The following is a 72089-nucleotide window of genomic DNA, read 5'->3' as shown; positions in this document are numbered from 1 at the left end:
TTTTTTACACATTACATTAATAAATAAAACATTACCTTTTATGTATAAAATGACTTTTAAAAAATATATATTTATTTTATTAAATTATGTACAAGATATGAAAGACACAAATTAAAATTACAGAAATGTATGAATTAATGGACACTTTATAGAAAACTTGTTTTGATATTTTAGGCCTATTCTTGTTATATTTCACGATTATGTTTATTTGTGTGTATGTATCACAAAAAATTATTTTCTCTATGCAATCTCACCTCATGCATCGAAATAATAATTCATTATTTTTTTAAGGCACGTTCGCAAATAACATTAATTTATAGCTTTCTTTAATCGTAGTTGTATAAATGTAATAGTAATTTAAACGCTGAGAGAAATATCTCTCAAACATTAGGGAAGAAAAACAGGTGCTATCGACACAAGAAAACATTTAGATAAAAATATCAGATAGAAGAAATAAAATGGCAGATATAAAATGTATCAAACGTAAGGTCAGTCCATCAACAATTTGCATTGTTCTTATTGTTAATACCGTGTGAGGCGCAAAACAGAATCTCACAATAGATTAAGAATGCGCGTGCGCAATGGAACGAGTTGGAGAACTAGAGAGCTTTACGTTCTGCGCCACCGGATATATCTCTGGCGTGGCGCAATCCTCCCCTACGAAGCGGATCCGAATCCAAAGGGGTAGTTCCTCCGAGGGTAGCGCTCGTGACGCCGCTCTTCAATGTTCATGGTAGAGAGGCAAGAGTGGCAGGCAAGCCCTGATTCCAGGCCTCGATTAGTCGTGCGAGATACGAGGGTCGCGCCAGCTTATTGCTGTCACGCTCGTATTCGTGCTCGTTGTCACCGCCTCAACGAGCAGCTGGCAGCGATTTGTAAAGAATAACCGATTTATAATATCTGAATCGTCCCAGTCCCTCGTCCGTCTAATTATTATTTAGTTGACCTAAAGCGAGGAGTGATTCAAAACGAGAAGACGAAACGTGGAAGATAATGATACGAGAAAATGAATAGAACACATAATCGGATTCTCGATATGCAAGATAGTGGAGGACATCCGATGGATAATAGTGGCGATAGTGACCAGTGATTTCGGCACAATTAGCAGCTTAATTGATCAGGTGCGGTATCCTGCTAATTCACTGACTACGCCGCGCGTGTCCGCCCACACGAATATCCCTTTCTCACCTCAGCAAACGATGCTGCTTTCTCTATTCTACTTTCCTTGCCACCATCCTGTTGTCCCGCTGCATGCTCCTACACTTGTGCCGCAGTGTCGATTGATTAATGACATAGACGGCTAATTAAGAAACCCAACACGTAGCGCAGGATAACGCGACTTCGATGCGTTTGCTATTGTATTCGGAATGCTTTTGGTCGATTATCCGTCATGTATGTCGTTTACTTAGCACTTAACCGAGCAATAGAATATGAAGATATAAATAGATGTTCCAGAAGTGAATCGGTCGAATCTCGATAGAAAGGTGAGATAAAATTAGTCCATGTCTTATTTATTTATAGAGCTATCTTAAGGAAACGTTAATTAAAACTTTCTAATTTATTTTAAATACAATTAAATATAATAAGATTAAATAAAATTAAATATAATGTCTCTTATTAATTAAATATCAAGCATCACTTTCGGTAAAAAATTCAGTTTCTAATTCTGTGTTTCTAATTGCTTAAATGTGATATTTGGTGGACTATAATTAAATATTTTATGACGAACATACTGTATGACACGAATTATCACTTTTTGCTAGCATTTAAGATCAACCTATCTCCTTTGTGATATCTCTCTCTCTCTCTCTCTCTCTCTCTCTCTCTCTCTCTCTCTCTCTCTCTCTCTCCCCCCTCCCTTTTACTTTTCACAAATAGTTTTATTATCTCTATTTCGGAGCCGTTCGAAGTGTCATCACGATCAATGAATTTGGAAGCCGAAAGGTAAGCACACGTCTTATGGAATAGCCGAGTTTATGGTTCGTCCAATGTGAATTGAATCGATATTTAAAGAAAAAAAACTATATATGAAAATCTTCGCTCGTGGTAATCAGAGCGTATCTATACGACGCAATCAGTTTTTCATGTTTTTTCTTTTTTTTTTAAGTTCCAATATATAATCTTTTTTACTCTTTTGTGATATACTGCTACATACTTTAACGAATTATTGCATATACATATATGTCGACATTTTAATTCAATAGCTGAGAATTTTACCTTCCATAATGCGAATAACAATTTTTTCTATTTTTGTATTCTCTCAATTACTCCGTGCGGCCGTATTCATAATTTTCGAATAATTATATACGTGCACTCTTTTATGATAAATGACCGTGCAATATCTTGTATGTTCCATCCGCCGATTTTAAATGAATGCGTAATATAGTTAATTTGAACTAAATAATTTTAACACATGTTGCATTTATATGCAAGTATACATAGTGTATAAAAATTCATTAAAAAAATCGATGTAACCTGATTTTGGTGACGCTATCCAAGAAACTGATAAAACAGTAAATAGATTTTTTTAAACTCTACAACTTTTGTCTGAATCGTGTTTTTATAAAATTTATTATATTTTTCGAGATATTTAGGAGTCCTGTACTTTTTATACCCTGTATAATACATTTATATTAATTTCTAGTCACCTAAATTAATTCTTATTAACTTATAATCCACAAGTATATATGGCCAATTTATATAAATAGTTGTAATTAAAATTCTCTCTCTCTCATATTCTCCTTTTAAATAGATCGAGCTTGTCAAATTTTGAAGTTCACTCTTATTTTATATATTGTATAATATACGTCAGAAAAAAAGAAAAATTGACAAATGATATATAGTAATATCTCACAGAAAATACATATTTACAGACAATAGTACAACTTTTTAAAGTTACATAAAATAAAAGACAAAGAAACAAATATACAAAATAAATTATTTACTTAAATGCACTTAGCAGTCTGTTTGCTGTCTGATCGAAAAGTCTGTCTCTCCTTAAAAAACGTAATATGAAATAAATTTATTCGGTCAAATCAATATATAATGTATACATATATATAATCTTAATAACGACATAAATAAATAAATTTGTCAACGTAGTGCAAACGCATAATTAAAACTTTAAACATTATTAACTCGACGGTAAAAATTAAATTAATAATCTTGAAACTCTCATATAATTTTTAATTCGTATTTGGAAATAAAAATTTATCATTACTATTTTACTTATTAATGTAAAACTTAAGCATGAATACATATATAATATAATCATATCATAGTATCTCTTGAGTTTCATCACGATATTCAATTTCAATGGAGCATGTTTTCGATATATTTGTTAGATCTGCCATCAAATTTATTGTGAAGAGAAAACTAATTTCAGTATTTTAAATAAATCGAGTTTTTTTTCACACATCTGCCTCGAACATGCGTGTCAATGGATGTTCGAGAGCTCTACAATCTATACTCCGTCACTGTAAGTGCTTTAGCTTCGCTATCAAGAGACGTGACCTAAATGATTTTAAAAGTGAGAGAAAAAAATATGATCGACGCGTAAAATTCTTTTACACATAGCGCGCACACAATATAGTGCCTTTGTGTTAGACTTGTTTGATGTATAAAACAAGATTGTAAAAAGTGAGATAGGAATTATCTTCGCATAATAAAAATTCTTAATTTTTAAAAGAAATATTTCAAATCAATTAAAAATATAAATAAAGAAATTGAAGATATATAAGAACATAACTAATACGAATACGAAGCCTATAACAGTCTAGCTTAGATTGCTTTAATGCTTATAATATAATTTCGCGTGAATTTATATACTAATATATGTATGTAGTCCCCTCAAACTCTGCGCGCCGAACAATCGTCGTTAATATTGAATATTGAAGTTAGTATTGAATATTGAAGATACGTGCTTAAAAACCGCGTTTCATCTATTTAAAAATTATTGCGATTAATATAGTTTACGAGATATTTTTCACATAAAAAAACATAGGTATTTGTTTTAAAAATTATCCATTTTGCTTATATATATATTTTTTAAGGTATAAACAATGTGTATTTCTTTTACACCAATATAATTCATACCATTACTTTATTAATAATAGTATGGAAATAAGATTATTAAAATTTATCATTATAAGATATTTAATATTTTGCGTTAGTATGTGCCACAATAAAGTATAAAATATTTTGTAAACTGATAATTTTTTGTTTGGTATTCCTGCTTTAATACTTTTATATGCAGAATAATTAGAGGTATCATATTATAAAGAATTATATAACTCTATTTATGAAGATAAATATTATCTTAAAATTTTGAAGGTATTCACCCAGAAAGGATTTGTAACCATAAAAAAAATATCCTCCTCAAAACAAAGTAAGATCTACTTAAAACATTTTTAAGAATAACGAATAGTTTGGGAAGTAATTGGAAGGTGTAATTCAAAGTTTCAAATGGGACGCCCTATATATATCCTTCGTCAGGTGTACAGGCTAAAGATCATTAAATAAACAAGTATAGTAGGTTTCGTGCAGTAGTTTTCCGATAGATTACAATATGCACGCATTAACATTAAAATTACAAAGTATAATCTTCTCTTCCCTTTTTCGAGCGATTTTGTTTAAGCAAAAATGCACTTAGCTCATGCAACTATGACTTGTAAAAAATCTCATTTAATGCATTTGAATGCGATTTCAATCGAATATAAGAGTCCTTATAGTCGAATAAAAGAAAGTGTTAGGGATGCACCAGATATCCGGCTACTGATTTCCGACAATATACACACTGCCAAAATTTTATATTGAAATGACGTATACATTATGATGTAAATATCCTGAAAACTTTTATTATCACTGATATATTTTTTAGAAATAAATACCGGATATCTGACAAATATTCAGTATTCGACTGAATACCAAATATTTGTCAGATATCTGATATAATACTATATTTCCATCGATGCACGTCATTTCAATATAAAATTTTGGCCGCATACATTTCCGGAAACCAGAAACTACCTGGATATGTCTCTCTCTCTCTCTCTCTCTCCCTAATATATAGATTTAAATAATACATATATTACAATATAATCGAGAGACTATACAATTTATTTATAATTATTATATTTATTTATAACTTACCCGATAAAATATGAGAAATCTCCAGTATCTATCGCAAAAAAAAAAAACAAAATATAGAATTGTGATTGATACCGAACAAATATAAATAAAACAACATGAAATATGCGTGCATTTGGCATAAAGCATATAGACTACAGTTGAGCTTACTGTATATATTAATCCATCTGTACGGTCACATATTTATATACGTCCATCGATTTGAAAGTAGCGTCGACGGAAATGTATAGCGATATCAAATCGGCATAATTCGACGTTCTGTCGTTCATATAATTTGACATGAAATTGAATATTATATTGAGGACGACGACTCTTCAAAGAGGGACACATCCCATCTAAATCGACATTAAGACGTCTGGGAACGCATATAACAAACACAAACTCGCGCTACATATATTATACAATATACAAGTGATACCAAATCGATCGCCTTCTTCGCATTACACTTGACCGTGTAAGTCAGCAACAAAATTACGTGACAAAATATCGTCTTACATTATAAAAAGAAAATTATAGTAAACGCGACGCTTTCTTTAGGAAGAGCAGGTGTTCGCGCATCTTGTAATTCGTATTTCTCTTACCAGTGTAGATGCTCATGTTGCACGTAATCGCTCTCGGTGACGTATAACTTAAACTTGATATTATTCTCTCATGCACGAGGGTAATTTAAAAAGTTTTTCCTCTAATAAAGAAAACATATGATTTTTTGCAAGTTTTTTTTATTTTTCAACATAGTCCACTTTCTGCTCAATACATTTATTTCAACGATATTTTCACTTTTTTAATACTTGTATATAATACGAGTTTCCTAAACATTCGAAGCGTTAATTTCATCGATTAATTTAAGCCAGATCTTTTTCCTGGAAGCTATTTCCTCATATTTGGAAAAAGGAAGAAGTCACTATGGACTAAATATGGCGAATAAACTGTTTGCGGAACCAATTCGAAGCGCAATTCTCGAAATTTGACTATAATTGAAGAAGTTAAATGGATACATTGTCATGACGGAACTAAAAATTGGTTATCTCTCACAGTTTACACAATCAAAACAAAGGAACTAATAAACGCATTTGTCTGAATAACAATAGCCCTGTGCACAGGATAAAACTTGTCTGAAATGATAGCAATTTAATATTTATACCGTTATTTCTATGTCAGGTCAAAAATTTTTCGAATTACCTTTGCATATCTTTTTTTTTTAATATCTTGAGATTATATTCAGTTTGTTATATTGACCGATTTATATCGATAATAAATTTCAAATACTGACAAGCATTTGCGAACTGCAATTTGTTTATATGCAAGTCATACTTATGGTTGTGGTACACAAGAAAATAAAATACAATCAAATGTAAATAGTAATTAACCAATTATAATTGAGATAACAACAATAGATCAAAAATATTTATTTGTTTATTGTTTATTAGCCAATTATAATTGAGATAACAACAATAGATAAAAAATATTGATTTGTTTATTGTTTATGTTTTACTGTGTAACATAAGTTATTTTTGTGTGCCACAGCCGTTATTTTGTGATAGCTCAATTTTTTTTATAATTCTTTCTTTTGCATTCCTTTTCACACACGCAATTATCGAAAAAATTAAAAAAAAATTAATAAAAGATAAACATACGTAAGAAAATGCATATATATTTTTTTAACAAAGAATACTTCTGTTTATTCCAAAATAAACAGAAATAAATTAAATTAATAAAACGACAACATTCCAATAGGTAAAACAATATAATTAAAAATAACAGTGAGTTATAAGCTAGATCTCATATAATATTAACTTTAAACAAAATTGAGAAGAAAAAAAGGACTCTTTTTTATACAAAAATAATCTTTGAAAAATGGCATTATAAGAGTCAATAAATTAAAAAATAATACTTAAGTACTAAATATAACCTATATTTATATCATTATGACAAAAAAAAACGACTTAAAAAATACTTAATATAACTTAAAACTACTTATAATCTAACATTAAACTAATATATAGAATTAAATGCTATGTATAATAACTAGTTTCGACTTAATTATAGAGTCCTCTTCAGATTTGAAATTAAATTATAAGATTATCAGATTAAAATGATTAAATCAGATTATATAAGTAGTTTTAAGTTATATTAAGTATTTTTTAAGTCGTTTTTTTTCTGTCATAATGGTATAATTAAATATAGGTTATTGATACTTAAATATTATTTTTGTACTTAATATTATTTTTGTATTTGGTACTTAAATATTATTTTTTAATTTATTGACTCTTATAATGCCATTTTTTCAATGATTATTATACTTTAAACATTTTTTATAATAAATATTCTACTTTTCTTTGGGCACCACATTCCTCTAATACCAATATCGTCAATTTATATGTTTCAGATTTCACAAAAATCCTCGTAGGATTTTTTAAATTTAGAATTCAAAAAATGAGTTGGGTTTTTACCGGACTTGGAGTAGCTTTAATTATTGTCATTTCTGCTAGTGTCACACTTGTTCTTTGCAAAAGGTAACAATAGTAATTTTAATATAATAAAATATATTTTAATGTATGTATGTATGTGTATATAATAAGATCATGACCTTGATAATATTTGTTAAGATTAAGACCAATGAAAATTGTCTTTTATTTTTATTTTCATGCAAAAATAAATTTTTAGTGCAAAAATAATATTTAAAAAAATATTCAACTGTGACTGATTAATTCTTACAATTACAATCACTTACAACAATGCTTAAGAAATTGTAGAATGGACTATAGATTCGATATTCCAGTTATATAGTTGGAGTTTAAATATTTTTTTGTAACACATGTCAAATAGAGGAAAATGAACTTTTTTATTTAACATTTCGCTCATTCACTCTTGCGCTGACTATCAGCATTAAATGCATCAGCGTCTTAGCCTTAAATTTTGTTATTGTTACCTTATAGAATAAAAAATCATGTTTAAAATAATTCTGCCAAGTATTAATGTGTGAGAAAAAAAATTTCCTTTTTATATGTATTCTTATTTCTAAAAAATATTAACCTAATCTATAGCTATATTTCTGATTTGAAATTAAAATTAGGTTTGAGTGAGATTAAATTATATATTTTTTCAAAGTGCGTTTGTAAAGGGTGGGACTTCTCCTCCGCCCTCACACATTCACATTATACAATAATGTGTTCAAATAATGTAAGACTTTTGCAGTACAGAACATTTCTGAGACGTTACAGTGTTGAATGTTGAAATACAATAAACAATTTTTTCAATATTAAATTAATATTTTGCAATGCTGATGCAACATTAGTGTTCTGTATGAGATATTTGTACAAGTACTAGGAAATTCAAATTATGACGTTAAATACGTGTAAAATTAATACTTTTATATTATAAATTTTGTTTGTTAATAACTTTTTAGTGAATACTGAGCGGCAGCTAAACTATTCTAATTATTTTTCAGTGTTACAGTCTTGACAATATTATATCAAGGTCAAACTGATTAGCATGTCCATTAATGTAAATTACTTTTAAACTTATAAAGTATAATTTTATCATTAAATGTTGAACTATAAAATATTTAGACAAATAATTTAGAGTTACAATAAACAACAAAATTCTATATAAATAAATTGTGTAATAATTTTTTTATGGGCTTTGTTTTTTTAATAGTTGAATAATTTGGCCCTTTTTATTTTAATAATCTATTTCCGATTATAATTTTAAATGGGCTATCTCCTGATTGATGGTCCAATAACATAGATAATTAGCGGTTAGCTCCTGCACTTAGTCTCGTCACTTTCTAGATATTGCACCGGATGGCAATTTAGCACCAGGAATTTCTGGAGCGTTTGCGAGGAATGGAGACAAAGGCTTTCCTGGCTTTGGGCACCACGGGAAGAAAAGGTAATGGAATTCAAAACATAAATTAAATTATATTATAATTGAATTTCCTATGGTAAAAAAATTCTAATATCTCAAAATTTAGAAATATTTTTTATATTTTAAATTTATAAAAAAGTTTGAAAAATATCTTATCTAAGCAGCATATACGCATGTTTAAAATCAAATGTAAGACCTTTCAGATATCTTATGTTTGATTTTGAACTACATGTTGCCTAGATTAAACTTTTTTGGAATTTTATAAGTTATTTTGTCATTTTAAATCATAGAGAAATGTGTTAAAATATTTTAAAATTTACATACATAAAGAATTCTCTAGGCAAGATATTTCTCACAATATTTCTAAAAAGTGTTGCAACCTAAAAAAATTAGAAAAATTTTTGAAAAGTTAAACAATTATATATAGAAATTCTGAAAAATTATATATATATATAAAGAATTGCAAGAAAAGTTCTTACTGGAGTTATAAAAAATTTTATTACTTTTCGTGAAAACTTGCAGATATAATCTAAAAAAATTATTACTAATCATAATGTACTATTTCTTGTTTTATCTTAAAACTTGGCTGATTATCGTACATTTGTTAAAGACGTTAAAATTTTTTTCTGTAAAGTTACAATTGTATTGTGTTACTAAATTTCTTTATTAAGATGATTCGCAATTTATATATCACATATTTTGTATTATTGTACGTAATTCCATGGTGTCGAACGTATGCGTATTGTAAAACTTGCAGAACGTTTGTGCATTAATTATTCGGAATGGTACAAAATCACTTATATATTTTCCCAGAAGAGAAAAAATTTTTCATGTATTTATCAAAAAATTTTGCAAATAAAAAGATCATCTTAAAATTAAATCAGAAATATAACATTTCACAAACGTTTATTTTAGATTATATATGTTACATATGTTAATATTTTAAAGCACACAAAATCCAGAATAAAAATTTTCTCTTATAATCTTATATTATTTTAGGCTATTGTATATATAATATATAGTCATATTATTTTAAATAATGTTCAATTATAATATTATTTAAAGGTAGGGTTAGTAAAGGCTCAGCATCCAACTGCCCAGACAATACCAGGTTTATATTGCCAGACTGGAAATGCCTCTCAACATCTTTTGCATAGTGATAGCGACATCCGGCTTGATGCACAAGGCGCTTTTACCAGGTATGCAATAGATTACAAATAATTCGTATTTTATAAAGACTGTGTATAATTAATCTCAATTCTGTTAAATCAAATTATAACACATACTATTCTTTTGAACTATAAATATCTTTTACATCTTAAACAAATAATTGAGACTGAAAGTTTTACTTATCATTTAAATAACATTAAAATTTTGTTTATTTAAAGAAAATCTACAGAATGTTTAGCAACATTTACATTACTTTTTTTTAAAAAATATCGTGTTTCTAAGATAATTTTAAGTTGAAAATTCTAATACGAAAATATCGAAGTAATACTTTCTAAATTAGTAGCAATTAAAGTTCACTGTCACGGAATTTATATTTTGAGCTCTCAGGCATGATATGACAAGTAATAAGAATGTTCAAAGATAGCCCTTTCAGTATCATTCAAGATTATCATACAAATTTGTAACGATATTTTTATTTAAAAACTTTTATTCTTGCTTTTATACGGAATCTATTTGTACAATACGTACGTATAATTAGTATTTTAACATTGTTGTGTCGCGGATTAACGGCACAGGGTTCGGGATCCAGCGAGGATATGAGAGTCGAATAAACATTCACTTTTGTAGTAAACTATTAATAAATTTATATATGCATATTTAACAAATTTGATATACTTTGTAGCTATTCATTTGTGTTACACTATCCACTTAACGCTATCTACGCCGCGGTAGTACGTTTAGATTTGATACGGACAGAGTAACGCGTCGTAATTTCAAAAATAGATTCACCCGCGACTGTCTCGCATTCTCCGATTATATCTTCCTCGTTTATCGATCATCCTTGCCGAGTCAGCGCCTTATATTCGTTAGCGTTCTGATTATCGATCAAGAATGCACGGTCGAATTCTGATAACTGATCGCATAAGTAAGACCTCATGTCTCTGATAATAGTACATCTTTCATGATTATGGTTTCATAATCACCCTACTTTTGGCACTTGTCACAACAGTTTTATACAGTAAATGTTAACAAACAGCTCCAGTGCAAAATAACATATATTGTCAAGATCATAATCTTGAGTAACCTTGAAAAGGTTTTATTCCGGGTTTGTTCTTTGCTAAAAAGTTACTAACAAAAGTTATAACAAATAACTAACGAATATTTTATAACTGTGTGACATCATATACATATTATTTATTAACATATAGGCTGCATACACTTCTGTTACTACATTACGTGTTCAAAATAAGTAGTGTGTATTTTTCTTATACTAATATCAACAATGAAATGAGTATAAATTGCACAGAAGAATGATATAAAGTTCGACTTTCCACGGGAAACATAAGTCCATTCCACACCCACAGGTCTGTGAAGCTGGCACCCCCAAATGCGAATTTTGATAAAATTAACATCGTATTCTATTGTCCACCATTTATCCACATTTGTCCACAAAAAATAAATTTTTGTCCACCCTTAAAAAAAAATTATAAATAAATAAAGAACTGTAGCACTCACATATGTGAATATCTTTCCGAATTACATACGGAATTCGATTGTTCATTATGCGTACACGTTTGTCCGCACTCATAATTTCCTTTTGTCCACTTTTCAAAAGAAAGTTTTATAAACAAACTAAAATTTTTTTATTTATTTATAATTTTTTTTGGTGGACAAATAGTGGACAACCAAATGCAATGTTAAGTTAATCAAAATTCTCATTTGGGGGTGCCAGCTTCATAGACCTTATACCCTCTTCCTATCTAGAGGCATTCGACTTTTCACGCGAAACGATCACGTCTACTTCACCATATATCCCTCTGCTAAAATGCGCTCGATTTTTTACGCTCGAAGTGAGGTCCATTTTACCTATTCATCTGTTTAGAGGTGTCCGACTTCCCACGCGAAGCAAGTTCCACTTCACACTACCCCTTCTTCTCCCTCTACCCCCCTGTCGAAGGTCGTCCGACCTTTTTTGCGCGAAGCGAGGTCCACCCCATCGCCCACCTGCCCAACGGCTTATAATTTTTCACGTGAAGCAAGGGCCATCTCACCTTCTCCCTAACTAGGAACGGAACGACTTTTTATACGGACGAATCTTACATTGCGTGGAAAGTCGAACACTCCTAGGCAGGGGAGGAGATGGGGTGAGAAAGATATATCACACCATCACACTGCTATACAGATTTGAGGCTGTCGACAGGGATCTACATCCACCTCTTTGCGGCAACACGATACCACCTCAACCGTTGAGGCCCGCTCCTCAACCGCGACCGACCGCACGTCCGAGGCCATCACCACTTCAGACATCAAGTACTATCGATTATATCAGAATGCACGAAGCTGGTCCATTGACACCACCGCCATCATTGCAAAGAGGATCGATTCGATCAAGAGCCCCCGGTCCGTCCGTGTTTCTCTTTCAGAGCGAACCGCTGAAGAATCACGATCCCTTCCAGTCGATCGAGCGTTCAACCTTCGTGTTCGACAATGCAAAAATGATAGCGGATAGTATCCAAATGACGCCTTACTCCAGTCAGAACCATGTAGATTCTAGATTAATCAGGTACAATATAAAAACTTTTGATAAAACTTGTTTTTTCTATTTTTTCTTAAATATAATTTATTTACTAGGTCACAAACTTAAAGCCGTTTTTATTCAATTTTGTATGTCAATTTTACAGGCAATTTAAATCTCCTTCCAAAGAGCCTGCATGGCTTAGATACGATATAAACTCATCCATAGATAACTGTCATGACAAGATAAATGACGAAGAAATTAATAGAAGTTATGATAGTTACGAGACTGTTCAGAGGAATTATATGCGACCATATGCGAGGAATGAATCCAGAGGATTCCCAGATAACTTCAACATGACGAATTCATCAGCCAACCAGATCATGGAGTCAATATACGAGCCACAGACCATTTCTAAGATGCTTCAGAACAGTGAGGAATTGAACGGCGATCTTAACAGAAAAAATAGCGATATGCAAAACATTGAGATGACTCCATTTAAGACTTCAGACCATCAAGAAGATATTGATTCCTACATATTTCACAGCGATCTATCCAAGTCGCATAATCTTCAGCGAGTCTCGCAATACATTCAGAGCTTGCCCGATCTTCCCGTCTACGAATCTATAAATGAGTGTCAGACACGTTCAAATCGTGAATCAATATTGTTTGCAAGTGCAATTCAAGAATCGATAGTAGACGAGTCGAAAATTGCGAGCGAATCGATTTTGAGTCCAATACCACCGCCACCCGCTCCTCCAGACCCATCTCAGAACATTACAAAGAAGAGTAGTCCAACAACCGGTGAGAGAATCTTCAGTGCACTCAGATCGGTTACTTCACAGAGCTACATAGATGCTTCGGAGTTTTATAAGTGAGTTAATAAAAATTAGTAAAAGTAGGAGCATTTTCAACATTTAGACATATAAAATAATCAATTCTCTCTCTCTCTCTCTCTCTCTCTCTCTCTCTCTCTCTCTCTCTCTCTCTCGCTCAATAATTAAACTCATAATCGGTGACTTTCTTCTGCTTTGTCAGTTCTTCAAATATCAATTTTGAAAATATTTTTATAGATTTTTTTTTATTGATTTAATTATAACAGGATGTACTTTTTTTGTTCATAGTTCGGTACTCTCCTCAGCACAGCAAGTACAACAATTTGCGTTTCCATCGACATCGCCGCCGTTCATAAATGATAACACTGAAGAACATTTACAGGATGTCGAATATTTGCAAGATATGCGAGAGATTTATGCGGAAACCGATTCAGATTTATCTAATCTCGATGTTTCAAGACGGAGTTCTGATCTTTATAGTCCTGAATTAAACCTTGAAGCTCACAGAACGGCGCAAGAAGTACTATAAATTACTATAAATTACTTTTATGCGTTTATTTAATATAACATTTTTAAAACATTGTTCGATTTTGGTGCTTAAGCAATAAAAACTGATTTCGATATGTTTTTTTTTTCTTAGAATCCGGAGAGAAAAATAGTGATTGGCTCTAGTTTAAAAAAAAGTATCAAAGATATAAAAGAAAACGCTTTTTTGATTATTTTTGGAACATCCAAGAAAAACAATGCGAATAAAGAAAACCTTACTTTTATCCATAAATGGAATAAAATAAAAGCTTGGACCTTACTTTTATAAGAAACAAAAGATCTAGTATCATGACTTTGGAGTACTCAGGAACAGATTTTCTTATACAAGCGAGCATCAATTTTAATACATGCTTTTTTCTCTGCGCGCGCTGTTCTATCCATTCAACGTGCCTTTTATTAATCCGAATGCTTTTGTATGAGTATCCTTGTTCCTTGTCTCTAAATTGGGGTGCTTTTTTATGTGAGTATTGTAATCCTTATCATTTATCATATGATTATAACGTGTCAACAGAGGATGATAAAATATTTGAAATACATACTTTTATATAAAATACAGCTTTTTTGCAATAAAAGTGTATTTTATATTTTGTTTTTGTTTTTATTTTGTAATTTAATTCCATGATTTTTTTTCAAAAATTTAAATCAATTTATTTTTTTCTTCAAATTTGATATCTAGGGCAATAAATCTATCGAAATTAATTTCTATTGCTTAAATGCCTGGAAAAAATTTCAAAAATGTTGAACAGTGTAATTTATTCTTTTTTAGTCTTGCTTTTAATTTTGTTTTTTTTTTGCCTATAGGTGTACAACAGTCTACAAGATCCACCGTCGTCACCCTTGTTGATTAAAGATCATAATCACGAGTCTTATTTATCAGATCCTAGTTTTACTCGAACGTCAGAGGTATATATACCTTTTCGCGTTAAAAAAGAAATTGTAGATTATATGGATGATAAAAAATATTTGACAGTACAATGTATTTAATTCCTTAATCAAAATTATTTTTTAGGATATTTTTAATAGTCTCGAACAAAGACGTAAAAGTATAGAAAGGCTGAATGGCATTCACGAATATACAGAACTTGATGCTACCGATCTCTCGAGGTATGGACATTATCATAAAAAATTACTGAAAACTGTCCTCTGGATTATAATCTATACATCTTTCAATTGTTACAAAATTAAAATGTACTCGTTATAATGCATGTATACGTGTGTATTTTTGCGTAATCCGCTTTTGTAGGAGAAGAAGTAGCCAGGAACTGTACGTCGCTTTAGAGGAAGTGCAATTGAAGAGAAGACTTTCACAGGCAATGATACATTTTCTTCAAAAACATTACAAATCACTTCACAAACAGTATAAAATAAGAAGTGTATAATTTGTGATTCTTAGAGTCTGGAGGAGTCATATTTGGGTTATGCGATAAACGATCACAATAATGCCAGATCAGGAAATCGTCGAAGTTCTTTAGGTCCCGAACCGGAACCACCGCCCGATGAATCTACTTTAATAAGAGCGATCAGTTGTGAAAGCGTATGTTCCGATACTAGCGTTAACTTAAACGATTTAGAAGAAGCACCTATCGTAGGTCACATCTGTGTTGGACTCGAATACGAAAGATGGGGTGGTCGTGGAAACGACTGTGAAGGCGATCTGGCCGTAAGCGTCTTGGAAGCCAGAGATCTTGTTGCTCCTGATGGCTCTCCTGCGCAAGATACTTTTGTTAGGTAAATATTTTCTTTGCATATATATACTAGTAGGAAAGAGTTACCGAATGCGTACTGGTCTTTGAAATCGTATCTCATCAGTATTTTATATTACTTAATACAAGCAAATATTTAGCAATAATCATGTAAAATAAATAAGAAATAAATAATATAAACAAAAATGTATAATAGTAAAATATAGATAAAAAAGTAATCTTGTTTTATGGATGTTAGCGATGTTTTATTATAAAAAATCAGGAACATCTGATATTAATTTTTAATCAACTTACATAGTTGAATAACGTAATCATTCAATTATAAATATTTGTATTTTCGTAAAAGGTTTATTGTAGAATATTTTATATTTATTGTATACAGATATTATAAAAATTAAATCAATATTAAAAAAATACATTAAATTTCTTAAATCGCACTGTTGCAGGATAAAACAGATAAAAATATTAACAATAATAAAATAAATAATTGTTATGAGTATGTCAAGTGTAAAAAAATAATTTAGCCAATTTTATTTTAACGTCGTTTGTCTTTTCACTATTGTTATTATTATTTAATAATTATATTTCATCTTTTTAAATAAATCATTAAAATTAGATATCATAGCTAATTATATTAGATATTAGTTAAAAATTTTCTTTTATTAATCTTATACTTATTATTTTCGTTAAATTCAATACTTTCAAAGGAAATGCAATTTAAAACACCTATAAGTACGATATAAGCGATCGATTGTTTAAATCGTATCTTTTGTAGCATGTTACAAAGAGATTAATAACAAATTAATTTGTTATTGGTGAAAAATAACAATTAATAATATGTAATAATAAGTATATACGTCAAAACTTTAAACTACAATTTCTAATATTTATTTGCATACAAAACAATTCCAAATCAAAAATGTAATAAAAAATTGGTTAAGTGGTACGCATTTGGCAACTCTCATCTACCGTATATTATGTAGTATACTAAAATGAATTTAATAAACATTTATTAAAACTGTGTAATGTGAATATACATAACAAGTAAGAGATAAAACTTATGATTGTCGCGACTTTAGATGCTTAAATATTTCTATATAAACTTATATACACTTTCACACACACACATACACATACAAGCGCGCGCGCGTAATTATTTGAATTGCACGCTGAATTGATTTGTTACAATAAAATCACACAACTGATTTATAGTTAAATATCATAAATTAAATTGACAAGCAATTTAATAATTTGCTACTACATTAGGGGCATCCTGTTAGACAGATCTTAATGTCTAAAAATCTGTAAATAAATTTATTCCGAGAAATATTATTGTTTATACACACTGCCTAAAAAAATGCGTATGTTTTGCATATCGATTACTATAAAAAATAATATTACTAAGACCTCGGTAGTTTAAAGGCTTAGGACGAAATATGCTGAGAGATTTGAGTTCGATTCTTGGCCGAGATAATATTTTTCACAACAAATTTATATACAGCACATTCAAATTTCTTTATAATAGGATTGTTATCTAATAGAGCATGAAATTATTAAATTGTTTATCAATTTAGTTGCGTTTCTACGTCCGAAAAATCAATTCAGCGTGCAGTTTAAATAACTACATATGTAATATGTATATAAATTTACATGAAAATATTTAAGCACCTATAAGATGCAGCTTTAATTTGTTAAGCTCATTCTGCAATGTGTTCTTTGTTTCATGTTTCTTGCTTTTACCTCTTGTTTTCTCCTCTCCTTTGCAACCGTTTTATTGACAATTATAAACAGAAAACGAAATAAGGGGCAAAAAGACCAGACGTAAAAAATAACAAAAAGCAAGAAACAAAATGTATATTGCAGAACAGCTTTACCTGGAAACACGGTAGTATCTCGGCGCTAAGCCAAGCACAGCGACACTGCCGTTGCTACTTTATTTACGCGAGCCGGCGAGTTGCGGCAGATTGAGATAGACTTTATTTCGTACTTGTTGTGTATGTGTATTCACATTATATGTTTTTAATAAATCATTATTGTTTATACACGCTGCTTGAAAAATATATATGTTCCTACATATCGGTTATTGCGAAGAATATTACTAAAGCCTCGGTGATCTAAAGGCTTGACGCTCGCGCGGAATATGCTGAGATCCGGGTTCGACTCGGCTGAGGTAATATTTTTCGCAATAAATTTATTTACAGCATATCTAAATCTCTCTAAAGAATGCCTAATGGAACATCGAATTATTAAATTGTTCGTCAATATAATTTGTGATATTACTACTGTAGTTTAGTTGCGTTTCTAAATCCGAAAAATCAATTCGGCGCGCAGTTCAAACGACTACATATGTATGTAGTATATAAATTCACATGGAAATACTTAACCACTGAAAATGCAGTTTAAGTCATTATAGGTGCTAGAATTTTTTTTACTTATTGTGTAAAAATAATTTGTAAAAATATATATTAAATATATGTATAATTATCAGAACCTGGATCATCTGATGCCGTTTTCTCCAAGCGGTATGCGATCACAAGAAGCAGTACCTCGTCTGCGCAGCTACAGTGTAGTGACTTTTAGCGTACCAAATGGAACATCATCATTTAATTATCACGAAAACGAAGCATCATAAACATTTCATTCTACATTTTCAACATATTTTTGCATGTAAAATAATCTCTTGTTCGGTTGTATCATCCTGACTCACCCAGTATAAACTCTAGCATGTAGTAAGTATAGGATGTCTTATTACTGCGCGCCGTATTGTAACATTCTTTATAACATATTTAAATATATTAAATTTGTAACGTTTTTTTTAACAAAAAAAATTAATTTAGAGACAACTGGTTAATAATTAATTGAGTTCTTAGGAGATATATTCAAAGATTATCTTTTTCTTTGTAGAGTATGTCTACTACCCGATAGGCAGACCCACGTGCAAACGAGAATTTATAGGGGATGTCCATCGCCTAGTTATCAGGAAAAATTTTTATTTCCTCTTGATGATGGTCCTACAGGAAAAACACTTCTTGTTGAGGTAATCTTCGCTTCTTCTTTTCATCATAATAATCTTTACTTGATATACTTAACAAGGGAACACAATCAACAATCGTCTTCCGATTTTAATAAACTTTAAATATGTTGAAATAAACATTAAAATAGAGTAATTATGTTTTGTACAGGAGAGCCAATCTCGATTATCTTAATCTTGACACATGTTGTGAAGGTCAGGATCCTGAATGACCTCCAACAGGTTTTATCTGTTGTTCGTTATTCGTTAAAAAATTGTTAATCTAAAAAGTTTAATAAAATATTGTTTTATTTTTAGTATATACAATATTAAATACTACATTACTCTCTCTCTCTCTCTCTCTCTCTCTCTCTCTCTCTCTCTCTCTCTCTCTCTCTCTCTGTCTCAATTAGTTTTTTGTATCTTAAAATTACTTAAAAAAGAGCCGAAATGTATAATATTTTAGTAAAATTACTGTTTTAATCGTTTAATTAATTAAGGAATTTCTTCAGACCGTACATATCATTATTATCAAGTATATAATAAAACTTTAACGGTCAAATATTAAGAAGACAATTTGATGTGAATTTACGTACTACATGTGTAGTCCTTCAATTTCACGCATGAATTCAAATAAATTCTTTTTTTTATTATTTAGGTATTTTCTGACGAATCTAATATCAGCGGCGGCGCGTCTTTAATTGGTGAAGCCAATTTGAAACTTGGACCCGCAGCTAGACCACCAGCTACGACTTGGCTAGCACTCAGTGGTTCTGCCTTACCTATTCCCCATTTAGGAGAGCTGATGTTTTCTCTCAGTTACTTGCCAACGGCGGAGAGACTCACCCTCGTAGTAGTTAAAGCGCGCAATTTGCAAGGCATGAATTCATCTTCGGGTGATTTCTTCGTCAAGGTAACTCAAGTATCGTACTTCTATATGTGTACATTTCGATAAACAGATTTTTAAAAATATTACATTATTTTTTATTAAGGTATACCTTCTTCAACAAGGGAAAAAAATGCATAAGAAGAGAACATCCATAAAGAAAGGCGAGAAAAGTCCAATTTTCAACGAGGCCATAATATTCAGTGTGTCAGCGCATGCTTTACAGGTTTTGTGATTAAATATTATTTTTTTCAGAGTAACAAAAATCATAATAAAGATATGATTTATTATAATTTCCAAAAAGAGTAATGTTTATAAATATACAAATTGCTAAAGCTAAAAAATTTCAAATCAACAACAATATTTTCTATTTGATAATATTTTATTTAGCAGATAGATTGTTTTTACTAAATTTTTTAATGAACATTACAAGTAAAAATAAATTTATATTTCCTACATAAAGTACCTGATGGTTATAACCCCTTTCTTTGAGAATACCTTTATCAAATAATTATCTCTCTTTCTTCGCAGACTATACAGTTGAGATTGACAGTGGCGGAAATAAATGGCGACCAAGGAACAAATTCAACATGCTCCGTAGGGCACATTATTATTGGATCTACCTCGACGGGAAAAGCATTAGCTCATTGGAGACAAATGCTAATGGCCTTGCGGCGTCCGATCGCTATGTGGCATCCTCTCAGGAAGTAGAAATAGAACGCGTTCCATTCAAAAGTAAAGGAATAGTGATTTGCGAAACAGTCTTAAATGATGTTATGATCTGGAATCTTCTCATATATAAAATTCTATGTCACACCCGCCCTTCTTTGATGTATTTATTGTTGAGAAGAGAATATGCAGATATATATATATATATAATCTATTATATATAAAATAAGATAAAATCTCACAGAGATGCACTATAAGAGCACTCTATTTACTGTTAACGGTCATTTAGATAATACTCGCGATGTTGTTGATAATGTAATTTATGAAGCAAAATTGTATGTATGTATACTATTGAATCGCTCAAGCCAGTTATCACAATTATTCAGTTAACCAGTACTAAATTTGTCAAGCACGTATGAGCTCCAAAGTAATCTGCACCATCGTTTACGTAAATTGGGATATGGATAATTAGAACAAATCGGGTAAATTTTACGTTTAGATTGTTATTTGAGAAATCGTGAAAATGCAATGAACCATTAAATCTTCTTTCTAAATAGATAGGACCTAATTAAAGAGAGTCATTATGGCTGACTGAAACGCGAAACAAAATTTATGTGTTCTGTTACATATCTCTTTCTATACAATTTACTCTTTTAAAGCAATATTAAATTCATATTGGATCCCTTTTATAAATATTTTAAATATTTTTCTTTTTTAGAATTTACATTACAAATTAATCTATAGAGCTAAATTAAACTACACCAACGCTTAACGCTCACAATTACTTCAAAATCAATCACATATATATAATTATTTTTATATTTTTTTATTATTCGTGTAATTCACTTATAAAAATATTTATCAACTCCTTTTTAGGAATAACTGATTCATAAATTTTGAATTTTTTTCAACATTATTGATAGCTTTTTCTACGCTAATTTATATACCAAACGTCGTATATAAATAATTACCATAAAATACACAAAGTTGATGCACAATTATCGTTGTAAATGAAGATGCAGAGTGTATTTTTTCACTGACATGCTAATCAATCGACCGATTATGATCATGTGCAATGATAATGCGGTCCATGCGATGAAAAATCAAAGTCCGATTATGGTATTCGATAATGCCGGAATTAATTTGAGGACAAGACTTGGTAGGTACGATAATTTCGTTGCATCAGTAAAAAATGTAATACAATCCTACATAATTGTCATAACTTCCTGATAAATACTACATATTGATTCTTTGGATATACATATATAATCCATTGCCTTTTAAAACTGAGGGTCACAAGTTTTGACTATTAATATTAATAGAGTTTAACGTATATAGAATAGTCTTAAGAATACTATAAATTAGCATGTAAAGGAGAATGCTGGATCTTTCCATATAATTATCTCTTAAAAAGTCGCTATTGTACGTCAAATGGCGACATGTATTACCCATTCTTTTGTGATTTATACCCCGGAACTTTTTTAAATTTACTTATAGCACAGGTAAAACAGCTTAAATGCGAATTTAATTATATTTTAATAATAATTAAGAATAAATGTCAGATATTCTTGTAAACATTAAACAAATTAAAGGGAATTATTCTGTAATACGTTAAGTATTACTAGTTTTTGAAATCAAGATTAATTCAGTTTTGTAATATTTTTTTTTTGCAAAACTGTTAAATCTTTGAATATTCTTTTAATAGACATAAACATTTTAATTTTTTAAATAAAAATTTTAAGATTTTACAGTAAATTTTTTCTAATTGTATTTTAGACATTTAATTATACGTATTCTTATTAATACAGGATAGGACAAAAGTATGGAGACCTTGAAAAATCTTGAAAAATATAAATTACAGAAAAATTTTTCCAATAAAAGTTGTACAGTATAAAAGGATCTACTTGCTAGTCTTACCATTTTAACCTTGGATGACGACACTAAGGTCAAGATTATCTCAAATTGTTTAAATGAAAGTTTATATTTTTTATTGCATATATATATATACTCGTATATATGTATATATTGTTATAATTCTATTTTATACCTTTTTAAAGCACTATAATTTTATCTTCTTTAAGTCTGCCAAAAATGTTTAATTGAAATCGATTTTAAAAAAATAATCCGAGTCAATCAGGATTTCTACACAAAAAATAAGATATTAAATTTGATTTAAAATAATTAAATAACGTCAAGTGATATAAAACTACCTCAATTTGAAATGATAGGATTTCATAAGTTATAATTACATCGGCTTTAATGCGATGTAAATAAAATTCTGCCGATGAGGACGTTAAAAGTAATCCATTGCAATTCTAAGTTTTACTTTTCTAATTGCATAATAGTTTTACAAAAAAAAAGGATGAATTTTGTATACAAATTTCCAAATACATTCAAAATTTGATAAATATAACTTTGTAATAAATAAATGTATATATATAATTTTCTTTCTTTATTTACATACATAGTTAATATATAATATTTACGACAGAAATTTGATTGTGAATCTCAGATTAAACTTAATTGTACCTGACTCATTTACTAAGAATGGGATATTATTAAAACGAATTGAGATTGTATATGTATATGGGCAATCACTGAATTTTAAATTAAAACGTACGGATTAATATTATCTCTTAGTTAAATCGGTTTTAGATGGATTATACAACCAATTTGATTGAATTAGTGTTTTTGTAAATGGATTTAGTGGTTACAAAAAAAACACAATTTAGGCAAATTATTTTGGATTATGTGTTTCCTATTCGGATTTATTTTTAATTAACATAAATAACATTTTCGGCAAAATAAACCATTTTGAAATTATCGAGTTTTTGTAATAAATATGTAGACCACAAAAGTAATACGACACACACACACACACACACTCTCTCTCTCTCTCTCTCTCTCTCTCTCTCTCTCTCTCTCTCTCTCTCTCTCTCTCTTCTATAAAATTTATATTTTTCGAGATTTTTTATCGTCTCTATATTTTTTTCCCACCCTATATAAGGCGCCGTTAAAACGTATTTATAGTATAAGAAAAAAGAATTAGTAAAAAAGATTAACAACCAAAATTATTTTTTATTTTAAAGATAATAAAATTGATCTTTACAGAATAAATCCCTGTGAACTTCTTTTAACTATCATATATTTATTTTTTCTTTAGAAAATTTATTTTACTGAGATACAATCGGATCAAATCGCGTGTGAAATCTCCAAATCCACGGATCCGACATCAATCGAACTCGTGATATTTGACCATTGTTGTAAAACAAAAACTCAAAACGATCGTAAAACGACTCACACGAATTAGGCAGCCTTTCGGATCTTAACGTCTATTCTATATCTATAATTTTTGTACTTCTACATTACATAAGAAAACTTGTAAATTAGTCTGTATGTGTGCACGTGTGTATATACAATACATATATACATGTATATACATATATATGTATATATGTGTTATATAATTAATATACATATGTATACAGAGCCGACGAAATAAATTTTTTACATATGTGAAGCTATCAATAAGCGGGAGGATCTAAATAAGGCTAAATTTAAATAATAGTAATATATATTATATATATACATATATATATGTATGTATGTATGTATTTACACATAATATACGTATTCGTCTGTCTTCACATTAATTGTGGGCTATACCTACCACATTTGATTGGTTGACCAGAGGAAAAAAGATTCGGCCAAGAACCAATCAGAGTACACATTGTTCATTGAGATATCACCAATAAAAAATCCAACAAATTACTCGTTACAAATGTATATATTGCCGGCTCTGTACATATATGTACAGAGGGCAGTCAAGTAAAATGTAACGAATGAAAAATTCAAACATTAAAATTAACGAACACTTTAATAATTACAATAGTTGCGGCAAGGCACATATCTAGTTAGAGGAAAAACTTTTTATGAAAAACTACAAAGATCGAGAGTATATCTTAGAAATTCTTAGTTTTTCGTAGATATTCGTAGTGAAGTAATGTTGTTTGTTAAAAAAAACAAAAAATCCTCCGCCCTTTTTGTATACGTTTTCTGATACTGTATGACGTTTTTACGGAACATTTTTTTGTATCTTACATTACGAAACAAACAATGCCATTCTATTGTACATCTCAAATATCTATAAAAAATAAAAATTTCTAAGATCTTATCTTAATGTATGTAATAGTTTTTCTGTACTTTCTCGTAAAATTTTTCTCCGTTAGAAGACTCAATAAAAGAAAAACGCATTTGTTATTTTATAACAAAATACACGTATTATCGGCTTAATAATTTAGAACTAACACCTAGCTTTGTGTGGGGAGAGGAGTTATAACTCTTTATTTTATTAACTTCTAATTTTTATTCTAATTGTGCCTTGTATTATTTATTAAGTATATTTTCATTTTAAATAGATTTTTTCTATGCTATTAGATTTCATTTTGATAAAAAAAGACAGGGGACAATCATAACTTACAGCGGGGTTCCAGCACCACATGCTGCTCCTATAGCTTGTATTACCGCTTATATACATATATATAGTGAACAACTTGCGCGCTTAACAACCATTCTGAGGCCGTACTTTGTCACGCGCATAAATTTAGCGGTAAGCCAGATTTATTCGGTATAATTTTGTAGTAATTAATTTTTCATTAACTATTACAAAAATTACAAACTGGTATACAGAACTTTTCAACTCAGTTTACTCTGCTCTACTTACACAAGCGTTGTCTCAATAATTAGAAGACATCCTGTATACGTATATAAAATATCTCAAAACCATTGAATTTTCTTTTAAAAACAGATTTTTTTAAATATTCTAAGACAAAAATTCTAATCAGAACTGATCTTGTAATCAATTACAACTTTTAAAAATTATAATTAGCGAAGACGAATATAATTAAAAAGCATTTAATTGATAACTGATATAAAATTGAATCGAAACTTTAAAATTGAATTAATTCAAATAAAAATAATTCGATTGACGATTGATTTAAACTAAATTATTAAAACATCGCCCGATTGACAATTATTTCAAGGGAAATTAATTAGAAGTAATTGATAATTAATATGAGCGATTTTAATTAACGATAATTCGATTGACGATTGATTTAAACTGAATTAATCGAAGATCACCCGATTAGCGATCGATTTAAATAGGTATTCTCCTTTGGCATGGACTTAAAAAAAGATTGATTGTTTTCATTCTTAATATTCTAAACTTTTTAGAGTTAAAAAATATATTTTCAAATATTTTGAGAAATATATATCAAATAGCCTAAAGCTCATCTATAAACATAAAATCGATTTATGTATTTTTCCGAAAATAGCATTTTCCAAAATGATTGTCATAATAACTCGTACAGTTTTAATCTGATTGGCTTGAAATTTTAAAATATTCACAACATTATTATCTTCTCGGCTGAATCACACTAAAATAAACATTTCAACCTTTCGACTTTTGCAACAAGAAATAAATATTTATCTCTATTTCAGAATATTCTAAATAAGAATATTCATCTCTATTTCTGACAATATTTCTGGCTTGTAATGTAACAGTCATTGTAAGAACTCATACGCCATGGCCTTATAAATTTTAAACTGTCATGATATTGACACGATTTACAATGATGGATTTAACTATTATATTTCCATATGAAAATATCGTGTGTGCGTACGTGTGCGTGTGCGTGTGTTGTGTGTGTAAGGGAGAGAAGGATTATAAAATATTTCTCAATTATCTATGATTTAGTGTTCAAAATCATCAACACAAATTGTTATTTAATTTTATGTAATTTTGTCTTATACGCAGTGTTAAGCAGTATATATAAAAATAAAAATGTTTCTTTAATTCAGATTGTCCCATTTTCCCTACAGAAACTAGTCATGTGTATACAATACTTTTAATTTATAGAGGAAAAGAACTGTATAGAAGTTTGATGTTATTCTTCATTATTTTTTTGAAAATTGTAAGAGACATTGTAAGAGAATATTAAAATTGTTAAATAAATATTAAATAATTTAACGGGCACACACAAACGAGTCGAAATAAAAATATTACAATTAAAAAGAAAAAACAAAAAAAATATATTTAAATTATAAACAACAAATCTTTCGCCACCGATCGGATCATTCTCAATGTTAACAAATTATTTATTATTAAAATATTAACGGAAATTTAACAAGTAATATAGACAAAATTTTACAAGAATCATAATCTTTTTTAGTAATACAAATAAATATAAGTTTTAACATTGTGTTCGTTAAGATGCTTGCCAATGTAGTCACTAATCATCAATGTCAAGGCCGCAAGTATATTCTTTTTCTAAATTGTCCATTATTTAAAATTCGTTGAGTAGTCATAAAAATCGTAAAACATAGTAAGCATCAAAACGGTGCAACAAATGACAAAATTTATTTAAAAAGTATAGCAATATATAAAGTCTAAAATTATAATGAAAGTTTACATTAATGTAGCTATAAAGAAATTAAAATACAGTACCTTATTAAATGAAGAAATATTGTACAGTCTATTGGAGCAAATTGCAAACAGATTGAAAAGATATGTAATAAATAACCAAAGACGTGTCTAATATGCATGTAAGATAAAGTACCGCAACATAATAGTGCCAGGAAAACAAGGAAACCGAAAATTGTTAAATTTAATATTTTTTAATTATTTTGAGAAAAAACTGATTCTTAATTTATAAACGAATAATAATCTTTTAGAAATAAAAAGATTATCTGGAATTTTTCAGATAAATTGTCAGATAAATTTATCTATATTATCTAGATTAATTTAAATGTATTCATTTTTATCTTATCTAAGATAAATTTCCCAATTTTCATCTTATCTTTATCTAGTTAATTTTAAAATCATCTATGCACAACACTGCATACATGATATTATAAAAATTGATGTTGAGCATGTCTATAAAGCTAGAATGCAAAAAAATTACGTCATGAAGTTACATAATGAAATTAATAAATGTAGTAGACAATGTTTCCATTTTACCTTTGAGGTACTATTGCAGATGCGTTCCTTTTTTATGATCGAGATTTGCACCAATTCAATTTTCGACACTACGACTTTATCAACAATGTCGATAATGTGATATGTAGTTCACATCATTTTATAAAATTGATGTTGGTGTCTCTAGTGTACAGGAGCTTCCAAGTATCATACAAAAGAGGCCGGGATGGTCGCTCTATTTCTCATCATTTTAGCCTGTAAGTGTTTGACATAATTGATAAATTGACATGGTTTGACAGTTCGCGATTGTACGCGATAAGTCACGATGAATAGATTCGAATATGCTGATTCTCGGTTTATGCCAAATGAGATTTATGTAAGATGTGATATGGTTGTGCGTCTTTATGATGGTGATACAAAGGTAATGATACTGCTGCGAATGAAAGAATTTCGCACGGTAATTCGAGAAAAATGTGTACATGTCATGTGTTCAGATCTTATCTTAGACAGCTAAACGGGTGTAAACATCAATTTTTGTAGAAGGAAAATAAATTCCACCCGAAATCTATGTGTAACAATGTCAGCTGATATCACTAGAAATTGGACAGAATCTGTCGACGTTCTAAACTAACAGACACAGTAGAAACTGAACAGAATCTACAGATATAATCTGATGGCAAATTTGCAGTAAAGATCAAGTAGAACTTGTATTTTTAATGAAATACTTGCGAAACTATTCTTTGATAGTATCTCTTTCTCATATAAAATTTGTCGAGTTCTTTGTATAATCAAAGTTACATACATATATATATATATATAATAAAAAAATATAATTGAAGTTCGAAAGATGTGTCACAATTATATTTACATTATGTGTATATTTATTGTTAGTGTAAGACATAATTGTATTTTTATATTATGAAATTAATGAGTATTACTCGGAAAATGGTAGCTGCTGTTGGATCTTTTCTAGCAAGCAAACAATATAAATACAGTAAATAATTACATCCTTGTTTAACATTGGCAAACCTCATTTTGCTAAAAAAAAACCCATTTAAATTTCTGCTATTAATTTGCCGTTAGTTATATCAACAGGTTTTGTTTGATTTTTGCTATTAATCTACTGATTATATGAAACTCTGTTAACAGAATATAAGTTAAATGCAAATGCAGTTAATATCAACCTATTAAAATGTTCTATAATTAAATCTGATATCAGTCTGCCAACATTCTGCTAATATTTTGTTTATCAAAACCAATTAATTATTCTAATTGTGTAAGTTTAAGTCATATATGTAAAAATATTAATACTAGAATAACTTTTATTTTTATAGACAAATTTTGAAAATGGAGAATTAATTCTAACTAGTCACAGAATACTCTGGGGCAGACCTGGTGATATACCACGAGGTAATACCTGTTTGTCATTGTCACTTAGACATATCATTTTCTTTGAAGAAGAAAGTCCCAGACCATTTTCCTTTGGGCGAAGTAAGAAGATTGTGTTGCATCTTTCTGAACCTGCTGTTGGTAAGACTTTAACTATAAGCTAAATAAATATGTGTATAAATTATTTTATAAATTATTTAGTGTAATAACTAACATATTTTTAGATAAGATGCCTGGTCCAGCAGATAATAGTTTGTGTAATTATGTTAAATTGTCATTTAAAGACGGTCTAGATCCAAATTTTATAACACAATTATCTGATACTATTATGAGACGAATGTGGGAGTTTACTCCAGCCACAGAATTAATTGTATCCAATGTGAATGATAATCAAGGAAACACAAAACTATTACCTCACATAAAAACGCGAACGGGTATTATAGGCATTGAGAGAAGTCTACAAGAAAAGCAGAAAGAAACTGATGAAAATATATCATTAGCATTTAAAGATCTTACAAAACTCATGGATATGGCTAAAGACATGGTGGCTATCTCAAAAACTATTTCGGTTAAAATAAGGGTAATTATTAATAATTTTTTCCCTAAACTGACAGATTAAGATTCATAATGCAGAATTTTATTACAGGCAAGACAAGGAGATATAACAGAGGATGAAACTGTCAGATTTAAGGCTTATTTAATGAGCTTAGGTATTGATGATCCAGTGACAAGAGATGCGTACAAGAATAGCAATGAGTACTTTAAACAATTAGCAAAGCAACTCGCATGTATTTTGGAAGAACCGATAAAGGTTTGTAGTTTATATATTTACCGAATAAAATATAAAATGTAATTAAAAATATAATATCTGATTCCAGGAAGTAGGCGGCATGATGACACTCACAGATGTTTATTGCCGTGTAAACAGAGCGAGAGGTTTGGAACTTTTATCTCCTGAAGATTTATTACATGCCAGCAGACAATTGGCGCCTTTAGGTTTACCAATTGTGTTAAGAAGTTTTGATAGTGGTGTTATGGTCCTTCAAATTTGTTCTCATAACGATAATGCTGTCGTTGATCGTATAACAGAATTGGTAAGCACTAAATAATTATGTATCTACATAACAAACATTATTTAACTTTTTCACTATATCTCTCATCAAATTCTTAGTTGAAAGAAAAAAAATCTATGACTGCCGAGGATCTTGCACAATCAGAGGGAATATCAATATTATTGGCACGTGAACGATTACTAGTTACGGAGAAATACGGCAAAGCCTGTAGAGACGATTCAATAGAAGCTTTAAGATTCTATCCTAATCTATTTTTAGAAGAAATATCTAGTGAATAGTTTTAAGTTATTACAAATATAGGATAGTCTTCTAGTATATGATATAGTATATTTTAAATCAATACAGTCTTTTTTTTTTAAATTATTGATGATTTGAAAAAATATTTTAGATGAAAGTGGAACAGGGAATGTATTTTAATCACGTTTTTTTCTTCTAAATGGTGACACAAAAAAGGTCACTCCTACTTTTTTAAATGGAATAATATGATTTTACATAGTATGATTTCTTTAATTATATTTTGCATAAAAATCATAATTCCATTTAAAAAAGTGGAAGTGATTTTCTTTTTTTTTAGTACTTCTATCCAGAAAAAAACGTGACCAAAATATGTCCCCCTTTCTACTTACATCTGAAACATTTTTTCGTATCATTTATAAGTTTGGAGGAAATTGACACTGTACTGTGATTAAAATGTACTACCTTTATTTCAAATTAATATTAGCCATTGTGCAACATATAGATGCTTCATTTTTATATTTTTTTAAGTGTTTATATGTTCAAATTACAAATTAAATACTATTAAAATTTGTTTTGTAAAATATAAATAATATCTATTTTTAAGCGTATTTACTCCTGTAAACTGTTTATTTCTTTGTAGAATTATAAATATATAATGCTTTTTGTAAACAACTTGACTATTATTATAATAATTATTTTCCTGCGCAAACTTGTAGATAAGATACCTATACATATATAATTATACAGAGTATTCTATTTTAATTGCCCCAGGTTAATACTTTGAAAAATATGTAAAATACGAAAAAATATTTCAGATGAAAATGGAATAGTTTCGAGGAGGGCGTATTTTGATCATGTTGGTTTTTTCCAGATAAACACCAAAATAAGATCACCCCCACTTTTTAAAATGGCATTATGTGATTTTTTTACATAATATAATTCCTATAATTATTCTATATATAAAAAATATTAAGATGGAGATATCAAAAAATTCAATTGTTTACAAGATATTTTATATCTAATATTTCAGCACATATTGAAATGTACGGTCATAGACAGAAAGATAGCAACACTTTTTTCTGATAATTTTTAGAATATGGAAAATTTTCAAAACGTGATTTACCATCTACCAATGCGTGTAATGAACGATTGTAAGAGCTTTCCAACAAGCGACTCTTTTTATTGAAAGATGGACAAATCACAGTCTTGAACATCAAAAGTCCAATTTTCAGAGCAAACTCTTGTAAACTTCTTTTAATTCTTTTCTTTCTATTACAACGCATTTTCCGAAACGTGTTTGACTTTTGTGGCTCGACGTTTCAATTCGCGATTTTCAAAAAATGGCCCCGAACGCATGATGTCTATCCCCGTGAAAATTCTGAGCGACAAGATGGTATGTGGCGTGGTTCCCGCGCCACTTCTCTTACATCCTCTCGTCATTTGAGAAGCTCCCCTCTTGTCTAATGCTATTAAGCAATCATGTTGCGTGATATACAAAATATATTGTTATTTTCTCAAAATATTAAAGTGCATCCTGACTATCAGGTTAAAATTCGAGCCACAAGCATTTCGACTAATTTTCATCGTTTTTGCCGAGTCGTGTAATAAATGTTTATAGAAATACTCGCAATTCGAAGCTCGACTCAAGTTTCGGCTTGGTAGTCTGGACGCACCTTTATATTTCCGAGGAAACATGAAGCGATTGACGGAAGGAAGAATTAGACCAGAATCAACGCAAGCAAATTTATTTGCACGCGTGCAACGATCAACTTCGAAAGCTAAAACTTTCAAAGCTTGGATGTCAATGGAAAACAAGAAGAGAATCTTTGGATGAGATCAATTAGGATCAATCATGAAATTTAGATCGCGACTTCGACATCGCAAGTCAAAAAAGCCTCGGTTTGAAGCGTTTACGCGCGAGCGCAAGTTTTTACAGCTCTTATCACACACACAATCCGGAGCTCTCCTCATGACCTATACAACGGACTGTACCCAGAACGGATGCGGGGACAGATCGGTGTCACGTGAACCCTCCGGATATACCAGCTTCCTAGTCTTGCTCACCTACTTCATCGCCATTTCGTTTCATCAAAAACGTTCGGAAATCGACCACGATGGCGGTGGGGGTAATGGCGAGAAAATATATGTGTATTTGTGTATATATACATTATACATATGTTTATGTATACAACAGTCTCCAAGAAAGGATCACAGACATTAAAAGCATACGAAACAACAAAACGAAAATTAAAAAATATTAATAAATATAGATCCGAAAACAAACGATTACAAAGATATCCTTTGATTTTTATCTATAAACTTCGGACCAATTTCTGAGTTAATTTCTAAGGAGTAACTTATAATGAGTTTACAAAAAAAAGTTGTCGGTTTGTAACACTGTCTTTAAAACGATATAACTTTGTAAAAAAAATTGTAGAAAAGTGTTCAAAGATAAATTTCTTTGGAAATAAATGAGTTTAAAGACTAATACTTATGTGCCTTGACAGTCAATCTCCTGAAACATGCAATAATTTGAAAAAAATTTCTTTTAATTAAAAAATTTTTTATTTTACGAAATTTTAACATTTTTTTCGAAATAATTTATATAATTAACACTATTTTTCTTATCTTTTGATATTGTATTGAAATTGCTGAACAAATAACATATGTGTCGACAACTTAATTTTGATACAATAAATTAAAATTAAAAACTAATATTTATTTGTGACGTTTGTTTGGATTAATTGCTATCTTACCAATTTCCTTATAACATTTTTTTTTCTGTTTTTACACTTCATACTGAATCGCTTTTAGTTCATTTTTTTCCTGTTTTTTTATATTCTTAAATATTCGCAATGTATCGCGAAGAAACGATGAGTTATCCCACAGATCCACTTTTATATGTCCTACTGAGCTAGGAAATCCAATAATGCATATACGCAAAATATTATTCTTTTTTAAATATACTTGGATACACATACAATCTGTCTAAGAAAAAATATTCAACAGTATTTTAGGTTTGTGGGAGTAGGTTTGCATGGGGAGTATATGTCCAATATGATACATCCAACTCAGATTACTGCCTAAATCAAAATTAGGTTTTGGAGGTGCTTTCCTTTTGAGTCTTTTTTAAAGAAAATTTTTGTAGGCTTCATTTTAATTGTGAATCTAATTTATTGGAATAGTTTGAGCAAAATATTATGGGCGGTAAAATTTTGGCAGATTTCCGTAGGGAATTAAAAGACCTTTCTAATATATATTCTCATATATATATATATGTTTCAAAATTTGCGATTTAAAATACTACAGTAAAAAGATTTTTGAAAAATTGAGTAAAATAATTATTAATAAATTTTTATCAAGAAATTTTTTTTTAATTGTATAAGGATTTAAATATGACCATAATTATGTTTAAATAGATACCTGTGAGTATTAGTGAACATGCTGAACTACGTGTTTATCAGTGCTCACTAATACTACTGTCATGTATGCGTGACTCATATGGCCATCTAAACGTAGTCTGTAATTGGTCGTATATAAAATTCTTATTATCTCAAAAACTATTATTTACAATAAAAATTTACAAATAACTTTTGTATTTAATTTTTGAAGAACTATTTCTTGCTATAGAATTTTGAGATACCAAATATAAATATATATATATATATATATATATATATAAATGATTCCACAAAATTAAATATAATGAAAGTTGACGAAGTAATAGACCAATTGTATATGTATATGCCGTGGTACTAAAATTAAAAATTTTAAAGTGGAGTTTGATTTATTAAAAAAGGACATGATTACAGATTTGTTCTTTTCAAACTTTGTGTAAAACAGGAACAGATATTTATTAAAATAGGATGTATGATTATATCGAAAAAGAAAGTGGAAAAAAGGACAAATCTTAAATTCATTTTTTTGCAAAATCAAATTTTTACATCTTTCATTTCTTTTTCTTTTTTCTCGACGTCTAATTGTATATCTTTAAGAAAAAAAAGCATTGAAAATTGGATGTTAACAATCAATTTTCAGTGTTTGTTTTCGAAATCGTCAGTGTCTTTTTGTAAGGATATTACTACTATATTTTACTATTATTTGCAATATTACTACTCTAATTCTGTTAGAATTGCGTTTTAAGACTGAAAATAAATTCGGCGCAATTCGGAAATATGTGATATACATATACATACAAATTCACATAGAATTATTTCAGTACTAAAAATCTAGTTTAATCGTTTAAAGCTTTTATTTTTGATTCGTTGTGTAGTCATATTATGGTTTTATGAAACACAGATACACACGCACACATTTGTATCATTACTTATATACAAAATAATATAATATAATTAGTACAATTAAAGTACAAACAACATATCTATCTCAGATATATGAATATTGTAATATATGAATTGTCATCCGTAGAAAATTTTAGATTCTTATAAAATTATTTGTTAAATAATCTTATTGAAAATTGCACGTTAATGTCTAATTAAATTGAATTTGGGTAAAGAAAGTATAATAATATAAGAATTTTTCTTTCTCTCATATTCTCTTTTTATCGCTCTTTGTCAAAAATTTTTAATCTTTGTAGGATCATATATATGGTATGAAACTGCGTATCAATTTGTCGCAATATCGCTAATAATGCGTTAATAGAAAAAGATTTCACTGTAATTGCGTAATAAGTGCGATATGTTCTCTTCAATAGCGCTTAATTTGGATTAATAGTCCGTAAAAAGCTCATTGCTCTTTTCATTGATTGTAATAAAATAAATGAAGTTATATATATAGTATTCTACCTAAAAACAAAGTCTTGAGATTTGTGTTAAATATTCAATATTAGTTTAATTTATATCGGAAATGTGAGTTTAATTGGAATAAATCTGAATATTTTTCTTCTTGAGACAATGAGAGAGCTGATCTCATGTACTTCTTGGCAAATACATTTAACGGCTGTTAAATGAGGATTATCCGGGAGAAGTGATAATGGAAGATGACACACACGTCTCTCTGCAATTGAGGGTAGTTTTGAGGAACATAATATAATTGTGTCACATACGTATTGAAAGAAAGTATTTAGCATAAATGCCAAACAAAATAAAAATTCTGCCAGAGATGTAGACTTTTAAAAAAATTAAGATTCTTATTTCTCTTATTCAAAATTTAGGATAAAATTTGAATTAATTTATCATTTATGAGATCATTTAGTTTTAAACTGAACTTTAATTATTTTTTAACACATTCTTCAAACGTTACAACTAAATAAAGTAGTTTTCTTTACTAAACAATAAGTTAAAATTGTATTTTCATTAATTGACTTATTAAAGAGAACTTATTTATTCGTTGAGATATATTTAAAAATAATTAAAATAGACGCAACAAAATGTTACGTCTATATTGTTCAATACTTTATTTTATAAATAAATCATAAATGTAGTAAAAGTTATATATATTTAAACGTTGAGATCTCTTTTGCGTTTCTGTAAAAAAAAAAAAAAACGTCTGTTTTAATCCAAAAATATCAAGGAATACTCATTAAAATTTTTACTATTTGTTTTCTTATAAATGACAAAATATTTATAAGACATTGTAATTTGATTTTTTCATACGCTTTATGGTGAATAATTATTTTTCAGAAATATAATCGCCACGCGTGCGCGCTACCTTGGGTTGAAGAAAGATACTCCATGATCAAATTTTGACGTAGAATATGTTCTCGTTAAAAATTCTACTTTTTTTAAAATCTTTACAACAATATTTAGGACCGCACTTAAATTTTGAAAAAGCTGCGTAATGTGTACGTACTACGTTTAAAGTGAAGCTCGTGAAGACAAAAATACGTGCATGTACTCATAAAAATTCCAACGAGCTGGTATATAGAAGCTGGTAAGGTCCCTATAAGTTTTGTTGAAAACAGAAAGGCGAAATTAGGAAACTGAAAGAAAAAAATGCAGTTATGAGCACGCGGAAGAGGGAATAAATAAAAGAGAGGGATAGGGAAGTAGATAAATATCAACTTGATGATGATATATATATATATATATGTATATACAGGGAATGGAAAGTTACTTTTTAAAAATAACTAGTTACAGTTACTCGTTACCGAGTAAAAAATGTAACTAGTTACAGTTACAGTTATCGCTTTTTAAAAGTAACTCGTTACAGTTACCGTTACTTGAAAAATAACTTTTCGTTACTTTTCCGTTACTTTTTTAAAATCAATTTAAAAATGTACTTTTGCATTTTTTTTTTATATGTAATACTGACAAATATATAGTTTTATTTAAAAAAAAAAAAAACAAAGTAGAATGGCTCAAATAATAAATTAAATAAAAGTAAAATGAGAAGGGTTACGAGCCAATAATGAAACAGTTTATTTCCGATAAGAACGACGATGACAATGTAATTAAATGTATAAATATATATTAGAACAATACATAGATAAAACAAGATAAAAACAAACGACGTTTCGACATTTATTGTCATCGTCTTTTAAACTGTTTCGCTTTTGGGTTCATAGCCCTTTTCATTTTACTATTACTTAATTTATTTTTTAATTTTTTTTAAACACACTTTTGTAATTCTAAAACCTGTAAAATATGCAGCAAACTGAAATATTTGTATGTCCTATGTATTACATAGAAGATAGAAGTGTAAAATAATTACTGAATCATAACGGCCGAATGTCTAAGGGCTTTCAAGTCTTATTGATAAGAGCTATAAATAGCATGTATCCAATCGAACCGTGTTCAATCGTGTGCAAAGTAACGACAAAAGTAACTGTAAATTTCGTTACCGTTACCCAAAAAATGTAACTCGTTACCGTTACAGTTACCAAAAAAAGAAAGTAACGCAGTTACCAGTAAAGTTACCAAAAAAGTAACTTGTAACTGTAACTTCGTTACAAGTAACGAGTTACTTCCATTCCCTGTAGTATATATATACCGATCTTGGCATGACCCCCTTTCTCTCATTTGCTTTTTCTCTCTCTCACTCTTCAACATATCGGTAGATAACGTCCCGTAACGTAACGTTAATAGGAGTGGTGGAAACGTAAGGGTGCGCGGTAGATCACGGGCGGGGGAAAAGAAAAAAGGGGGAACCCTCGGATTTTCTTCCTGTACGCCGCGATTTCAGTTACTGCCAGTTGGCACGGTGTGTACGGAAGATCCGAGAAGACTAGACCGATCGCAGACCGATTACATACTTAGTATCTCGCGGATACATTAGCGCTTGCAACGCAGAGAATTATTCTTCTCTATCGCCCCGTGATACTCGTGTCGTGCTCTCCAAACCAGTGCACCTACGGCAGGCAAACACAAACACACGATCGCATCAGACCGGAGCAGATCGCATCTGAAGATTATCCCTCGAGTGATTTTCCAAGGAGTTGAGATTTCGTGATTGACAAATTAGTTGCGATTTCGAGATCAGGCCACTCGTTATGGAGAACTAAAAATTAATTTAGCGATTCGATCAACTAAAGTTCCATTGATTACCGAAGATTTTTATTGTCAAAATCACATGGACGATACAATATTACTATTCCGGCGCGGTGAGTAAAAAAATACATTTTTCGTGCGTCTATCAAGAGTGCCCAGGAAGTGCAGTGTATAAAAATCAATCAGATTTATTCTACTCGTCGACATTGGGGTAAAGCCGAGTTATTTCGCAGTGATTCATTCGCGAATGTCTCTAGAATAGGAGAGGTCCACAGGAGATTTCATCACCGGATTTAATAAGGTTCGTATGCCGTTTGGGAATCAATTTAATAAAGATATTGAGTTTAAGTAGGAATGATTACGGCAAATATAAGTAATTAATAAACAATTAGTGACATTTGATTCATAGAACGTTATTTTTCAATAAAAATCAGATTTGATAAAATATATAATAGTACAATTAAACATTGAATTATAAGGCTCACTAGAATGTTAATTTAAAAACTACAATTTCAAGGGCTATTCGAACCGCACTGGGTATATTTTGCGAAATTAATTATATAATATTATATGTGCCGTAAAGAATAATTAAAACTAACAATAATCTATTAAACGATCTAACTAAAGTGATTAATTTAACGGAACTGATATATTAAAATATTTTATTATATTAATCAAGACAAGTCAAAGACAGGTCAAATAAGACTGATAAGAGTCTGCGTAGGTGTTGATGTGCACTCAAATATAGGTTTATTACTTAAAATGACTTAAAACAAAAAAACGCAAATCGTTTCACTATAGTTTTTAATTTTCCTCAATGCTAATTTAAATATGGAAACTTAATTTGTATAAACGACAAATTGTAAAAAAAACGTTTATAAGCAAATTTTTATGCTACAAATTGAACATAAATAGATGATTTGTCCGATTACAGACATAAGACATATATAGCAGACGCAAGTACATGATAAGAGCAGTCCAATCATCGTATTACAAATGGATATAAAGCATAAATATTTAAGTTAATTACATTTGATTTAAATTAAGGTTTTATTAAATCAGGTTTAATATCTTGATAATCAATAATTGTCATGTATAAGCATTTAAAAAACGCGTGCTTTATATTTAAAACTGTTAAATCTAATGCCACGTGCTCATGATTACTTTGCTGTACGTTTGTATTTTCTGTAAAAACAATTATAACATTTTGCATAGAAAGAAAATTCGCGGCACTTTCCGCCTAGACAAGATCCGTGACAGGTGACGACAATGAAAATTCCGGTGCGACACGCGGAACGCCACATCCTCGGCTGATTAGAATATAGCTGTTTTTTATGAGCGTGGAAGAGGAAGAGGGAGCTGGGATGAGTGGCGGTGGTGGGAAGGGAGGAGCAAGGAAACACGTACCATCGCGATATTTATTATATAGACCCTCTGCCGGACATTTGTATTTAACGTACCAACGGGCCACCGTCCACCCTCCTCCTTTTACGTACCTCGGAAAATATCTTGCTTTTCTTGCAGGATTCTTCGGAAGTCTTCGTTGATTCGGTGAAATTCTTGTCTCATTCGAGTTTAATTAAATACATTGTATGTGACTTGTTGTCAGTTTGGAGAAAAGTGTTTGATGCAAACGTAGATCGCTGGAAATCATTTTAAAGATATGCTTTTAACATCAATTTGAGAAGCGTCATCCAACAATTTAATAATTGTGAAATTAAATTAAAACAATTAACACAAACTAATATTTTTCAAGTATTGATACCGTTTTTCAAATTTATATTAATAATATAATAATGTTAAATACATTTTACAGATACATTTAGGATTAACTAATATACGTAACTAAAATGTTTTGTATTTCTGTAGAACAATTGAAACCGTTGCATTGGCATTAATAATAATTGAAATTATTCCTTTGAATTCTTCTTTATTACAGATAATAATTTGAAAGACATAATATAAGTAAAATTATATGTATATAGAATGGTATACATTATATTGATATTGAGATGCAGATTTTTTTTGTAAATATGCTTTAAATATACATTAAATTAATTTGAATTAGGCAGTTTCTCAAATACATATTCAAACTACTACACTGCAATATTTATTTTCAATAGTTTCATTATTTTTTTTATTAACATGTCCACGTATTTAAAATGTTAATTTACCTATGTGTATTATAATTGAATATAAAGTATATAACTTATGTTAACAATTAATGATGTAATTACAAATTTAATTTTAGAACCATACGTATTGTGATTTAGACGGAGTTATTTTAATAATTATTGAAATATATATAATGTAAATATATAGCTTCTAATTATCTAATAGAAAAACACATACTCTTAGCTCTCTCATTAGTCTACTTTAATATTTATTATTAATTGGCATTTTTTCGGTATTCAGAAGTATTTATTTTTGATAAACGTCCGATTTTAAACATTTTCTGTAAATTTTCCTGGTAATAGAAGATCATCTGGAGTTTACAAAGAGCAAGAACTGTGGTTGGAACTTTTTAAAATAGAAAATGATGCGAATTTTAATGTTGTATCTCAACGCTGATATATTTCACGTGTTATAATTATTCAGCATCTTTCAGTAAGTTGCAAAAACTTGTGTTAAGTTTCTATAATTTAAAAAAGAACGAAAGCGTTGGTTTAGAAGAAGCTTCTATTTGTACATTCGCAGATTTAAAGTAAAGATTTTTTCGAATTTTTTTTCATGCACTATGCATAATATACGTATATTATAGTTGTTTATTTAAGATTTGCTGTATGTTATACTTTCGAGAAAGCAAAATATAGTATGAACTGCACTGTCCACATCAAATATGGTGAACTAAAGCAGGAGAGAGAGAGAGAGAGAGAGAGAGAGAGAGAGAGAGAGAGAGAGTGTGTGTGTGAAGACGGCTATCTTCTCTCATTACACGGTTGAATAAAAAGAAATAAGATCGACTTTGCTTTCTGTTTCACTCATTTTGTCGACTTATCACTTTAGAGCAAGCAATTTGTGAAATTCATTTCGCAGATATCGTGTTATGTCTCCTTACCATCTTCGCGTTTGAAACGACACTGGACACTCGATAATTAATTGGAGTGCATACACGAGCAGAGACATCGAAAGATAACTGAGTGTGCCCATCACGAAAGCTTCAATCATGACAGAAGCATCAAGGGATCCTGAAGTGGCTGATTCAGAAAACACTGACAACGGTAGAACAACGTTAAATCTAACTTGTTCAACATCCAACAAGAAACCTCTTCCTGATCGTGGAACATGGAGCACCAAACTGGATTTTATCCTCAGTGTGGTAAGCATCATTATAATATATAATCAAATCTTATACTCAATGCATCATTTTCTTTAAGCATATATTAATGTTGCCAAGTATGGAAAAATTTCGCTGAATTAAATCCACGTTTTGGAATACTTTTCAGCAAAACTTCAGCGTTTCAGAAAAAATTCAGTTTAATTTCAGCAATTTTTCAGTATGTCAGCAGAAAAATTCACTTTCAGTGAAATTTCAGTAAATTTTCAGCAATTTCGCTGAAATATTCCAAAACGTGAAATAATTTCAGTAATTTTTTTCACCAGGATATAATTATTGATAAAAAGCATCAGGGTAAAGCGATATCACAAAACAAAATTTTGTAATTTTCAAGTATATTTCTATGAATATCATATTGAGACAGAAAAAGAATATGCCAAAAAAACAGTTATTTATTTTAAAAATATAAAGATGTTAACGCTAATTGTATTTTGATATGTTTCCATTTCATTATTTTTTTTAAGGTCGGGCTGGCAATCGGTCTTGGTAATGTCTGGCGATTTCCATACCTATGCTATAAAAACGGCGGTGGTGCCTTCTTAATACCTTACTTCTTGACACTGTTTCTGGCCGGAATACCCATGTTTTTCATGGAATTGGCTCTCGGGCAAATGCTCACAGTAGGCGGTCTCGGAGTTTTCAAAATAGCGCCGCTTTTCAAGGGCATCGGTTACGCCGCCGCTGTCATGTCCTGTTGGATGAATGTCTATTACATCGTTATCCTAGCCTGGGCGATCTTTTATTTTTTCATGTCAATGCGCAGTGGTGAGCACATTAAATTTTATCTACACCGAAAAATTCCCTTTCATGTAATATCTCGAACATTTTTCATTTAATGATAATGATGAAGAACAAAACTAAAATATATTGAATAATGAGTCTATCTTATACGATCCGTAGAATTGCCTTGGGGAAGCTGTAACAATGACTGGAACACCAAGAATTGCGTAAATCCTTACGACAGAAGTTCGTTGCATTGCTGGAGTCAGATCTCGGCGAGGAACGGTAGCGTCGTCAAGATGTGCACACTCAATCATATTAATGTGACAGTAACGGAGCTTACGGATCCTGTGAAGGAGTTTTGGGAGTCAGTATTAATTACAATTTTCCATTTACTTTCGAGTACGTTCCAAGTAGCAGACACAAAATTTAGTTTAGCTTTTGATCATTTATTGACCACTATTAGCATCACTAATTGATGTTTTCAAGACATTAAAATGACGGTTTCATGTCACAGATAAATTACATCATACTCATAATGATAAAACGACAACATATACATATATAATCAAAAAGGAAAAAAATTCACCGCAGTCATACCGCAGTCTATCCCAAATCATATATTAGCCATATATCTAGCACTTATACCTTTATGATTGTACGGACCCCATCTTAACTAGCTAACGCTAATTATTCATGAGAAAAGTTCAATTTTTATCGTGTCGAATATTCCGGAACAGTAAAAAAACTGTCATAGAATGTTCAAATATTAATAAAATGTTCAGAATAATATATAAACATTTTTTGTATAGTATATCACAAAAATCACTCACTCGTGAGTAGGTAGCATGTACTCTCGTTTACAGACCTTCAGAAGAAATGCATTAAAAAAAGGTTTTCTATAATAGTGCAGTAGAAGTTTTTACGTTTTTTTCCGGAATTTTTTATAAAGAATCCATGAATGAAAGTTATTACTACTCGCCGGCTCGCGTAAAGTAACCACGGCAGTGTCGCTACACTTGGCTTAGCGCCGACACACTATCGTGTCTCTAGATCAGATTTTTAATATTTGAGCAATGTTTAGGAACTTTTATGTAACAAAACAAAAATAAAAATTATCCTCGATAGACCGCTTTAAAGTGATAGATGAAAAAAAAAACATTCGCGCATGGCATTCATTATTGAAAACGAATTGTTGAAAACAAATATTTAAATATATATATATATATATATATATATACAAAATGATTCTTAATTAATATACTTTGGCTACAGCATTTTCCATTGTAATATTACAACGGTCGCGTTCAGCAGACTCAACTGTTGCGGATCCGTGAGCGCTCACTGCTAAATTGTATATGTATCTTTTATATCATCCAATAGTAGCGAGCGCTCCGCAACAGTTGAATCTACTGAACACGATCCTAATACGATATAGTAGAAATTATAGATATTATCTTATTAGAGATATTATAGAAATTATATTTTTCTAATTTAATATATTTTTTTAAATATATTCTCTATGAACTCCTGTTCACCATTGTGCTATTTAGGGGATTGCTATATAATTATACATACGTTATCCTGGTACTCAAAACTGCTGTTATAAATATTACTACAATAACACTATGATATACTGCAACAATATTACTACATATGTTGCAAAAATATTTTTGAGGCTTTCACTGGTGTTTTCTTCATTAAAAGGTTTAAGATTTTAAAAGATTTAGGAGAGAGAAATTTTGGATCTGCTGTCTAATTTATTTAATTGTAATTATCATTTAGTTAAACAAAAGGACAGTTAATAATCATATGATATAGAAATAATATTTTGCGTTTCACATTATTTAGTTAATGTGATCGAACAATAGAATCGAACAATAGAAAGAAAACGATCTGAAATCGATATTACAATAATATTTATTAGTAACTATCATTATTGCATGTATGTTATATACTATACTTTTAAAGAAGACTTCTAAAGTATTGCTATCTGTGCATTATTTAGTTTCAATAATTTGCTAATATATATTTTTGTGTCTAACTTTTCAGACGGCGTGCGTTGCAAATCAGTGATGGTATTGAATCCATGGGCAATATTCGATGGGAATTGGCGGGTACGTTGTTACTAGTGTGGATAATTTGTTATTTTTGCATCTGGAAGGGTGTCAAATGGACTGGCAAAGTTGTCTATTTCACGTCTCTCTTTCCATACGTGTTACTCACTGTTCTTCTAATCCGTGGTATTACACTACCCGGCGCTATGGAAGGCATTCGATTTTATATTAGTCCAAACTTGTCTAAACTACGAGAATCCGAGGTAAGTTATTTTCTTTCATTTATTAATTTTTGAAGTTATTAGAAGGGTCGCGACATTCTTTTTCCGACTTCGAATGCAGCCTGCTCACCGAGCGATTGGTTTTACTTATTATGAATCTAGCCATTTACGATGTTCAACCATTCTCGAAGGCTGATGAGTTTCGAAATTCATTCAAAAAAAGTGTCGCGATTTTTCTGGCAAGTGTACACATCCAGGGTAAATATTCTACATATAGGAGATTAGCCATCTCCAATGACCTTGACCTTGACATATATTGTGTCTGGGACCAGACGGTTTTTGCTGATGCTTGTTGTTTGTTAAAAAGTTATAATCATAATTATAAAATGGTAATAAAAATTACCTTTATAAATCGGATAATATTATGGGAGATAATGATATGAACGACATTTCGAGCGAAGTGAATTCCATCTCATCTCTTCCCTGCTACGAGGCGTCCATGCAAAGCGAGGTCTCTACACCCTCCTCGCATCCTACCTAGAAAGTAGAAACTTACATGACTTTTTATGCAAAACGAGATTGCCACTTCACCTCTCTTTCAAGCTTCTTCTGAAGATCACTCAGGTTCAAACAAAATATATGTCAAGATCAAGATCAGTTGGAGATAGTTCCTCTAAACAGAATATTTATATCATTATTTAATAGCATTTTGATAATATCATTTGAAATAAAGTATAAGTTTAAGGATACTTCAAGAATATTTCAGATTCTGTTTTTCAGAATGCATTTATACAAATTAAATTCGTAGGTATGGATTGACGCAGTGACACAAATCTTTTTTTCGTACGGTCTCGGACTCGGCACTCTGGTGGCTCTTGGTAGTTACAACAAATTCACCAACAACGTTTACAAGGATGCTCTGATTGTTTGTTCGGTTAACTCGTCCACTAGCATGTTCGCGGGTTTTGTGATATTTTCGGTGGTTGGTTTTATGGCGCACGAACAGCAGAAACCGGTCGCCGAAGTAGCCGCTTCTGGACCAGGATTAGCCTTTTTGGCTTATCCATCCGCTGTTCTTCAACTTCCGGGCGCTCCGCTTTGGTCATGTCTATTTTTCTTCATGCTGTTGCTTATTGGACTTGACTCCCAGTTTTGTACAATGGAAGGCTTCGTTACAGCTATGGTATTTTCTTAAAAAAATACTTTTGTTTTTTATGTTTACGTTTTCTTATTTGTATCATCTAATCCTTAAAAAATTATCAAATTTCAAAAACCTACATTTTTAAATATAAAAAATAAAAAAATATTAATAAAAAAAATTAAGGAATTGGGTAGAGAGGTTACTTTTCTCCTTAAATTATATTGTTAAAATATTTAACTTAATTTTCGACTATTTTAATTGCTCGATTTTTTTCAGGTGGATGAGTGGCCGCAGCTGTTACGACGTCGCAAAGAGTTGTTTATAGCCATCGTGTGCGCTCTGTCTTATCTCATCGGATTGTCATGTATTTCTCAAGGTGGCATGTACGTTTTCCAAATCCTTGATTCGTACGCTGTCTCCGGCTTCTGCTTACTCTTTCTTATATTTTTCGAGTGTATATCAATCAGTTGGGCGTTTGGCGTAAATCGATTTTATGACGCCCTTCGCGACATGATCGGATATTATCCTCTTATGTGGTGGAAATTTTGCTGGACAGTGACTACGCCGATGATTTGCGTTGTAAGTAAATTAAATTTATTTATTGTGTATGTCTGAGAAGGATCAAATGATTTGAACCGACTACTTTCTTCTTGATTATCTTGATTGAATTAATTATATATAGGTACTTTAGTAATGCTGAACATTCTTTTAAATTTTTCTTAAAATAATTCTTTGATATAGTACAAGAATAAAAATATTATATTATATTACAATTAGATTTTTAAATAGCAGAAAAAGATGCAGATTAAGTGCTTATAATGCTTTTTAAAATACAGATTAACGAATTTTGTTTAATACAATTGATTCTTGTCTTTTCCGTTGAATCTAAGTGTGTAAATTATATTACAAAATAACTATAAAGTACTTTAAGTAATCTTACTGAAAATACCTATTATTCTACAATATTTTTTGCATTTCCTTTGTCTACGTATTCTTTATGTAAATTAATTTTTTTTTCTACAAAGATATCAAGAATTTCTGTTAATTTAAACAATTTAATAAGTTTTTTGTTTTCAATCTCTTCATTTTTAATGATACAAAAATTGAAGATAAAAGTTGTAATAATGATATCCAAAATTGAAACTTACATAACATCGCGATAATGATCGTAGAAAGGAAAGTCATTTTAAAGGTCAAAGTCTCAGGTAAAACACATTGAGCCGTTTAAGCTATGGACCACTTCTCTTCAATAGGTGGCGTTTTAAACATAATCGTGATAAAATAAAAAAAAATAGTGAATTTTTAGAAACTATTATAGCCTATTATACACACACACACACACACATACACACATATATTATATATATATAATTTATTTAAATTTATATTTAATTTAAATTTAGGGCGTATTTGTCTTCAATCTGGTTCAGTGGACACCTATAAAGTATCTGGATTATGAGTACCCATGGTGGTCGCATGTGTTAGGCTGGTTTACAGCGCTATCTTCTATGCTATGCATACCTGGATACATGGTTTATGCCTGGATGACTACAACAGGCGATAATAGGACAGTAAGTATAAATAAATTAGAGAGAAAATTTAATGAGAGATTAAAAATATATTTTATTTAATACAATTATTTCTTTCTTGCAGAAATACAAATTGTTAATTAAAATAGAGGATGACGTCGCGGCTCTACGAACAAAAATGGGTCAACCACCAGTCGAGCTAACGTCCCTCTAATTTCGCTTCGATAGGCAATGCACAAGCTCGCCTAAATAAATAATACAATTGTTATTATTTTGTAATTAATTGGTCAATTGCAAGGCATTAATAAGGATTGAAAGTAATGAATTCCTAATTTTTAAAATTCTGGGGAGCGACTTAAACAAATTTTTAAATGAAAATTTCAAACATTATCTTCTTTATTCGCTTATAAAAGTAAATTCTACTGAAAATAGAAATGGGATGGGAATTAATCCAAATGTTCCCTTTATCGATTCTTAATTTTGCTAATTTCTCATAGTATACTCGTTTTTTTTTGTAGGATATTGTGCTAACGATTACTGTAAAAGAACACGCACGACTGCGACAAGTCGTCGATGTATGGTGTTCTTCATTCAAAACACGATTTGACGCGAAGCGGAGAGCCAGCAATTAAATAAATGCCGGAAATCAACACACCCGACACTGCCCTCGGTTCCCCTCTTTACACCCAGTCGACAAAAAACTTCGCTGGCTTTGTACATAAATTATTTATTTGTCATCGTGTAACTATCATAACTGCCACAGAATAGGTGACGCAGAAGATCGCGAACATCCACGACATTCTGGCTGAATGGTCGAATTCATCATTTAGGATTAAACGCAATATATCGGAATGAATATCCGATTGTATCATCATTGCACTGAAGCTATTTAAAACTTAATTTATTGGATTAATTTATATTCTAAAATAATATCCTGTTTGTGCACAGGATACCAAGTATTTTCATCACTTTGAAGATAGTTTTAAGGACCTAAGTTACACGTGATTTCTTTATAGATAGTTGCCGAATATATTGCCAGACTATCGTCGTGCTCATAACATTCGCAGTGAGTGACAGTTAAGTTAATTGTTTAGTTAGTGCTAAATGGTATCGGTGCAACTTGCAGCTCTCACATGGTAGCAATACCCGATATCATTCATAAAACTTATATCGTAACAATAGCCGTATGCAATAGCCGTTCGCATTTATTTTTGCGTCTATACTTTCGCATCAATTTAACGCCGTAATTGGCGAACAAAGTGTGGCTACGTCTTTCTTTTCAAAGATTGTAATAAATTTCATATTATTATTTTATTATTAATATTATTAATTTGCGATTAATTAACGTAATGCGGAGCGTTTTTTCCATGTAACACTATAATCATGAATTATTGTAAGTGACAAATACAACGACATAGTATCTATAGATATATTAAAAGTCTTTATAGCTAAATCTTCGCTGTTTGCGAATAATTTGTATTAATAACACAGAGTTACCAATTTTAATTTAAAGTTAACAAATTACGATATTATATACACAAAACATTCAAAATCACCTTTGATTGATTGTGAGTACATTTCAGCAGGTTTTCGTCAGCAAATTTTGGTAAATGTTTTATAATGATTTAACACTTTTTTTAAATTAAAATATTGTAGAGAAAATATTTCTAAAATGTATTTATATGTATACATTGTTCTATATGAGAAACGTCCAGAGTATGGCGACTTCTCAACTATATATTTTCGGAGTGACAAGAAGACTTTGATCTCTTTTTCCAATATAAAAATGGATGTGATTACATTTTACGTACGAACTGCTTTGACTGATGGGACCGTATTTGGAAAAAAGGAATACTACTCCGATATGTCCAGAACAGCCTCGCAATAATATTAAGGTACATTTATTCGTTTCAACTGTTAGATTACATTCAATTTATTAATTACGTTTCAACAAAAATTAATAATTAGTGTAATATTAATTTGTTACAGATATTTGGCAATCAGATATCAATAATTTCATGCTGTGCTCTTTAATGCTACTGTGGCTCTAGCTTACAGAAATTGGATCTTATATATAGATCGACTTTCAAAAAAGAATTATACAGAGGTATATTGGAACTTGCTAAGAGAAACAGTTCGTCTCCCAGAAAGTAATTAGGAAACACTTTACTATTTTCTTACCGATAAAGTCTTTCAAATGTCTACCAATTCACGTAATGCAGCCTTATCCGGACAGGTTTTTAGATAATCATGTATTTTCAACTATCATTTATTACGAGCCAAAAAAATAGAAAATTTAGAATTTTTGTAGTTAGTTGGAGGATATTTATTCCCAAGACCAATTCTGTTAATCTAGATATCATTGATAAACTTGTATTAGCAGCAGTGTTTATATAATACAATTTTTTAGAAACGAGAAACGATGAGTGAGCACCGCAGAAGCAAAAATATAATTGTCATCCTCAATTCACAGATAGACAAACTCGAAAATAAAGAGATTATAATCAAAGAAGAATGGCGATTACAATTGTAAAGTGATCATTTAAGATCCGTCGGAAATTGCGGAGAACATCGAGGAGAACTACTTATATGATGCGGAATATTCTAGCGTCATACTTCATGACACTTGCTGACGAAGTTCCGTGACAATAAAAATATATACACCAAGAACTATAAGTATATTGTAATGTGACATAAAATAGTTAATGTATTATATTTTTCACATAAAATAAATAAATATCATTATGATTATATTATAACGAATATTATAAATGATTATAAAATTTTGTTAAAAAATTGTTTTTTTCAAATAACAATTTTTTTAAATGACAGCATTATATCAAAATTTTCATACGTGAATATATATAGGATCATTTATGATTCAAGCATATTGTGGAATCTGAAATGGAAAAACGTATAAATAACAACTGAGAGAACTGTATTTAATCTGTATAGATTTATTTACATTTTTTTTTTGATAATATAATTTATGATATACCACGCAATTTATAAGAATAATAAATGATAAAGTTCTATGTTAATAAAATTGCTTCATATCTGCATGTTAGTATACATATACATACCTTATATTAATATTTACAATTAAAAAAGCTGTCTTATACATTCTCCGCATATATGTATATACAGCGTTCCTCCTGTATACTCGGAACAATAATAACAAACTACAATTGCACTATTAGAATACATAATTTCTACACTCTCTGGATAATATGTATTAATAAATTCTCTTTCAAGTATCTCAAACAGGAAACATTTCAATTTCTAATTTGTCATTACTTCGTAACTACCTCGAGTTTAAATAAATCAAAATAACAATTGTACAATGAAAATTTCTCATATCGCTGTTGTGCTGTCTACTAGATAAATCTTGTAAAAAGATTTTTCTTTGTTATTCTTCCTGATATGATCACGAAATTAGAAACAACAAAAATTATACAAATTTATATAAAATTCTCATGATAAGAGCATCAATCTAAATTGATCTCTATTTTGATTTTTGTACTTCAATATCGTAAAAATAATGTATATATCTCTAAATGAGAGAGTGAGAGAAGGGGGGAGGGGAAGGAAGGGCGAGAGAAGAGAGGAAGAAAGAGAAAAAGAGGGGAGAGAGAGATAGAGAAAGAGAGAGAAAAAGATATTGTACGCGACTACTGAAATTACGCTAATAACAAAGAACTTAACATGATATTTCTACCAGTAAAGCGTAATTATGTGGTAAATTCATTATCCTTTTATAAATGTGTTCGGGGAGATGCGCTATCCGTGTTATTCTACTTTCACATTGTTTATTAGACATAAAACAAGGATAGAATGAAATAGCGTTAATAGCTCTCCGAACACACCTTGTATTACATCAGGAAATCGATACTCTCACATTTATTTTATCACGCATCAGAACATTACATAAACAAATTATTCACCCTATACTTCAACTTTTAGTGCAAATCCGCAGTGAAAAAAAAAGAATGTATTGGTCAAACGCCATTAGGGGTTGGCGTATTATGAATCGGTGCCCGTAATAAATCGTGATATTGTAACAGAGCTTCTCGCAAAGACCTAGACACTTGACCAGAAGTAGTCGCAATCGTGCATTCTACTAAGCATGGATATAATCCAATCAGCTGCTCCCAAACTGATCTTTCAACTAAAGTGTAAATAATGGTTTATTAATAAATATGTATAAACGTGATATTATTTTATGTAAAATAAATAAGAAATAAAAATGTACCTTTATTGGGAGGTGCTTTTTTGAGCGATATTACGAGAGTGGCAACAGCTTTCAGAACAAACGATATTTCCGACAACCTGTACCTAGAAAATGTTTCTATAATAAGTACTTAAAATAAAATTGCATTTTTTTTGGATATAAAATATTTATCGAAGTAAAAGATCTACTAAAATAACATCAAATTATTTACAACGAAAGGCTTCGACACTATTACCTAGGTAAGGGGCATTTTCCATTCCGTCTCTCGCTTTCAATATAACGCCGTAGAACTTCTTGAAATCTGTGTAGAAGAGCCGTAACTGCTAAACGCCCAGCAATTCCACCTTCGTCACTTTCCGAACTTTTTTTAGGACTATTTTCCGCATCATTATCCAATCCATCTAACAAAGAAAATTGCAACAAAGTCTCAAAGCAAGTTTTCGCGAATTCTTCCCGTAACTTCGTTTCTGCTCCATTTTCTGTGGAAAAACAAGATAGTACCCTTTCATTTAATATAAGAAGAGTTTTTGTAAAAAGTTTAAATATTATATGTACCGATATTTGCTGTGGTGGCTGAATGTATAGAACCTTTATTTAATAGCATAACCACTCTCAGTATAAATTGATGAGGTATGTGCTGAGAATGCGGTAATACTTCGTCTCTCAGCAACTCCATAACTTGACAATCTACCGCCTCGTCAGCCTGAATCTCTTCCACCCCTCGTTCTACATTCAGTACACTGAAATTGACCGAGCAAAATCCATTTCTTAATATGTTTTCGAAATAATAAGATAAAGAATCCATCGCGCGCGCGCGCGCGCGATTCATCAGAGTCGATAATTTACCTTTTAGGAAACAAGAAATCGTCTAGCGTGCTCGCGAGTTCAAGCCACATACTCTGGAATTGCTCGGGATATTTTCTGGCAAGTGGCAGCCCAGTGTGCAAGACGGCTAAAAGACTAGTCACGGCCAATTTCCATGTGGTCGCAGACGGGCATGCATATTTCATAGCTAATGGTACGTGTAGCGCTTCTACAATGTGCTTTAGCACTTGACCATCGATTACGGCCATTTCATGCGCAGTCTTCTGATACAAATTCACTACCATCGACAGAGCTTTTTCGCCAAACGGAACATAATTCATCGTAATCCAGTCAGCGGACACACCTCTAACCTGAGAAATGTGTTTTGTGGGTATTTTGCCATATGTTGGGGCTTCGCACGCCAGCTTCGAGAAGCTTAGCAACTGAAGAAATATCAATACAATCATTGTGCGCAAATTTTCAGGACCGTTTAACGCTTCTTTTTGTAAAAGTTCCATAGAATGTAACACTTCGTCTTGTAAATGAGTGAGAACTACATCAGGCATCGATGGCAAGATGTATGGTGTTGATTCACCGTGTACTGGAACAGCAACTGCATTCTTCAGGACAATACATAATTTTTGCAGATCAGGGCCAATAAACTTGTTTCTAATGTGCTGGAAAACACCTGGGAATATATGCATGAGCGCAGTTAAAAATGCCTGGGATGGCACATAAGGATCGGTGTCACCTTCTTGTGGTGGTGCAGTACTTTCCATCCCAATATTGAGCCATACGCGCCATGTCACTGTCCATAAGCCTTCTGAATCGTTTGACTGAATCACTTCAGTATTGTCGCTTCCTTTCGGTTGAAAGAGGATCTCTTGAAATGATTTCAATGCCGCTAATGATACCTCATTGTTTTTACTAAGCGCAGAATTCTCGATAAATTCAAGGAGCAATGACCATGCTCTCGGAAAGTCTCCTAACATTTGCAACAGTTGTCGTTTTGTATTAAATACTCTAGCTACTCCGCTTAATGTTAAAACCTGCGTTTCTGCCCATTGCTTTTGTGCTGTATTTCTACTGTGATGAATAAGTATGTTGCCACTGGTATCGACTTTTTCGCTGCTAGCTGAATTTGACAAGCTTCTTACTTTGTCTAAAAGTGGAAATAATACTTGCCAGAGCACAGCTTGCCACGTAGGTTGATGCAAAAGACTACCGTGTGCAGAAATGGTTGAGAATAGAGTTTGACTCGCTGATTTACGTACAGCGGGTCGTGAATCGACGCATAAATCACCCAATCTTGCATAAAGACACATCCAGAGTTTATCAAACGATGGCATGTTTGTCGTACCAGGAAAATCGGGAAATACCGATGACGAATCTCCACGCAAGCAAATACACAATTTTTCTTGATTCTGATAGAAATAGTCACTTATGTTCCACATTAGACCGACAGCTGTGAGTGAAATATTTAATTCTTGTGTCTGCGATCCAAATTTAGCAGCTGTATCGACGCATAGTGGAAGACATCGCCAAGGCATAACTGGTAAAAAATCGGTTACAACTAATTGTAAACATTGAAACGCTATGCGCACTAAAGCTTCTCCGTGATGATCAGAAACTGCTCCTATAATACCGAGAACTAAAGGCCAACCATGATACAATGTCTCCCCAGCACCATGAAGCACTTGTAAAACGCATTCTAACTGTCGTTGTCTAACGTCTCCATGACGTACTGATGATAACTCGGACAACGGTCCTAATAGTAATGTTTGTAACTTCTGATTATCGCGAAGTGGTTGTGGGTATTTATGTTGAAGAGCCATCTTGACAAGATACGTAATTGCTTCCACGCCCCATTCTCTCATACGAATATGCGGATGTTGGCATACTTCCAATAAATGATTTGTTAATGGTCTCCAGAGCACTTCCACACGTGATAAGTTTACTAAGCCTGTTTCTAGAAGTTTAGCAACCGCAAACAGAGAAGGTTCACGATTCGAATACGCTAGTTCCATAGCCTCATGGCTCAGTTTACATAAAGCATCTATCAAATGATGCAAGGCAACGTCATCGAGGTGTTGACTGCTCTCGAATAATCTACTAAGCATAGCGCTGAGTACAGGTAAATCTGCCATAACCGCGTTTGTTAACACGGCGTTTGGATCAGCTGCGGTTCTTCCAGCTTTCAATGATCCGCCTGTAGAAGGCTTTAGACCAAGTATCCAAACAAGATGTTGAAGAGTAGTAAGTACCAAATGCCATGCGCTACCAAGTATGCTACCGTGACAATGGGCTAATGATAATAGTGCTCGCATGCATTGCAGATTTTTTGCAGTCAACATAACGGGACCTTGATGAGCACCTGGATATAATCAACATATTAAAGATTAATCCCGTAATAGTCAAATGTATGTTATTATGAGCGAATTACTGTCTTACCAATTGGTAAAGATGCTGTTGGTAGTGGCGTACCAACGGCTACTACTTGCTGCCTATAATCAGGCTCGCCTATTGTTAAGTTGTATTGAGTCGAATCTTGCTGTCTCGCGATTGGTATGCCTTGAGGTGCATTGTACAGTACAGTCAAGGCATAATTAGGTGGTAGAGATGCTTTACATATCGCAGTAATAAAGGCATCACGTGGCGCTTGCAAATCTAATTGACCGCAAAGAGACGCAAAAGTTTGAATTGCTTTTAAAACATTTTCTGTTGCCGATTCGTCCGTGCTGCAAATTCACAGATACGTTTGTATTCACCCCATATTTTTTGCCTATTACATACAATAATAATTTATGACTGTTGGCATCTATTAACCTGGCATCTATTAACGGGCTGAGAGCTGCCAGTAGACCGCACCAACTAGAGTTTAGTAATTGTACGTGAAGTTTTTGTTCGGATTCACTCGGTTGATAGATCTGATTTTCGTTATTATCGTCTTTCAATCCATTTATAGCCAATGCGATCGATCTTATGATGTCTAATAAACATGCATAAGCTATGCTGATGCCATAACCGATCGGTATTTGTGGCGGTTCAACCTTGTCCAACATTTCCAAACTAAAACAATCATTTATCATTATCAATCTTTAAGGTCATTATTATGAAAAAAATATAGGGTCACTATTAGGGTTACCAACTGTACCCTTTTCAAGGCCGAAAAACAGCATGCTCTTATTTTTCACTTATTGTACTTTTTCTTTTAAGAAATAAGACAAAATTAAAAAATTATTTAATTATTTTTAATTATTTAATTATTTTAATTATTTAATATTTAAATTTATTATTTTACAAAAAAGTTATGCTTGGTTTGTACTAAAGCTGTGTTTGCCTTGGCCAGTTTGAAGATATAGACAGTTCTTTTCTCATGTAATATACGTAGGTTAATAATTTTTTCATATTTAATTAAAATTAATTATATTATTTGATTAATTTGCGTATACTTAAAATATCAAATGTATACAACATTAAAAAAAAATCTTTAAATAGTTACACACAGTTAAAGAATTTAAGTTGAAAAAAAAAACTTTGTATTTGTCTGTTACAATAACCCATAGCGACTCTAAAGCCTGATCTACAATTGAGTAAATGTAGTTGTAAGTGATCGTAGTTGTAAGAATCCTCCAGTCACAGTTGGATATTTTCCTTGTATTTAACTGCAATTGGTCAATTCTTACAAATATATTTACACAATTATAGATCGGGCTTAATATTGTTATTATTAACATTATAATACTTACTAAGTTGGCTTAGCTTGTCCGCTTATAAATGTTGCTACTACTGGTAACCAAATACCGCGTGAATAAAAACCGGGTTGAGGCGATACGCCAGGTCCAACAGGCATTCCTGTGAATAATGGTGAACCTGTGCTTTGAGGTATAGTTGAATTTGCTGCTGTCACAAAAACAAAGAATTGTAGTACAACATCCCAGAAAAATTTATACATATACACTTTGGATGACAATAAAAATGTAGTACTTTGCAAAAAATTTGAAATAAAAAACCTATTAAAATCTATTGAAAGAACAATAAATAACACATTTATTTTATAATCATTCGAAACATAATGTAATATGTCTGTACCTGGCTGACTCATCATGTGTGGATTTACAAAGAGGCTATGTACATATGCACCTAAGCTATTGACAATATCTTGAAAAATATTTGTAGCGTGTGGCTTCAAATCATAACATTCGCAGAAGTTTGTTAGCAAATCTGCTTGAACTGTCATTTTGTGCAAAACTTCCAATGCTAAAGCTCTCTGCCAGGTAGGTTTATCAGGATCCAAAAATTTCACAATTAAGGATAAAAATATTTCACATTCTGTCACCTAAAATAATAGTGTCATTTATGTTGATAAATTCATATACATTATTCATAAATTCATATACCATGCATAAATTCTGATATATTTACCAATAAGGAATGGTATTTCTGTATTAAAATCGACACAACTCGCAATAGCCTCATACTAATAGGAAAATAAGGTTTATCTAAAGGCGTAGCTTGTTGCAAAGATGCTGGTACTGAATTACGATACTTGATGTTAGGCGAAAACAGTTTTATCACAAGTGCACATACTCTCTCCTTCAATAAGAAGCTAAACTCTAGATGCTAAAAAAATTATATTTTTATAAGATTAAATCCTTATATATATAAATATATAAAAGGGAGAGATTCTGTCAAAGTATAATTTTCCTATTCTTAAAAATATAAATCATCTCATTTACTTTAAAAAAAACTGACGAAAAGTTTGTTAAAACCGATTCTAGCAATTCCAAACCAAAAGTTCTTGTCATTTCAGTGATGCCTATTAGCCAATATGGTTGATCAGCATTCACTAATTGTACTAGATCCTAAAACCAAATGTAAATAATGTATGCAAATGTATATAATTTACACGAAGTAATAAATCATAATTATTCTAATAATTCTATGGAGTTACATAATTACACTAAATAACAAAATACCTGAAACATTAAATATGCATCTGCAGCGCAAGGACCGAGACCTTTAGGCGCTTGATTCGTTGGAATTTTCAATTCCTCTAAATTTACTTCATCAGATTCTGGTTGATCAGAACCTTGCTCATCTTCGGCAACTATTCTTTCAAATACCAAAGACACCAGTTGTCTTACAGTAGCACCGGCTGTATTTATCGTTGTACAGTCTTTTGTGAAATGTAACCGAAAACAAAGTACCAAATTCTGGAAAGATGTAATTTTGAATAGAATATAATAAAAATGTTATTGAAAAAGATGACTTAAAAAACAAAAGTCATATATAAATGGAATCTTACTCTTGCCAGGGTATCTCCATGTACTACGGCATTACTTGTAAGTAATAACGTTACAGTCTGCAAAACTTTAACTTCTTCTGTACCTGATTCCATTAATAACCACAAAGCATCTGTAATATATCGCGCACCTTTCTGATCCACTGCTTGTTGTGTTATTAGCCTTTGCATCATGCTTAGGCAAAACTAGAAAATCATAAAGATTTATATAGTATACATTACGAGAATTTTTTACTAAAGATAATGTGTAAATATAGCTTTTAATACCTTGATAATTTTTATGTCCTTACTCTCACAACCTTGAACTATAGGATAAAGTATTTGATTTACAATATAATATATTGGTGTCCCTGGGTTATTTGAGGCTGTTCTTAACTTTGTGATTCCTTCCTCGCATGACTGTAACAAATACATATTATAATAGTCACTATAAATTTAAAAAAATGAGGATGTCCCAAATGAGACATTCCTCTGACTGAGCTGAAATTTTACAGATAATATTGTTACGACATATAATGATTATTTATGAAGATTTTATTGTCTAATTCACTTTGCATGGAAAGTCAGACTTCTAGACAGATATGGGGACGAGTGTGGGGAAAACTTTACTTCGCATGGAAAGTGATTACATAAGGAAAGGTGGGTAAATAGGAAGGGTATGAGATAGTTCTTAATATTGTATATGTAGTAGAAATATAATACGGTAAATTTTTTTATTAATAACTTTTTAACGAATAACGAGCAATGGGTGTTAGAAGTCAGTGATCAGAGACATGACTTTGACAATATAAGTCAAGATTAAGTTCATCGGAGCTAACTCTCTCTATTGGCATATTTATCAAAACGTTATTATATCGGAATATAATTAGTACAATTGGAAAAAATAAAACAATAAATTTATTAGACTGTATATAAATATGAAATAAATAAAAAAAATAACGCCTATAACGGCCGAAGATAGATCTTACTGCTTTAAATAATAATGTGAATTATACATATACTACATTTGTAGTCTTTTGAATTGCGCCCCAAATGATATTTTTCAGATTTCGAAACGCAACTGAACTAAACTACTGTAGTAATATCACAAATTAAATTATCAAGCAATTGATTTGATGCTAAATGGCATCGTTTTATATGAGATCTTACTGTACTGATAATAATCTGTAAATAAATTGCGAAAAATATTACCTCGGTTCAGAATCAAACCTGGATTTTTAACATTCCGTGCGAGCGTTCTGAATCTTTAGACCATCGATAGACCTTAGTAATATTCTTCGCAATAACTGGTACGTAGAAATATACGCATTTTTCAGAATGCACAGCGTGTATAAACAAAATAATAAACGATTTATTAGAACTGTATGATATCTGTATGATATCTGTTTTATATCATATAAAACAATATATATTTTACAACTTTGGAAGAAAATTTATCACGTATTACTCAAAATTATTCAAAAGATATTTCAGAATAAATTGTATGTTCAATAAAATGTCTTATTCAATTGTTCGACTAATATAACTTGCGATATAATGCATGATTTTTTCGAAGGTGTTTGCAGGTACGATTTTACAAAAATATTTTCAATATTTTCTAATGAAAAAGTCTTTTACAATAAAACAACTAAATAATTAAATTAAATATTTTAATTATGAATCTTGATAAAGATCTTGATAAAGGAAACAAACAAACAAAAGATCTTGATAAAGGAAAAAAGAATATTTGATATGATAACAACAGCAGAAATGTCCGCACTATAACTTGTTACTTTACTTTTGTTATAAAAAATCTAATTTCTCAAAAAATAATAAAAAGTTTTAAAGAAATTTTCATGTTTAATTTTGTGAAATCCTTAAGACTGTACTTAAAACGGTTTCAAATATAAGAATTGACTACAAGTACCGACCACAGAGCCATATATTAGCATCTTAAAATGTTACTTCAGATAATCTTAAAATAAGAACAGACTACAAATACAGGCCTATAAAGAGTACTTGTTAAAGATTGAAGATTGAACACATGAAAATTGTATACGTACGAAAAGTACAAAATATAAAAAGTAATAATAACAGTAATTGTTAAATTCATTATAGTTACTGAAAAAAAAAAAATTACTGTTACAAAATAAAAAAAGTAACATTGTTGCTAGTCTACCAAAAAAACAGTAACAGTGTTACAAGAATAATTATAAATTTGTAAAAGGCGATTTTTGGCGTGCCTCTGGTATAGCAACCAAAAGCAACCATGGTTGAGGCTATCTTTGTCTTCTGATCCCTGAAAACGAAGATAGCCTTAGGCCCGGGTGCACCAACACTTCTTGATTTTAAGCGAGACTCAAAACTCTATTTATCTCGTTTTAAAGCCGAAAGGGAGGCAGAGACAGAGACATTTAAGTTTCACTTAAAATCGAAATCACATTGGTGTAATCAGGCCTTAGTCGCGGTTACTTTTGGTTGCTATACCAGAAGCACACCAAAAATTGCTTAATAATTAAAAGCCCCTATCCTTACCTTTGCACTAGACCCCGAAAATCTTTTGCATGGCCCCGGTAAGTTATATAGATTGTTATATAGATTTCTAACTTGTTTCCGAGTCGTAGCTTATAATCTTCAAAGAGAAAAGAAACTTAATCAAGACCTAAATGGAAGCTTCCAGTTTCACGGTCCAACTAACGTAGTAGGACTATGTTCAGAAACACGCAAATACCTTGTTTAACATTCAGTGAATAAGGATAAAATGATAGATAGGGATGACGGAGGCGGTCGGATGATATTTCTGAACTTAGCCTAGGATATGACAAGTGGTCTCACGGTAACATACCTCCTTGATTTGCGGGTACTTCTTCTTAGTCTCCGAGGCAAGTACTTTGAGATCTGACTGAAGGACTTCCAGAAACTTGGAGGTGTTCTCCGGATTGCTGCCAACGGCGGTGGTGCTCGCCATCGTTGGGGATGCCACCGTTGCTCTTGTTTCTCTAGATCAGCACGACTTTAGATACGGGGGCATGACAGCTCGATATCGGACCGGGGGCCAAGGGCCGCGACGTTCAGCCGTTGGATGATCGAATTTCGAATCAACACGGTTTGCCAAGACGTTCGTCGTTGACGGTGATAGCGAACAGGCGGCGATGGTCCATCGGGAATCGCCTTCTCAAAGTCGTCGCGCTCGCGGATCACATCGGGCGGGTCGTCGCGGAGGACACTCGTAAACCGCGCGCAGACCGCAACTTAACACGACGTTGTTCTCGTTCGTATATTCCAAATTCACGCTTCTTCGGATAATGTCAATTTCAATGAAGATTGATACGACGTAAAATTCACGTGGCTACGACCAAACGCACCTACGAGCCTCCCGACTGCTAACACAATTGACACCAATCAACACGCGATTTTCGCACGATTCAACACTATTGACACAACTCGCAGACCACGTATGCAACAACGCAGCGCTACTGCAGCCTGTGCGTTGTCATCAGTTGTCACTGGTCTAGTTTCCACTGAGGAGTTAAAGGTACATTTTCACAAGCCGCTGAAACCAGCTGAAAACTTCAGGAAGAAACGTGAAAGTGGCCTTTTTTCTAAAACATTTCTAAACCCCCCGCAGATACTCTTATTATTATTAGAGTATTCGATTTACTGAATCGATAGCTGTAAAAGAAGAGCTAATCTGTGCGAGAAAAGCTTCGAATACGTAACTGATTGTGAGTTCTGTTCCACTTTTGTGAGATAGAAATATTCCAGTAAACTTGCTCGCTTTTGTAATTTTAACTTTGTTTCACCACCAAATTTTCTAATTCTTAAAATAATTTTATAAAAAAAATATTAAACAATTCTTTTTGCATGTGTTATTTTAACACGTAATGTATAGAAATGTATTTGTTTATGTCTCTTTAAAATAACTAATTTTAATTATATTATTGAAATTTAAAACACGATATAGAGAGGTATGCAAATATAGGGCGGGAAATCTTGAAACATGGCGGATCAATCAACACGCGTCTTTCTCCTATGTCCATGTCTTTCTCATGTCGTGACGTGACTCGTGATTCATAAAAAGTCAAGCTGCTATTCAGGTGCTGTCTCAGGTTTCTGGTATTGTGCGATTTTAATACCTCAGATTGGCGGCCCTGGTATTGGACAATGTGGTTGCTTTGCATTACTCCAGTTCCAGTCTATTTGTGTTACCATAATCTTAAAAATTGAATAAGATAACTTACAAATTTATGACAACAGTTTTATAAAATTGAATAGAAAACGCTTATTATTAACAAATTATTATGTCACTCGCGCGAAAAGGACAGGTTTGTGTCTCACTGATATTGTGTATATAATAATATTGCAATCTTCACACTTGTACTTATAATTTGTTGATATTTGTCATAAACATGATTGATTACTATTATCGTCTTAAATTGTTAATTAATTTACAATTGTTTTTAATTTATTTTCAGCATTGGGGTACATTCGCCCGTATTTGGCATGTGTTCGATGCAAAATGGCAAGATCCATATAAGAGTGCTGAAATAATAAAACATCATCTTATGGGAATGTACAAACCAATATATCATCCACTAAGTAAGTATCAGGTATCTGTTACCTTTTTCTTTATTTCTTTATTATTCTGGAATGTTTATACATAATTTCGGTAATTATTTGTTCTTTGATACCAATTTATATAAATCTATTGTTTCTCAAAACTTTTTGTACTTTCAGAAAAAATAATTTGTACAAAAATATAATCTAAAAGAAATAAATGACAAAATATTTTCAAAAAAATTAATTTTTTGAAATTATGTGAAGATTATCGCCATGTTTAAAATAGAATTGTATTTAATTTATTCTTTATAACATATTTTTATATAAAATAGATATAAAGTATTTTATAACTTATCATTTTTGTAAAAATTATTAAAAATTTTTTATAAAAATTTATGCACAGAATGAGATGTAAAAAAAATTGCTTTTAAAAAAATTATATGGTTACACATATATTTTATTTATAATATATACACATGTATTTTATTTAAAATTAATTGTGCATAAATATAAATTTTTTTATTACAAAATATAGATAATAATTAATTAAAAAAGAAAAATGTTTTTATAATTATTAATATGTACTTAATAATTTTTATCTAGACGATTGTGGCGATCATGTAGTAGTAATAAACAGCAAGGAAATTGCCTTACGCGGAGATGAATGGCGAAAACGAGTATACTTTCATCACACTACTTATCATGGAGGTGCCAGTTGGACTCTTGCATGGGAATTACATTATAAGGATCCAACTTTGGTAACTGATTACTTATAATTTCCAAATGTACAATAATGAAAAATATTAGCTGTTTTATAATGTAACTATGTATATGTATATGATTGGAACAGATTGTAGAAAAAGCTGTATACAGAGCTTTACCGAAGAACTTACAACGAAGGTACATCATGCAAAAATTACATATATTCCCAGATGAAAACATACCCGAAGAGATATTGAAAAATATTAGTAATCAAATCAAACAACTAAGGAATGTGCCTGTTCGACTAAATCAGATTCCACAGACGGAAGTAGATAACTTCCCGCAACTTTTAAAATATCCCAAAAATTATGTTCTTAAATAAAAAAAAATTATATTTTAATTATGTGATAAAATATATATATGTATATAATACAAAAATTCGTAATTCTTTATAAGCCAGTAAAATTTAAAAGTATTTGCTCTTCAAGGTCCAAAATTAGAATTTTAATTTATGTAGAATCGATTTATAATTGTGTATACAAATATAAAATATAGTTATACAATTAATATCTAATATCACGATTAAAATTTTTCCCATTTCTCCGTAATTCTATTTGATTCGTTGTCATCATCATTCACAATTACAGAATATGTATGGGAAGTGTCCCATTTATTTTGTTTTTGTTTATTAGATGATTCTTCAGATTCTGGATTTCTTGATTCAGCTGTGATGTCAGCAATTATTGGGAGTGATAAATTTTTTCCGTATAGTTCTGAGTTTTCTACATCAAAATCATATGAGTTACGCAAAATAGGTACATTGCAGAACTGACATTGCGGCTCCTTATATATATCTTCTAAGCATGGGTGAAAGATCTGACCACATATCGGACAAACACGGTATTCCAACAACTTTATCTGCAACAATGTCATACAACATCTAGGTAATTTATGACCTTGTGGACACGCTCTGACATGCCACATTCCATCTATTATTTCACCACATAGATTACACTTTTCAATTTGGTTTGAATAAAATGTAGTCGTGTTTAATATTTTCCGAATTCGCTTTGTTGTCAATTTGTTTGAATCCTCATCTGATGGTATGCCTTGGTATATTTCCAGGTATCGTCTTAACAAAAATATTGCAAATGTCTCATTTTCCGATAATATATCCTTATTTATCAAATTTTCCAAATATGTACAAGCGGAATGTAAGAAAATTAACGGAAGTGCTTCCGTTATTTTAGACTCCCTTATGTGATCCATATTCGGTATTGGTTTTTTTGTTGTGCACACAGTCTTCATTACCGTCATCCACATTGATACTTGTAGTTTGTAGAGTGACAACAATTCAAGATTCTTCGGAATTGGGGAAAATATATTACATGGGTTTTTTGCCTTGAGAGCTTTTAGTCTAAGGATTTCCATACAATCCCAGACATTTCCGAGTTTTTTACTCTTTCTAATAGTAGATAATGGATTACATACATCTTTTAAAGTAAATATGTGTATTATACTTGGTTCTCTTATCACCAGATGATCATATACTGTATTTGGACTAGTTATATTTACAAATATTACTCTATTTAGAGAATGAGCGAGTCCTAAATATTGAACACGTGTTTGTGGTAAATGACTTTTAACATTGATACTAACTAAATCATTTGATTCTATGTCAATGATAAAAGTATAACTGTCCTGTGTAGTGATTAAAAATTGCTGAGCATTAACAGGAACTACACCTGAAAAAATAATTAAACATATAACAATAAATTATATATTATAACACATTTTCAAGATTAATTAAAAAATATTTATGTAACATAAATATTTTTTAAACATAAAAAAAGCAAAACATTTGTAAAATTTGATTGCAAAAAATAACATAATTCTCAAAAACCCTTACCTGTAATGGTAAATCCTGGAGCACGAAAATAACGTATACTTTTCGAATTTGTGCATAATAACAAGAGGAAAGAACCTTTGGCAGCAAGAATCTTTATGTTGTCTTGAGGAATTATATATAAATAATTGACTGCTATATGATCAGAATCGACATACTTTTCTACAAGTGTTATTTGTATATTATTATTATTATCTGTTAATTTTATACCACATATTCTACCATCCAAATATCCAACAGCAATCAGATGTTCGTTGATATTAATAGTAATCCAACATAATACATTAATTTTTGATGCATGATTTAAATGTATTAATCCGACAAATATAGGCTGCAAGCTTTTTGTAAAATTTGATATTCTGGGAACCTTCCAAATCACTATATCGCCATTACGATAGGCTACAGAAAAATATGCAAAGGCTTCTTCTCTTTTAAGGAGCAAAGTTTCTTCTATTTTGAACAGTTTACTCCATGCCATAGAGCAAGCTTGTACTTTCTTTATAGTCTCAATTGTCCTTGCACTCTGGTTATTTAATTTCTCATTAAGATCATATTTATCCAGTCCAACTTTGATTTCATCTTGTATAATTTTTAGCCGAAGGGACAAAACATCACATATGGAATACCAATTATTAAAAACTTTATGCAACAATTCAACTGCACCTGCTGAGTTTAATATCGCTAATATACACTGACTAGGAGAAATCAAATTTTTAGGAGACCACGTCACCTTTACTATCCTAGGACACTTGTCAATTACTCCGTCTAACTTTGGCGTAATGACATCATCCATAAGAAGTGAATAAATCTCTTCACGTTTCAAATTCCATATTGAGGAATCTATCTCCTTTGTAAAAGCACCTGCTGGCAAAATATTGGAAGAATATATGAAAGAACGGAAAAACTTGAAAATTGGATTCGGCGACATAGGCGAAGGTTGTAACTCCTGTAAAACAATATTGTATCCAAGTCAAGTTAGGTTATAAAATTCCTTTATTTAAACAGTTCCACATTATGCTGATTTACAATAAGTAGATAGTTGATAGTCCTAAGTTTTATCTGTGAATCTAAAAAGTTGACAACAACTAACTTGTACAATTAATGTCTTTCTCTAATAAACTTTCATAGGTTTTATAAAAAAAATTATTGCCTATAAGCAATAAACTTTCTATAATAAGCTAAATCATGAGAAATTAACTAACCACAGTCAAACGTGACAAAAATAATTGATTATCATTGGACAATTCCTCACAACTTAAGGTTAAAACTTAGATAATGGCTTTTTGTAGAAAATCCATTTAGGATCATTTAAGACTTCCGACTAACGACTTGTTGCAAAATCAACTTTATACACGACATTAAAAATGCCACAATATAAATATGATGAATAAAACTCGCAAGAGTTACTTATTGCTCAATTTCTCTTTATATAGATATAATACAATGTCGAGGAAGATTTAACTTCATTGTGATGTGAAAAAAATGATAGAAAATGTAACTCACAAGCACGTGTACACCCTTTTCCGTAATTATTGAAATGTGATTATCAGGTGACCATTCTATAGCAAACGGGCTCGTTACTAATGGGGCAATATTGATACTGCAAAGTTCTTCCGTTTCCATATTTCATAAAGATAATAGTACAATTTCACGTGTTGCTAAAATCAGTTGTAATTACTCAGTTTACCCCTCGCACGTCAAAAATCAATGAAATTAGACTTATTCGACGCGGTTTGCATGAAATGAAAGACTGGCAAAAATAAACATTGTTCTGCCCCGCAAATCGAGATATTAATCGTTCAAAACGTTCAAGTTGACGATGGTTGACGACTAGACTATTCAATTCAAGTCAATTTAGGTTAGGAAATCTGACAGCCACTCGACACAAATATCGTTCTATCTTTATCATTCGTTGAATGTTAAGAAGGATAGAACGACGTTTGTGATGAGTGTGTCATCTAAAAGGAAAGCATATATAGCGTTTATATAATGTTTATAGCATATATATTAGTATGTATATTATATCAATTTTATTATAATTTTTTCTATATTTAAGAAAATTTTTATAATTTACTTTATAATTCAGTAAATTTATAGTCTGTTTTTATTTTAAGACTTTTAGTTAATGTCTTATTAATGATGATAAATATTCATTAAAAGGCATTAATTGAGATAGTCTTGAAATAAGAGCTGACTATAAATATACTGAAGTATAAAGTAAATTATAAAAATTTAATTATTTTTTTCAAAAAATTTCTTTTTCGATTTTTATTTAAAAAACAAATCAATATTTTTGAAAAATGCTCAATAAAAATCTTAAAATATACATTATCCCTTAATTATATAAAAAAATTGAAACAAAAATCTTACATTTTAATGTATTTTTTACTGTTTGAATTTTTGTGATTTATAATGCCCCGATCTCCGCCACTTGTACATCACTCATATGAGATTCATGCGTTCTTATTTTAGTATTTTTATTTTCGAAAGGGGATATCTCATTGTAGTTGTATACGTTCTCTGCTGATAACAGTAACTGACTAACTGCAACCGAAGTATCCGTTAAATTTAATATGGCACTGTACTATAGCTTGAGCAACTGAATCTACTGAAAAACATAATTATCATACATATTGGTATAAATACTATAGAGGCCTGTTCTTTTTGACTGAACTTTTGCACCAGTTCTTTCTTTTCTCTCCGGGAGAAGAGAAAAGAAAAAAGATGACCTGGTGCAAAGGTTCAGTCAAAAAGAAATAACAGGCCTAATATATGTTTCTGGATCGACCATCGACTGTGTCATAGACGCAACAGGAAGAGCAACAAGATTTTTCATTAAAATTTTCATTAGAATTTCCGCTTTCTGTAGAAATGTTTCCATGTACAGATTCATGAGCTTATGTGTAGGAATCATGGACCTAAGAATCTATTTAGGTAGGAATTTATTCTTTATAAACATATATTATCCCTGCTAATAACATGTGCTTAAATCTTATGGATGATGGCAGATCGTTCAAAATAAATAACAACGGCCATAATACTGCGTTTAGTTTTATTACCTATAAATGTTGCACCAGCTGTACCTACTGACGTTGTAACTTACAATATTCTTGATATTTTGACAAACATTTTTCATACAAATTTTCGTCATGTATCTCGAATACATTTATCACTTAGTTCGTTTGTACTTTTTGACTTTAAATGTTGGATCAACGCTGAACGAATATCTTGATTCATCAAGAGACACTCTAATTAATTAAAATTGCAAGTCAATTATTAAAAAAAAGTTATCACAAGAAAAATTAATTGTACATTCAGACGAACAAAATTCGTATAATTTTATCGAAGGTTTAAATTCTTTTCGCGTACTTTTGTATATTATGATTCTTTTTAAAAAAAGGGGAAAAAAGGCGCTAAAAGTGTGCAAAAATGAAATGAAATCTTTTTAGATTGCGTCAAATTGTGGAAGGAATATATTTTCTTGCCATATATATAACATATACTTTATTTCATAAAGTAAAAGTACAAAAAACTTGGCGCTGCTAGACCTCAAAATATACAATAATAAGATAGTTATTAAATAATTCCGAATATGAAAAATAATGAAAAGGTTTAAGAAAGAAAATATACATTCACTTATTATATTTTGAGGTTTGCAGCGTATTTGATTTACTGACTCGATCAGACTCCGAGTCAGTTCTTTTTAGCTATATTTCTTGCATGGTTTAGCTCTTCTTTTGCAGCTAAACAGAACAGACCATTGATTCAGAGTCGGGTCGAGTCAGTAAATCGGATAGTATTGTTAGCGGGGCCCAGCGGGGCCGCGTTTTCTCCCGCATGCCTATGCACGTGACCTCAACGACGTATCAAGTTCACAAAAATACGAGTATCTTTGGAACCTTTAGATAAACTATTAAATTTATATAGAAATACATAATCATTAGGCTCATAATCTTTCTTCTGTACCTTTATTTATTTTTATTGAGTTTTGTTACTTAAATTTATAATTATTAGGCTTATAATAAGTAAAATAAAAAAAAATGTAATACAAAATAAAATAAAGATGTTATAAATTTAAGAATTATATAATGTAATTAATATAGGAACATATATATGGGGAAAGATATTAAAATAATTTCAATCATTATTTACATATTTTAAATAAAATGTTTTATTTGGCAGTATCATAAGAATACCAACATTTGTCGCACCATCACGATACCACGCTACACTCTAGTAGAGACATGACTGGTTCGCCGCGCATGCGCATGAAAACGCGGCCCCGCTAGCAACACTAATCGAATACACTAGAAGTTGAAACAATACTTGCATTCCATTCCGTAAATTCCGTTGTAAGCTAGCGTACCGTGCGGATGTGCTTTCCTCGCTCGGGTTGTGTGTTTTTGATTCTTTGAAAGTATCCAATTATGTAATTTGATTTTTGTTATAATTCTAGTTATATCTTATCCTATCTCAACGGAATCCAATAACATACTCAAAAGTATTATTGAAACTATCGTGGACGGCTTTGTGATTATAATACTGAGATTGCTCATTGATTTTTGTGATTGCGTTTTTCAAGAACCATCTTGCTGCCTTGTCGTACGACTAAAAGAAGATTTCATTTTCATGGTCTGGTAATTAACCTTACTCAACAGTTTTCTTTTATATACATATAACTGCTTACATGTTTATTTCGAATATTATATGTATGTTCATATTTTTAGATTTCTATCTTTTCTTTTGTTAATTTTGGTAGTGGTTCTGTTGCTTAATATGTCGTATAAATTTTTTGTGTTTTTGTATCACTTGTATAAAAGATTTGATATCAACAGCCGGCGCCAAAATTTTATTCTATCTAATTAAAAAGTAAAATCCAAATAGTACTATCTTTAAAAAAAAATTAATTTAAATAGAAAAATTTTTTATGTAAAAACACTTCTCAATCTCAATCTCGATATAGTAACATCATAGTAAAAAATAAAAAAATATAGATGTGATATTTAGAATAAAAAAAATAAGAAATAATCCCACGAGAGTTAAAGTATCCAGTGTGTATATACTCGCTTATATATGTGAGTGAGTTGTATAGAAAGAAATAAACAATAAACTGTATTTTTATTAAATTTAACGTTCAGATTAAGTTTACTATCATTTTTAAATTATTATTATCTTTGCATCTATTTTTATTAATTATTATAACACTAGATAGTTTTCAGTTTTTTTTATTTGATCTAACAGCGCCAAGTGTTTTTACATAAAAAATTTTTCTATTTAAATTAATTTTTTTAAAGATGTGTGATATTACTTGGGTTTTGTTTTTTAATTAGGTAGAATAGAATTTAAGGAAGAATCCTAGTTTAGAACCTTAAAAAAATCGAAAAAAATTTTTTATTTTCTGATAGTAAAACATTTAAAAAATATGTTCCTAAAGTATTATTTTGAAATTTGAAAAATTGACGAATATATAAGCGATTTAGTAAGTAGTCGTCCGACCGTTTGCCGCGCTCAGGTAAAGAATCCGCTCAGAGCGCAGAGATTTATTGTTTATGTTTCAAGAGCCCAAGCGTTGGGTTTCACCAAGAACTCTAAACAAAAGAAACAGAATCTGTTACACATACAAAAAACTTTATATGTGTGTATCTAACTTAACACAACGGCTATAACAGTTAGAATCTTAGTGGTCTTTCAAATTCTTTCTCGAACTTTGGTTTGAACGTTACGTGAACGGATAATATATATCATGGAAAGAAAACATAAAACAGGAAGCCCTAACCGTCAAGACAAAAGTAAAAAAAGAAAATATCAAGGTAATCAATTTACATCCGAAAATGAAACCTCATTTACGAGTATATCAGCTAAAAAATTGAATGTGAGCAGAGACGAAGAAGTTCGTGTTGATCAGTTACGGATATCGGATTATAGAATTTTTCTTAGTATTTTCCACACTTTCTCAGTTTGTGATTTGTAAGGAGTGTAAAGAACAAGTAAAATTTTGTCAAGATTGGTAACATTACCTCATAAAAATAACTCGTTATTGTTACCGTTCTCTTCCCTAAAAAATAACTCATTCCTCTTTTTCCTTGTTGATTTGCAAAAGTATCTCGTTATCGTTACAATTACTCAAAATATAAAAATATAACGAATCGTTATACTTTTTTCGTTACTTTTTTTCTTGACGCTACAGAATAGAATATTATGTGAAGACAGCTGTTTTAATAAATATAAAAAAAGATTAAAATTCTATTTTTTTAGTATATACACATTTTTAGCTCAATTTTTTAAAATTATAATATATGTATACACTCACAAATACACGCACATAGGTATATAAATATAATTATTAATTATACATATACATACAATATACTATACACTGTTAAAAATATATATGTAAAATTTTATGTAAAGTAATGGAAGCAAATTTCAAGCAGGTACATTAAAATCATTCAATGTTGTCAATGAGCATAAAATCACAAGATTTAACTTAGATTTAATGATTTTAATGTATCTGCTTGAAATTTGCTTCCATTACATTTACATGAAATTTCTATTTCATGCCAAAAGAACACCCTAAATTATTATTAAAAAATATTAAGATTTAAAGATCGCTATATAGTGAGCGATTTTATAATAGTTTATTTCAATTAATTAAATCATAAAAATATGATTTAATTAATTGAAATAAACTACCTGTGTAAAATAAGGAATAGAATCATGTATAACAAAAATAGAAATGGAATTTTAATAGAATTATAATTGGTAATCCATACAATTCATAATATATTATTTGGAAAATCGTTGATTTATTTTATATATTTTATAGAGAAAAGCGAGAATTATATATGGAGATATACGAAAAGGAGACAAAATAAAAATTACAGAAATTTTTTGTGGATAATGTGCTAATGTTTATTTATATATACTATCAAGAGACGTGTTCTCTTGATAGTATATATAATATACTATATGCCTATCTAATATATAATATACTATATAGTATATAGTATATACTATATAGTATATTATATACCGGGTGGTCCACTTAAATCCTACATCTTGAATATTTCGTTTATTTTTGACAATACGAAAAAATGTTTCAAATAAAAATGGAACGGTGTCGAGGGGGACACGTTTTAGTCATATTGTTTTTTTTCTAAGTGGAGGCGCTAAAAAGATATGAAGGTCACCTCCACTTTTTTAAATGAAATTATGTAATTTTTTTTAGATAACGTGATTCCTCTAATTATTTTGCATATAAAAGTATTAAGGTAGAGATACCAAAAAACCAATAGTTTTCGAGATATTTTACACTTTATTATTTTGGTACATATACAAAAATTAAATTATCCATTTTGTATACATATTTTTTTTAAAGCAACTATGTGTTTTCTTTACACTATTTGATTTATCTCATTATTCTGTTCACAAATGTATTAAGGTACGATAATCAAATGGACGTATGGACATAAACTGAACTTAAAATGTATGTCCATAAAATATCCTGTGCTATCTGGGAAGTCAACAGTTTACGAGTTATTTAACATTTTGTGTCAATATGTATCAAACGGCTCCCCTGGGCTTATCACAGAAAGGTTGTCAAAGAATTAAAAGCCAAGGGGAGCACGCGCGGCAAAACATTATATATAAAATTGAACGTGTAAACCGCCACATTCACACTCGCATAAAATACAATAATGTAGATCGCGACACACACTCTTGAACATGTAGGGCCCCACAAACATAAAATAATAGAAAAAATAAAATATAAAACAAGGTAAAATAGTATTAGAAAAAACCAGCAGGGAGGAGCCCCTTCCGAACATTAAAAGATTAAATACAAATAAAATAAAATATTGCTGGGCAAGGGGCATTCTCTCCCGCATGGTTATGTAAAAAGGGTGGGCCAAGACAAGGACAAATAACTTACGCGACATTCACACTCATCGGAACGCGACGCGCCGCATCTTGCGCCCTGCGCTCCTCGGCGTTCCAGCGTCGACGGACAGCTCTGGGAGGCGTCGCGAGAACATCCCCAGAGGTACGGGGAGGAGCCAAGTACTGGCGGATGCCGGACACGTGCTCGACATATATGTCTCGTGACCAGCAAATGGTATCAGACAC

The 72089-nt window shown here is 30.6% G+C and overlaps 6 protein-coding genes across 7 annotated transcripts; 4 read left to right on the top strand and 2 right to left on the bottom strand.

The window, feature by feature from the left end:
* Positions 1-7581: 7581 nt before the first annotated feature.
* Positions 7582-20498, top strand: LOC108775565 (uncharacterized). Its single transcript, XM_018541978.1, has 14 exons — positions 7582-7661; positions 8940-9039; positions 10081-10214; positions 12368-12748; positions 12867-13574; positions 13825-14056; positions 14884-14985; positions 15092-15186; positions 15326-15392; positions 15476-15810; positions 18690-18822; positions 19454-19708; positions 19788-19907; positions 20213-20498. The coding sequence occupies exons 1-14, from the start codon at positions 7582-7584 to the stop codon at positions 20390-20392; spliced, it is 2922 nt and encodes a 973-aa protein (XP_018397480.1). The 3' UTR covers positions 20393-20498.
* A 7153-nt stretch (positions 20499-27651) lies between these two features.
* Vps36 (vacuolar protein sorting 36) lies at positions 27652-30069 on the top strand. The gene is made up of 6 exons (XM_018541975.1): positions 27652-27747; positions 28661-28856; positions 28940-29295; positions 29362-29526; positions 29594-29809; positions 29887-30069. The coding sequence occupies exons 1-6, from the start codon at positions 27652-27654 to the stop codon at positions 30064-30066; spliced, it is 1209 nt and encodes a 402-aa protein (XP_018397477.1). The 3' UTR covers positions 30067-30069.
* Positions 30070-40639: 10570 nt separating this feature from the next.
* Positions 40640-47886, top strand: Gat-a (GABA neurotransmitter transporter-1A). The gene is made up of 9 exons (XM_018541990.1): positions 40640-40792; positions 41275-41575; positions 41711-41897; positions 43583-43850; positions 44617-44991; positions 45226-45528; positions 46353-46520; positions 46603-46795; positions 46997-47886. The coding sequence occupies exons 1-8, from the start codon at positions 40640-40642 to the stop codon at positions 46690-46692; spliced, it is 1845 nt and encodes a 614-aa protein (XP_018397492.1). The 3' UTR covers positions 46693-46795; positions 46997-47886.
* Positions 47887-50076: 2190 nt separating this feature from the next.
* On the bottom strand, positions 50077-59917 carry mon2 (Mon2 homolog, regulator of endosome-to-Golgi trafficking). 2 transcript variants are annotated; one of them, XM_018541989.1, is made up of 15 exons: positions 59643-59917; positions 57086-57217; positions 56822-57004; positions 56493-56729; positions 56253-56378; positions 55939-56136; positions 55606-55852; positions 55263-55416; positions 54340-54582; positions 53965-54251; positions 51556-53887; positions 51265-51449; positions 50945-51188; positions 50731-50813; positions 50077-50646 (listed from the first exon to the last, which is right to left on the bottom strand). In XM_018541989.1, exons 1-15 carry the CDS (start codon positions 59763-59765, stop codon positions 50477-50479), a joined length of 4944 nt encoding a protein of 1647 aa, XP_018397491.1. In that variant the 5' UTR covers positions 59766-59917; the 3' UTR covers positions 50077-50476. The 2 variants fall into 2 exon arrangements, with proteins under 2 accessions (XP_018397491.1, XP_018397490.1); XM_018541988.1 differs by having other exon boundaries at positions 55263-55413.
* Positions 59918-60939: 1022 nt separating this feature from the next.
* mRpL13 (mitochondrial ribosomal protein L13) lies at positions 60940-62441 on the top strand. Its single transcript, XM_018541980.1, has 4 exons — positions 60940-61122; positions 61273-61396; positions 61961-62115; positions 62208-62441. Exons 1-4 carry the CDS (start codon positions 61099-61101, stop codon positions 62439-62441), a joined length of 537 nt encoding a protein of 178 aa, XP_018397482.1. The 5' UTR covers positions 60940-61098.
* A 200-nt stretch (positions 62442-62641) lies between these two features.
* Positions 62642-66399, bottom strand: LOC108775552 (uncharacterized). Its single transcript, XM_018541957.1, has 4 exons — positions 66336-66399; positions 65469-65623; positions 63969-64911; positions 62642-63804 (listed from the first exon to the last, which is right to left on the bottom strand). The coding sequence occupies exons 2-4, from the start codon at positions 65586-65588 to the stop codon at positions 62642-62644; spliced, it is 2226 nt and encodes a 741-aa protein (XP_018397459.1). The 5' UTR covers positions 65589-65623; positions 66336-66399.
* Positions 66400-72089: the final 5690 nt, after the last annotated feature.

This window comes from Cyphomyrmex costatus, unplaced genomic scaffold (assembly GCF_001594065.2).
Source record: "Cyphomyrmex costatus isolate MS0001 unplaced genomic scaffold, Ccosl1.0 scaffold300, whole genome shotgun sequence".
NCBI classification, from domain to species: Eukaryota; Metazoa; Arthropoda; class Insecta; order Hymenoptera; family Formicidae; genus Cyphomyrmex; species Cyphomyrmex costatus.
Note: the sequence above shows the minus strand (reverse complement) of the source record. Positions and strands in the feature narration are given on the sequence as shown.

Excerpts from the sequence above, each read along its gene's own strand:
- LOC108775552 (XM_018541957.1), bottom strand. The coding sequence starts at position 65,588 with ATGGAAACGGAAGAACTTTGCAGTATCAATATTGCCCCATTAGTAACG. Across the intron at positions 64,912-65,468 it reads AAAAGGGTGTACACGTGCTT|GAGTTACAACCTTCGCCTAT; the intron begins GTGAGTTACATT and ends ATTGTTTTACAG. Across the intron at positions 63,805-63,968 it reads TCCAGGATTTACCATTACAG|GTGTAGTTCCTGTTAATGCT; the intron begins GTAAGGGTTTTT and ends TTATTTTTTCAG.
- mRpL13 (XM_018541980.1), top strand. The coding sequence starts at position 61,099 with ATGTCACTCGCGCGAAAAGGACAG. Across the intron at positions 61,123-61,272 it reads CACTCGCGCGAAAAGGACAG|CATTGGGGTACATTCGCCCG; the intron begins GTTTGTGTCTCA and ends ATTTATTTTCAG. Across the intron at positions 62,116-62,207 it reads ATTATAAGGATCCAACTTTG|ATTGTAGAAAAAGCTGTATA; the intron begins GTAACTGATTAC and ends TGATTGGAACAG.
- LOC108775565 (XM_018541978.1), top strand. The coding sequence starts at position 7,582 with ATGAGTTGGGTTTTTACCGGACTTGGAGTAGCTTTAATTATTGTCATT. Across the intron at positions 13,575-13,824 it reads GATGCTTCGGAGTTTTATAA|TTCGGTACTCTCCTCAGCAC; the intron begins GTGAGTTAATAA and ends TTTTGTTCATAG. Across the intron at positions 18,823-19,453 it reads GAAAAACACTTCTTGTTGAG|GTATTTTCTGACGAATCTAA; the intron begins GTAATCTTCGCT and ends TTTATTATTTAG.
- Vps36 (XM_018541975.1), top strand. The coding sequence starts at position 27,652 with ATGAATAGATTCGAATATGCTGATTCTCGGTTTATGCCAAATGAGATT. Across the intron at positions 29,296-29,361 it reads CTATTTCGGTTAAAATAAGG|GCAAGACAAGGAGATATAAC; the intron begins GTAATTATTAAT and ends ATTTTATTACAG. Across the intron at positions 29,527-29,593 it reads TTTTGGAAGAACCGATAAAG|GAAGTAGGCGGCATGATGAC; the intron begins GTTTGTAGTTTA and ends ATCTGATTCCAG.
- Gat-a (XM_018541990.1), top strand. The coding sequence starts at position 40,640 with ATGACAGAAGCATCAAGGGATCCTGAAGTGGCTGATTCAGAAAACACT. Across the intron at positions 41,898-43,582 it reads CCTGTGAAGGAGTTTTGGGA|ACGGCGTGCGTTGCAAATCA; the intron begins GTCAGTATTAAT and ends CTAACTTTTCAG. Across the intron at positions 46,521-46,602 it reads CAACAGGCGATAATAGGACA|AAATACAAATTGTTAATTAA; the intron begins GTAAGTATAAAT and ends TCTTTCTTGCAG.
- mon2 (XM_018541989.1), bottom strand. The coding sequence starts at position 59,765 with ATGGCGAGCACCACCGCCGTTGGCAGCAATCCGGAGAACACCTCCAAG. Across the intron at positions 56,137-56,252 it reads TTTCGTCAGTTTTTTTTAAA|CATCTAGAGTTTAGCTTCTT; the intron begins GTAAATGAGATG and ends TAATTTTTTTAG. Across the intron at positions 51,450-51,555 it reads GATTTCTTGTTTCCTAAAAG|TGTACTGAATGTAGAACGAG; the intron begins GTAAATTATCGA and ends GGTCAATTTCAG.